At 51.7% G+C, this 70,387-nt stretch overlaps 4 protein-coding genes across 4 annotated transcripts; 3 read left to right on the top strand and 1 right to left on the bottom strand.

Annotated features, from left to right (window-relative positions):
• The first annotated feature begins 7,060 nt into the window (after positions 1 to 7,060).
• Positions 7,061 to 7,975, top strand: LOC135577927 (olfactory receptor 14J1-like). Its single transcript, XM_065048053.1, has one exon. It carries the CDS (start codon positions 7,061 to 7,063, stop codon positions 7,973 to 7,975), a length of 915 nt encoding a protein of 304 aa, XP_064904125.1.
• An 8,086-nt stretch (positions 7,976 to 16,061) lies between these two features.
• LOC135577928 (olfactory receptor 14J1-like) lies at positions 16,062 to 16,985 on the bottom strand. The gene has a single exon (XM_065048054.1). The coding sequence runs from the start codon at positions 16,983 to 16,985 to the stop codon at positions 16,062 to 16,064; it is 924 nt and encodes a 307-aa protein (XP_064904126.1).
• Positions 16,986 to 28,396: 11,411 nt separating this feature from the next.
• LOC135577931 (olfactory receptor 14J1-like) lies at positions 28,397 to 29,587 on the top strand. Its single transcript, XM_065048059.1, has one exon. It carries the CDS (start codon positions 28,397 to 28,399, stop codon positions 29,309 to 29,311), a length of 915 nt encoding a protein of 304 aa, XP_064904131.1. The 3' UTR covers positions 29,312 to 29,587.
• Positions 29,588 to 69,380: 39,793 nt separating this feature from the next.
• Positions 69,381 to 70,322, top strand: LOC135577929 (olfactory receptor 14A16-like). Its single transcript, XM_065048055.1, has one exon. The coding sequence runs from the start codon at positions 69,381 to 69,383 to the stop codon at positions 70,320 to 70,322; it is 942 nt and encodes a 313-aa protein (XP_064904127.1).
• The last annotated feature ends 65 nt before the right edge of the window (positions 70,323 to 70,387 follow it).

The raw sequence follows: 70,387 nt of genomic DNA on the forward strand, positions 1-70,387 counted from the left end.
ACCAGCCCCCTGAACACAAGTATCGCTGTGCTGTGGCACCTGAGATTGCCAGGGACACCCACCTTTGATCCAGAGGAGTGTGACTCCTCTTGAGGTGTTCTGAACTATCTCCTCATTCAAGTGGTGATTTAGGCACCCACTTTTCTGGCATATTCAGTCTTTATCAGGAGACGCTCCATACCAATATGAACTGGAGTCTGCTGATACCACCTGTTCTGGAAAGGGAGGGAAGGGCGAGCAGGGAAGGGAATAGAAGAAATTTGGCTTTATTGCTATTTATTATGCAAATGCTCTCTGTTTGGCTATTTCTGAAATCTCCCTAATCATCCACACCAGACTTGAAGCCTTTAGGATAATGCTGCACAGAGCCTTGGCTTCTAAGAGCATTTTAGATGTTAATGAGCCCTCTGCTGCCATGATCCTGAACTGCAGCTACTGAGAGAATGAACAAACCTCCAGTGAAGTGAAAGGCAGAAGCAATACCAAGTTTCTGAGGGTGTTTGGACCCCATGAAGGGCCATCACTGACACAGCTGTGAAGGAAACAACCAGTGCAGGTCCCTGTCCCTGGAGGCTGGTGAAGGAAAGACTTGGAGACACTGGTTCCAGGTGGTGAGGGCCATGTGGAGGTGGCTCTGGTGCCATGTCAGCCCTTGATGCTTGTTCATCACCAGATGGCTGAGCCCTGACCCCTGGGACCTGGTAGATTTTTCTCCAATGTTTTTCAAGGCTTTTCCTGTGGTCAGTGTGAGTGTTTTGTGTTTTGCAGGTGGTGTTTATGTCAAGTGCTGTTGCTTTAACTGCAAGGCTCTGGTGTTCTGTGGAGTTGGAAATGCCTGTGAGCTCCTCACAACTCATCCAGCTTCTTTCATACACCTGGCAATGGTTACCAGTCACCTAAATGTCCCAGTCCCACGCTTGCTTGAATCCCCTATTTGGATCCATAACCATCACTCCAGGAGGTTCATGGATCCACCAGGTTCATGGATGATTCCTGAGGACCATCCAAGTGTGGGCAGTGTAAGAGAGGAGCAGAGCAGGGTCAGCTCATGGGCCATGACTGAGCACAGCCACCCCAGCAGCAGCCGTTCCCCATCTCCCAGGCACAGCCATGCCCACAGCATGCAAATGGCACTGCCATACATGATTAGCCCAAGAGAGGCCTTTCTTCCTTCCGTATTCCCAGGAAGATCTTCCTCCTGTTCCTCCTCCACCTGCAGACATCAACTGCTTTCCATTTCTGGGCTCAGACATGGCTGGAAGGGTTCACTGAAGCCATCAGCCATCTCATTGCTTCTCCATGACATGCCCTGACCCTCTCCCACACCTACAATGGCCAGTCACGGATGCTCAGGCCTCCCGCTCTTCAGAAGAGGCCTTGAGCTTCTTGGTTGTTCTTCTTATTATAAACTTATTAACTGCTTATTATGAGCTTCCTCACTCTCTCCAGAGTTCATGGTGAGCTTTCTTGTCCATAACAGCCCCTTTATGACCATGTCTCACTAAATGGTTGTGTTTCTATGATCATTTGTGCAGAAAGGGCAGTCACAGGACGGCACCCAATATGTCAAATCTGATGCCCAGTGAAATGCCGTAAAGCCCTTATGAGTTCCCCCTGTGTCTGTGTCTCTCCTGTAAGGAGTCTGTCCCGAGAAGGGGATCCAGCTCCTGCCACTCTCTGCAGAGGCACATGAGCAGTGTCCATCACCTGGGGACACAAAGGGTGACGTTTGCCAGACCACCCTTCATCTGAACCACTTAGATGTGTGCTTGTGGATGGGGTATGGAGCCTTATAGTGCAAATACCTATTTAATTGTCATTGCCAGAGGGGTGACCACAGATGCAGAGTACTATTTTACAGATATGTAAATATAAGCCTATACGACTGACATTCCTAGACATGTTACACAAACACCTGAAGGATTATTCATGCCTTTAACATTATTATCTTCAGAAGGCCACCAGCTTTGCATCTCAGGAAATGGGATCCAGAGTCCAAGGGCAGGATGGTTTGGGCTCTGTGCTGGGATCTGGAAACTGAAACGTGCTCCCATCTCCCAGCCCCCTGCCCTCCTCAGTGAGGGTGTGAGACATTCTGCCAGCGAGGGCTGAACTCACAGCCATGACCAGTATCTTATGTCCAACTGCAGCCAATGGTGTCCTGCCAGCTCAGGATTGGAGCTTCCATTGCTGGAGGTGTTTAAAAGACGTGGAGATGTGGCTATTAGGGATATGGTTTAGTGGTGGACTTGGCAGTGTTTGATTTATGGTTGGACTCCTTGTTCTTAAGGGTCTTTTCCAGCCTAAATGATCCTATGATTCTCTGATTTGGGTTGAAACCATTTCAGTTCCATCACCTCCAGCTTCCCTCAGAGGCTGCTGTTGTGTGGCACAACTGTCCTGTCTCTCCAGGCAGGATGGGCACTGGTTTGGTGCCTGCATTGGCAGTTTTCCCATTCCTGGGGTAAAAGGCTGTTGAGCAGAGACAGTTGTAGAGATTTGGGTCACAGGGGTTTGCAGCAATCCTGTCAAACTCTGAGCAGGATGAGCTTTGGAGCCCAGGAAAAATGGAGATGCTCTGAAGGATGTTTGTGAACAGTGGTGCTGGCACTAGTAACAGTAACAGGGAACTCCTCATTCTCACTGATGACCATGATGAACTAAAGCTCTTTAATTTAATTCCTAACAGTCATTCTTGCTTTTCAAAACATCTACTACACCTCAGTAGTTGTGTCTTCAAAGAAGCTCTTAGAACAATGATTTTTCTCTCACTTTTTTTTTTTTTAAATCATTTAAAGACTACCACTCTTGGACAGAATTACCCCAAAATCAACCTTCTTTCATAACTTTTCTCCTTTTTTTATCCTGGTGTGCAGTGGAGGTGATGTAGGGGAATAGTTTCTTTTTGAGACAAAGAAGGCCAAGGAACAGATCCCAGGTCAGTGCAAAGCACAAAGGAAGCCAGAATCTTTATGTGTGTGCACTGACACACACTGTCACCTGCATTTCCAGTCTCTGCAGTCCCAACAGTGCCGCAGAGTCTGGAGTTCTGAGGTCCCTTCATCTGCCCTGTGTGACATGTGTAAAATGGAACTACCCCAGTGCAATGGCTGGTTTTGATTCTCTTCACAGCCTGAAGCACCACAGTGGTCAGGAGACAAGCCAGGATACCCAACCAGGACTCACATGCTCTGCTCTTACAGTTCAGGTGTTCCCGGGAATCTCAGCAGACATGTCACGCTGATATCTGGGTTCATGGAGCTGGTCAAGTGTCTCGTCTCCATTTCTGTACCGGTGGCTTTGCTGCCTGGCTGCTGTGCAGACTCTGTACATGGAGGCTGACAGCTCTTGAACAACCTGCTACGAACAGATTAACAAGGGGGGATGTTCTTTCTGCAAGGGCATTAGACCCTGGATTGGGGCTAATGAAAGGGAATGCAAAAGTTGTGGTCAGGACTGTTTAGGGGCACTTGCAAAGGAGCCCTGCACATGTGAATTATTCCTGTGCTCAGGGAGCACCTGAGAGCTGTCCCTAAACTGAAAACATGAAGGGGAAGGAAGGACAGTGCCATTCAGGCTCAAAGGGACCTCGGGAGGTGTCTTGACCAACCTCCTGCTCACAGCAGGGTCAGACCAGATTGCTCAGGGCTTTATCCAAACACATCTTGGTCACTTTCTGGGACAGAGTGGGTGCGCACTCCTGGGAAACAGCTTCCAGTGCTTGACTGTCCTCAGGACTGGAAAGTTTCTCCCTTTCTACAGCACCTTTCCAAGCCCAACCATCCAGATTGGTTTTACTCATCTACTTGCACACTAACACAGACCATAATATCCTACCTTGGACACAAGAATATTGCAGGGGATGACACTGAATGTCTTGCTGACTTCCAGGTAACAGACCACCAATGTTCTCTCCCCATCCACAACCCTGTCCTTTCCTCAGAGAAAGCAAAGAGGATGGACAGGCACAACCTGTCCTGGGTAAACCCCATCACCTTCTCTTCCAGACATCCAGAAATGGGGTCCCAGTGGACATGCTCTGGGGCACAGCCCTTAGTTCCCCTGCTCACCCATTGGCCATTTTGAAAAGTGCACACACTGTGTGAGAGCTGCCAGTGGTCAGGGAGTCCCCCCAGTCTCCATGAGCTTTCCAAGATGGTGGAGAGTGGCCTCACTGTGACATCGTCCTGCTGTCCCAGCTCCTGGGGTGCTGCCCCTGCTGTCCCATAGACTGGAAAGGATTGTGTTAGTTCCAGTGACCCCTGACTTGATCCCCATGCACTGCTGTATGTTCTGACTCCAGCCACAGAGATTTCAGAGACCTTGCTGGTGAAGAGGGAGAACGAGAGGACACAGGGATTCTCACCTCTTATTATATTCATTAGTGTCCACACAGTGTCTTTGTTTTTCCTTTAACTGTTCCTGCAGTAGGAACAGCTCATTATGGGGCCCTTCAATTGCCTTACAGGTCTAGACTGAGTTCTGATCTGGACTGTTGCTGTGCTTGGAGGCTGCTGTCCTTGAGACCAGATGAACTCACTCCTGCCACCCTGCCTGGCAGTTCATTCCATCCGTGTCACAGCTCTGTCTGCAGCACTGACAGCTCCAGCTCCCCCAGTCAGGTCCGTGGCTGAGGACATTGCCTCACATCTGGGCTGAGCCACCCCAGCTGTGGCACCAGCCCAGCTCTGACCTGCACAAGAAACCTGGTACCAAGTGTCCAAGAGCCCATGTGTGCAAAGGCTTTGAATCAGAGCACAGACATGACATGGCCAGAGAATGATGAGTGTCTCTGTAGACCTAGGAGTATAAAACCAGAATAAAATGCCTAAGTTCATTCAAATGAAGATATTCCTCCCCTAGCCTGGAGAAATTAGACGCCTTGCTGTAACACTCCTGGTGTCCTGTCTAATGATGGGACAAGAAACATGATTCTCATACCGATTTATTTTTTAAAATGAAAAATACAATGCTGGAAAGAAATGTCTCTGAAGAGGAGAGAGAATCAACATCACTGATTACTTCAGCTTCAAAGTTGTGCCCCTGGAGCCCCAGAGACACCTGGAGGAGCCCAGAGGGGACAAAGAAAGGGACATCATGTGCTGCTCCTGTGCTGCTGAGCTGGGCTGAGCTCCTGGGACACAGGGAGCTCATGGCAGCGGCAGCGCTGCAGAGAGACAGCTCTGCCCAGGAGCAGCTCCTCTGCACACGCAGCAGGGCTGAGGGCTCTGCCTGCAGCACCGAGGGCACAGGTGCCAGGCACAGAGAGGGGAAAGGCAATGTGGGGTGGTTGTTTGCTGAGGATTCAATGAGACAAATCACAGTTCTAACACGGTAAGTCTCTGGCTGTAGGACAATGCAGCTGAATTTCCTGGAGGGAGACCTTAAGCTGGTACATTCCACAATTTACAGGATCTGTCAGGTCTCTCTCACAGTATCTCTGTTGTAGAGGATAAGAACACACTCCAGAGCAGGGCTTCTCTGCTGCACTGTCACAGGAACAGGGAATGACGACAACTTCTGCTGAGCATGACTACAGGGGGAGCACCCTGGGGTGCCCAGGGCTGTCCTGCAGAGCAGGGTCCCTGCACCCCAGGGCTGTGCCGGGCAGGGACTCTGCCGCCTGCCAGGGTCAGCGCTCAGCCTGCCCGGGAGATCCCAGCAACACTGAGGGGAGAAGATGTGGTGGAAGGAGCAAACCCTATTGGGCAAGAAAGGTGCCTCTGCTGTGGAGAGGGTGCTGTGTGGGTCAGGGTTGCTCACACATCCAGATCAGCCCCAGCATTTTTCCAAGTGGATGCCTCAAGGAGAAGATCAATGCAAGGATTGCCAGACAGATAAGGAGCTTTCCTGAGCCTGTCTTTTCAGTTTCCTCTCCCAAGGGGTGGGGGGTGCAGGAAAGGATAAAATGAACATGAGCTCTCATGCTTAAACAAGTCACTGAGACTCCTGAACTGCAGCTCTGAGTGATCAGTACATCTGCCAGAAGGCTCATGACATCCCTTCCCCACCCCTCTGCCTGTGCACAGCACCTGCATCACCTTGGCTGGACCCGTCAGCCTTAGTCTGACCTGTCCTGTTTTCCAGCCTGCAAACAGGAAGATGCCCCCAGGCAGTGCCCTGTGAACAGGCAGGATCTGTAGGGCCAGGGGGAGGGCACAGAGGGTGGGATGGTCTGTGAGCACTGACAGGGAAGAGACATGGACAGGGAAACACCTCCCAGGGGAGAATCTCCAGGCAGCAGGGAAATGATCAGAAATGAGAGGAAACCAAACCCGGAATGGTTATGGGAGGGAGAACAGAGAAAAGTCCTGTGATCCCCTGCAGTGCAGATCCCTCCTGTGAGCAGCCCCCTGGCCTCCTATCCCACCCAGCAAAGCCTCTGCCCTCAGGGCCGGGGGCTCCAAGGCATGAAGCAGCTCCTGTGCAGCCAGAGCTCCAGTTCCTCTGCAGAGCACAGGGGCTGAGAGCAGCTGCCCGGCAGTGTTGGTGTCTGGGAGGTGGCTGCACAGCTGGGGAAGGGTGACGCTGTCTGCGTGCCCGGCTGCCTCTGCCCTGGCCTCTCTCACACCCACCCTCACCGCATTTTCCTTCTTGCTCCCCTGCTCTGGGTCACTGCTGTTGGGATCTTGTTCTTGCTGTCAGGCTCTCTGGGGATGGCAGTTTCAGCTGCAGAGTCACAGCCTGATCTTGTGGGTCCTTTTCTGCAGGTGTGTCCATGGGCCCACGTGTCCCAGCTTTGCTCTGACCTGTGGGCTGTGGGCAATGCAGTCTGTGGGGCTGGGGAATGAGCTGTGTGTGTCCTGGGCTAAACGTTGGGTGCTGAGACCTTAGGAAAGGGTGAGACCTGTCATGGTCTGAGGTGGATCCCTCTGCTCTCAGCAGTGCCTGGTGGCTTTTCAGGGTGACATGGGAGTGTGATCAGCCCCCATCTCAGAAAGGTGCCAGCCCAGGGCAGCTGGAGCAAGACAGAGGGACAGAGCAGCTGCCCTCACTCTGCACTGACCCACAGGCACTTCTTTTTTTCCTCATTACAGCGCCCCATGCTCAGGAAAAGCAAATGTCCAACAGCAGCTCCATCACCCAGTTCCTCCTCCTGCCGTTCACAGACACACGGGAGCTGCAGCTCTTGCACTTCTGGCTCTTCCTGGGCATCTACCTGGCTGCCCTCCTGGGCAACGGCCTCATCATCACCACCATAGCCTGGGACCAGCACCTCCACACCCCCATGTACTTCTTCCTGCTCAACCTCGCCCTCCTCGACCTGGGCTTCATCTCCACCATTGTCCCCAAATCCATGGCTAATTCTCTTTGGGATTCCAAGGTCATTTCCTACGCAGGATGTGCTGCACAGGTCTTCTTTTTTTGTTTCTTGCTTGTTTCAGAGTATTCTCTTCTCACCGTCATGTCGTACGACCGCTACGTTGCCATCTGCAAACCCCTGCACTACGGGACCCTCCTGGGCAGCAGAGCTTGTGTCCACATGGCAGCAGCTGCCTGGGCCACTGGGTTTCTCAATGCTCTGCTGCACACGGCCAATACATTTTCACTGCCCCTGTGCAAGGGCAATGCCCTGGGCCAGTTCTTCTGTGAAATCCCCCAGATCCTCAAGCTCTCCTGCTCACACTCCTACCTCAGGGAACTTGGGCTTCTTGTGGTCAGTGCCTGTTCAGCTTTTATATGTTTTGTGTTCATTGTGGTGTCCTATGTGCAGATCTTCATGGCTGTGCTGAGGATCCCCTCTGAGCAGGGACGGCACAAAGCCTTTTCCACCTGCCTCCCTCACCTGGCCGTGGTCTCCCTGTTTGTCAGCACTGCCATGTTTGCCTACCTGAAGCCCCCCTCCATCTCCTTCCCATCCGTGGACCTGCTGGTGTCTGTTCTGTACTCGGTGGTGCCTCCAGCAGTGAACCCCCTCATCTACAGCATGAGGAGCCAGGAGATCAAGGATGCCCTGAGGAAAATCATATCTTAGTGCTTTCTGAAGCAATAAACTGCCCATCTGCTTCTACACAGGAGTTTTAATGTAGCTAATTACAGGCTCAACCTGTCATCTGGATTTTCTATTGTTATTTGTTGTTTTCTTATTGCGATGATATTTTCAGCCCCTTTTTAATCCACTGTCTGCTTTTCTTTTATAGCCACTGGCTGTTTAAATGAGAAACAGTACACTTCTTGTCTCTAACCAAAATAAAGATTCTTGTAGTGACTTGTTTTTCACTATATCCTTCCTGCAAGGCCTTTTTGCACGTTCAGGGACAGTTCCTATGATGGGTGAAGGGTAAAAGAGTCCATCCTGGCAGCCCTGCCAGGGAGCAGCAGCGCTTGTTCTTCCAGAGCTGTTCTGGTTCCACTCCCACACTCTCCTTCTCATCCCTGGTGTTGGTGCAAGGCCTGAGTGCTCTGGCAGCTTGGTCACCGTCCTGCTGTGTGTCAGTGCTGTGAGCGCAGGCAGGGACAGGCAATGGGCACTGCTGTGACAGAGCTGGCCTCACAACAGCCTTTCCAGATAGAAAGGTGATCGTCTCAGGGCAGGGCCTGAAGGTTTAGTTCTTCTTACAAAGATTCTCTCAAGAACATGCCCAAGAAAGTGACCTATATATGAAACACCATTGTACAGCTGCACAGCATGTGTGTGCGGGGCTGGCACACAGCAGTGTCCTCTCACAGCCAGGCTCCTGCCAGAGACCTGCAGGACCAGCAGAGCAGGGGCTGGGCTGTGCCCGTGTGCACTGGACACCCCATCAAATCTGCCCCAATCATCATGGACTAATCCCTCACAGCCTTCATTTCCAGCCCGGACCTCTCGCCCCAGTTCAGAGATGTTCTTTGTCCTTACCTGAAAAGACACTGAATGAGTAGGTCAGAAGTCCATGTTTGCATTGTACAGATGAGAAGTGAGCGTGAACATCATGTATGTGAGGTGAGATGAACCGAAGTGAGCGCCAATGCTGTCAGGTATTCTGGGGTGCCATTTTGCACCTGGGACACGTCAACCCTGTCTGTACCTACAGACTGGGAGATGAGATGCTGAAGAGCAGCTCTGCAGAGAGGGATCTGAGGGTCTGGTCAACAGCAAGTTGAACATGAGCCACCAATGTCCCTGGAGCCAAGAGGGACCGTGTTCTGGGTGCAGCCACCACAGCACGGCCAGCCGGGCAGGGAGGGGATTGTCCCGCGCTGCTCTGTGCTGGGGCGGCCTCACCTGCAGCATTCACTGTGTGCAGGGCTGGGGACACAGGGTAAAAGAAGATAAGGCTACTGGAGAGTGCCCAGAAGATGCTATGAAGTTGGTGAAGGGTTTGGAGGAAAAGCTGTATTAGGAAAAGCTGAAGTCCCTGGGTTTGCTCAGCCTGGAGAAAATGTGACTGAGGGCAGAGCTCATGGGGCTGCAGGTTCCTCAGAAGGGAGCTGAGCTCTTCTCTCTTGTCTCTGGTGACCAATTACAGAACCCAAGGGAACGGCATGAAGATGTGCCAGGGGTCAGACATGAGGAAAAGGTTCTTCACCCAGAGGTGCTGGACACTGAACAGGCTCCCCAGGGAGGTGTCACGGCCCCAACCTGACCGTGTTCAAGAAGAGACTGGACAATGTTCTTAGACACACAGGGTGACCTGTGAGGTGTCCTGTGTAAGGACAGGAGTTGGACTCCATGGTCCTTGTGGGGCCCTTCCAGCTCAGGACATCTATGAAGGCCTGTGGGACAGACAGCGTCCCAAGGTCATTTTACATTGGGAGGAACCTCACACGGAAACTAAATGCAGCACTGGGCTGTGCTTCCTTTAACCAATGTCCCCATGTCCATTCCCCATAACGTGGGACATCTCAGGTGAGTGCAGAGCAGGGTGACACACCACAGGGCTGAGGTGCCTCCCTCAGGAGGCCAGAGGGACACTGTGACTCCTGCCTCTGTGTGTGAAAGGAACAGACTCTGTCTCTGAGCATCCCTGGGTGCATAAGGAATCCATGAGGTCAGCTCAGACATGGATGCCTGACAGACACTGACATTTCTGTGTGTGACTCCAGGAACAAACCCCACTGGCCCCGGCAGATCAATCTCACCTGCTCCTGTTTGCTACACCGTCCTTACCCATGACTCTGGATTGTGGTCTCAAACATGCCAGAGCCATCAGAGAGGTCCTGAGGTCCTTGGAAAAGGCAGTTGTCAAACCTGCCTTCAAGAAGGGCAGGAATGAGAATTGTCAGAATTACAGGCTACTCAGCCCAGCTCCATCCCTGGGAAGGGAATGGGACAAGTCTTCCTGCAGCCATGTCCAGACACTTGGAAAACAAGGAAGGGATTGCTGAACCCAAATGTGCAGGGAAAGAAGGGCACATTGTACACATGGAATTTCACAAGGTGTCAGACATGGTTTCCTGTGGTGTCCTTATAATGCGATTGGTGCTTTCTGTGCTAAAGAAGTGGATGTTTGGTGGGAAGTTGGCTGGATGATGAAGCCCAAATGTCACCAGTGGTACAAAGTGCCCACAGAGCCAGTTACCAGTGGGATCCCTCAGGGACCAGCACTTGGGCCAACACTGTTGAACGTCTCTGTTCTCCCCCTGTATGATGTGACACAGTGAACCTTCAGCTCCTTAGTGGATGGTGCAAAGCTGGGCAGAGGCCTTGGACAAGCTCACCTGGGTCACCCTGCCCTGAGCAGGACAGTGAGACAAGATGATATTCACACCTGAGTTGCTCTGTGATTCCAGGAATCTTTCCCTTGAAAGGTTTTGGAAGAAGGAAGAGGTGGAGGAACAAGAAAACAAAAATACAGGCAGAGGAGGAGACCTCAAAGGTGTCAAATAAACAGAGCGGTTCTGTGAAGAATGTTTCTCTGCTCAAACTGTTAGCAGGAAATCTATAACCAGCTCCCCAAACTCCCTGTTCTGCTCATTGGCCCCTGGGATTTCCAGCACATTTCTTTACATCAGATTCTGCACTGAAGTTTGCACTGATTGTTACAGCTTCTATGCAGGATTGCTTCATGTTTCCTTAGAGAACTGGATGTAAACAGGCACCAGGGAATTTTTAATTAGAGGAAACAAAAAGGAAAAAGAAAAAAGAAAACACAATAGAACTTAATGATGTTTCTCAGTTCTGTGGTTAAATTAAGTAGTTTCCAGCGAGGTCCATTGCCATAGCTCAAGAGTTGCCTGTAGGGAGTAGGAGAGCAACTGCTGAAAGACTTGACCTGCCTGAAGCTCCAAGCAGAGTGAGAGCTGAGAGGCTCTGAATGAGCCAAGAGTGAGAGGTGAAGAACCTCTGGGGAGCGATGGAAAGTGCAAATGTCCAGACAGGCTTCTGAGGAGATGAGTTCAGACTTGGGGAGCTGGGTAAGGACAGGTGGAAACTCCTGGATGTGCAGGGGATTAAATACACGTAGTGATAGACAGAGTCCTGGCACTGCAAGCACAGGGAAAGGCCAACGTTTCATCTCCCACAGTCCGTACACATTCTGAAAATTCATATTTTGGCAGGATAGAAATTCCACAGACATTTTATTAGAAATATTGAATTATTTCATCTGATTAAAAAAAAAAAAAAAAAAGAGTGTAGGTGTTTTTGTTCTTTTTGTTGCTGGTTTGGTTTGGTTTTTAACTTTTGAGGGGCGTTCTCAGGTTTTCGGGCTGAGCTCCATGGTCTCACTCTGAGCACCCAGTGCAAACCTCGAGAGGCCCCGTGTACCTGAGGTGTTTGCCTGGGACGGGCAGGTATCAGACCAGACTGATAGAGCGATGGTGCTTTCCTCATTTACAATTAGTATTCAACACTTGTGCATCTAATTAGCTAAGTTTCAGGACTGTAGGTTAAGAGGCAGATATGTGAGGAGCACTTGGAAGATGTGATAGAAGAATATTCCAGTTGATAATAGAGAATCATAGAATTATTTCAGTTGGAAGAGACCCTCAGGAGCATTGAGTCCAACCACAACCTAAATCTAGAACTAAACCGTGTCCCTAAGAACCTCGTCTAAACATCTTATAAACCCCTGCAGGAATGGTGACTCCACCACTGCCCTGAGCTGCCTGTTCCAATGCCTGACAACCCTTTCCAGGAAGAATTTTTTTGTAATATCCAATCTAAACCTCCCCTGGCACAATTTGAGGCCATTTCCTCTCATCCTATCACTTGCTACTTGGGAGAAGAGACCAACACCCTCCATGTTCAACCTCCTTTCAGGCAGTTTGGACAGCGAGAAGGTCTCCCCTCAGCCTCCTGTTCTCCAGGCTGAACCCACCAGTTCCCTCACCTGCTCCTCATCACACTTGTGCTCCAGACCCTCACCAGCTCCGTTCCCTCCTCTGCACTCTCTCTAGTGCCTCAATGTCCTTCTTATGATGAAGGGCCCAAACCTGAACACAGGATTCAAGATGTGACCTCATCAGCACTGAGAACAGTGGCACAATCACGCTAGTCCTGCTGGCCACACCATTCCTGATACAAGCCAGGATGCTGGTGGCCCTTTTGGCCACCTGGGCACACACAGGCTCATGTTCAGCTGCTGTCGATCAACACCCCCTGATCCCTTTCCACCAGGCAATGTTCCAGCCACTCTTCCCTGAGCCTTGGGTTGTTGTGACCCAAGTGCAGGACCCGGCCCTTGGTCTGGTCAAACCTCATACAAATGGCCTCAGCCCAATGATCCAGCGGGTCCAGATCCCCCTGCATGGCCTTCCTACCCTCCAGCAGATCAACACTCCCACCCAACCTGGTGTCATCTGCAAACTTAATGAGGGTGCACTCGATCCCCTCATCCACATCACTGATAAAGCTTAAACAGAACTGAGTCAAATACTGAGCCCTGGGGACACCACTTGTGACCAGATGCCAACTGGATTTGTTTCTGTTCACCACAATTCTTTTGGTCCAGCCCTCCATCGCACATACACCATCCAGGCCACGAGCTGCAGCTTCTCCAGGAGATGCTGTGGGACACGGTGTCAAAGGCTTTACTGCAGTCTAAGGACACAACACCCACAGCCCGTGTGGCGGATTCACTCCCCACGACAGACTTTCCCTCATCTGCTCAGCCGGTCACCTTGTCACAGAAGAGATCAGGGTGGTCAAGCAGGACCTGCCTTTCATCCAGCCATGCTGATTGGGCCCGATTGCTCGTCTCGTGTGTGTGACCTCACAGTCCTTTCCCAGCCCTGTTCCTGCTGTTGGCCAATCCCCTGCAGAGGCAGAAGTGACCTCACAGTCCCCTCCACAGCCATTGGCTCCCTACTGGACTATGAGTTCCTGAGACACAAGTGACCACACGACATCGTACCCACCATCACCCTCCTTGTGGTCCAGTGTGTGAGCAGATCAAACTGAGCTGCTTTCATCAAATGTATCTAATAGATTTCCTATCAAGGGTCTGAGTGGAGAAACGTTCCTCAGAGGAGCTGCTGTATTTACTCTGGTGCATTTTATATCTCTGCTTCTGCCTCTGCCTTTTTTTTCTTCTTCTTTTGTCTTAAAAGAGTTCTTCAAAGAAAATAATAATGGAATCCTACAATAACGCAGGTTGGAAGAGACCCCTGAACACCATCTCTGTCCCACTGGCCTTTATGGCACTGCAAGGAACAGCTGATAGCATTTGTGCTCGCTTGGGTTCATCTCACCACATGCACACTGTGGACATGCACATGATGTGTGTGTTTACATCTCATCTGTACAATAAATACAAGTATTGACCAAGTATTTAATAGAATTGTAAAATCTCCTGAGTTGGAAGGACCTACAAGGATCACGGAGTCCAACTCCTGTCCCTGCACAGGACACCCCACAGGTCACCCCGTGTGTCTGAGGACGTTGTCCAGTCTCTTCTTGAACACTGTCATGTTGGGGCTGTGGCACCTCCCTGGGGAGCCTGTTCAGTGTCCAGCACCTCTGGGGGAAGAACCTTTTCCTCATGTGCCACTGACCCACCCCATAGAATAATTGAACCATAGAATAACTCAGGTGTGAAGAGAGCCCTGAACATCATCTTGTCTCCCTCTCCTGCTCAAGGCAAGGTCCACCAGATGAGGTTGTTCTAGGCCTCTGCCCAGCTTTGCATCATCCACAAAGGAGCTGAAAATGTGCTCCATGACATAATGAAAAGGCAGAATAAAGCCGCTGGACAGTGTTGGCCCAAGCACTCATCACTGAGGGATGACGCTTGTAACTGGATAAACACAGGACTTTGTACCACTGATGATGTTTGGGTTTGGTCACGCTGCCAACTCCCCACCCATCACAACATCCACATCTGCATCCCAGATCTCACCAATCTGCTCTAAGGCACCACAGGAGACCATGTCTGGGGCCTTGCAAAACTCCATGTACTCAATATGCCTTTCTTTCCCCTGCCCATTTGGGTTCAACAATCCCTTCCTTGTCCTTCGACTGCCTGGAGATGCCTGCAGAAGAATGTAACCTGTCACCCTCCCAGGGACAGACGTAGGCTGAGCATCTTGTCATTCTCCCAGTTCTCCTTCCTGCCATTCCTGAAGATGGGTTTGACGTCTGACTGTCTGATGGACCTCTGAACCTCTCTGATCACTCTGGCACTTCTGAGACCACAATCCAGAATTTCCCACAGGGAAAGAGGGGCAGGTGTAGGACTGTGTAGAACAGCATGTGATGGAGATGGCAAAGGAGAGGTAGCAAATAGGGACATCTGCAATGAGCCTGTCCAAGGCAGCTGAGATGAATCTCACTGTGCCACTGGGGTTTGTCCCTGGAGTCACACAGAAAAATATCAGGGTTCTGTCAGGTGTCCACATCTGAGCTGGCCCTGTGGACTCTTAAAACACATTGAGATATTCAGGGACAGACAGTTTCCCTTTTACACATAGAGGCAGGAATCACAGTGTCTCTCTGGCCTTCTCTTCCTCTTCCCAAATGATGGGAGGCACCTCTGCCCAGTGGTGTTGTTGTGTTCTGCACTCATCTTTGATGTCCCTCATCATTAGCAATGGACGTTGGTAAAAAGAACCACATCCCAGTGCTGCATTCTGGTAGTTTCCTATGGGATATTAGTCCCAAAATGGTGTGACCTGAACAAACTGTCTGTCCCGCAAGCCCCAAGGAATAGCTGATGACGTTTGTGCTCACTCAGGTTCATGTCACCTCACGTGCACGATGTGCATGCTTATATCTCATCACTACAATGCAAACATGGTCTGCTGAACTACTCTTTCAGTGTCTGTCTGTGGAGGGACAAAGAGCTCTAAGCTGGTGTATGAGACCAGGGCTGGAAATGGTGGTTGTAATGGGCCAGTCCATGAGGATGCCCTCAGTGCAGCTTGCCCAGGGTGTCCAGTAAACCTGGACACAGCCCAGCCCCTGCTCTGCTGGTCCTGCAGGTCTCTGGCAGGAGCCTGGCTGTGAGAGGACACTGCTGTGTGCCAGCCCTGCACACACACACTGTTCAGCTGTACACTGCTGGTTTTATCTGTGACCATTTTCTTGCTCATATGTTTGAGAGAAGGTTTGTAGGAAGAGCCAAATCTTCAGGCCCTGAGGTGAGGAGTTCACCTTTCTATCTGGAAAGGCTGTTGTGAGGCCAGTTCTGTCAGAGCAGTGCCCATTGCCTGTCCCTGCCTGCGCTCACAGCACTGACACACAGCAGGACGGTGACCAAGCTGCCAGAGCACTCAGGCCTTGCACCAACACCAGGGATGAGAAGGAGAGTGAGGGAGTGGAACCAGAACAGCTCTGGAAGAACAAGCGCTGCTGCTCCCTGGCAGGGCTGCCACGCTGGACTCTTTTCCCCTTCTCCCATGTACACAGGACCTGTCCCTGCAGCTCCAAACAGGCCTTGGAGGAAGAATATCAGTGAAAAAAAAATCACTGCAGAGCCCTTTATTTTGTTTTAATACACAGAGAGCATGGGTCCATATTTATACAGCCAGTGGGTTTGAAAAAAATCTGACAATGAATTAGAAAGGGGATGACAAAAATATCATGATTTATTAAAAAATAAACACCACCAACACACACACACACACAAGTCTGGGCCTCTAATGCGTTACATTAAAACTGTTATTTGTTAAAGAGAAGATGATGAACACTTTATTATTTTTCAAATGCATCCCTCCATTAGTTTCCTCAGGGCATCCTTGAGCTCCCTGTTCCTCATGCTGTAGATGAGGGGGTTCAATGTTGGAGGTATCAGCGAGTATAGAACAGACACCAGCAGGTCCAAGGATGGGGAAGAGATGGATGGGGGCTTCAGGTAGGCAAAAAAGGAGGTGCTGGCAAACAGAGAGATGACAGCCAGGTGAGGGAGGCAGGTGGAAAAGGCTTTGTGCCGTCCCTGCTCAGAGGGGATCCTCAGCACGGCCCTCAAGATCTGCACATAGGACACCACAATAAAAATGAAACACATAAAAACTAAAGATCCACTAAACAAAAGAAGCCCAAGTTCCCTGAGGTAGGAGTGTGAGCAGGAGAGCTTGAGGATCTGGGGGATTTCACAGAAGAACTGGCCCAGGGCATTGCCCTTGCACAGGGGCAGTGAAAATGTATTGGCCGTGTGCAGCAGAGCATTGAGAAACCCAGTGGCCCAGGCAGCTGCTGCCATGTGGACACAAGCTCTGCTGCCCAGGAGGGTCCCGTAGTGCAGGGGTTTGCAGATGGCAACATAGCGGTCATAGGACATGACGGTGAGGAGACAATACTCTGCTGTGATTAAGAAGACAAACAAAAAGAGCTGTGCCGCACATCCCAAGTATGAGATGGCGCTGGTGTTCCAGAGGGAGTTGTCCATGGACTTGGGGAGAATGGTGGAGATGGAGCCCAGGTCAATGAGGGCGAGGTTGAGCAGGAAGAAGTACATGGGGGTGTGGAGGTGCTGGTCCCAGGCTATGGTGGTGATGATGAGGCCGTTGCCCAGGAGGGCAGCCAGGTAGATGCCCAGGAAGAGCCAGAAGTGCAAGAGCTGCAGCTCCCGTGTGTCTGTGAACGGCAGGAGGAAGAACTGGGTGATGGAGCTGCTGTTGGACATTTGCTGCTGATGGTCATGGGAAACCTGTCATAGGAGGAAAAGATAGTGAAGCTTTAGATGAGACTTCTCTGGGAATCATCAAAACCATTTCCCACAGACCCTCCCACCCTGTCACACAAAGAGACACTTTTCTTTTTCCAGGAGAACGTCCTGGCTGAGCCCTCGTTGGTGCTTGATGAGTGTGCAATGAAGAGCAGGGTCTCTGCCCAGGGGCTCCTGAGGAGTCAGCCTGGCCCTGTGTGATCGGGTGGGCAGGGGCCAGTCCTGGGGTTCAGCTTTGTCAGCTGGAACCGCTCCTGGTGCAGAAGGGACTGTCAGCATCTGTACCCCCAGGCCTGAGAAACTGACTTTGAGAGGTTTGGGGTTTCTACAGCTCCTTCTGCCCTCCCACCCAGGGGAGTGTTGTTGGGTGTCAGAAACCCTCAGCATTTCTGCTGCACTCAGGGAGAACAGAGCGAGTCCTGCGAGACCAGAGGATGCCTGTGGGTCAGTGCAGAGTGAGGGCAGCTGCTCTGTCCCTCTGTCTTGCTCCAGCTGCCCTGGGCTGGCACCTTTCTGAGATGGAGGCTGATCACACTCCCATGTTACCCTGAAAAGCCACCAGGCACTGCTGAGAGCAGAGGGATCCACCTCAGACCATGACATGTGTCAGCCTTCCCTAAGGTCTCAGCACCCCACATTGAGCCCAGGACACACAGAGCTAATTTCACAAACCCAAAAGCAGTTTCTCTGTCACAGCATCTCTGTGCATCTCCATGGGGCTTTCAGATAACACAGAGATGCTATAGGACAGGTTTACATCCTGGAGGGAAGCTCACAGCTTGGAAAGAAAAGTCAAGGAGACAATCAACAGTCCTGATGATGGCATTTGATTGAGGGAGACTCAGCTCATTCCCCAGCCCCACAGACTGCATTGCCCACAGCCCACAGGTCAGAGCAAAGCTGGGACACGTGTGCCCATGGACACACCTGCAGGAAAGGACCCACAAGATCAGGCTGTGACTCTGCAGCTGAAACTGCCATCCCCAGAGAGCCTGACAGCAAGAACAAGATCCCAACAGCAGTGACCCAGAGCAGGGGAGCAAGAAGGAGAATGCGGTGAGGGTGGGTGTGAGAGAGGCCAGGGCAGAGGCAGCCGGGCACTCAGACAGCGTCACCCTTCCCCAGCTGTGCAGCACCTCCCAGACACCAACACTGCCGGGCAGCTGCTCTCAGCCCCTGTGCTCTGCAGAGGAACTGGAGCTCTGGCTGCACAGGAGCTGCTTCATGCCTTGGAGCCCCCGGCCCTGAGGGCAGAGGCTTTGCTGGGTGGGACAGGAGCCCAGGGGGCTGCTCACAGGAGGGATCTGCACTGCAGGGGATCACAGGCACTTTTCTCTGTTCTCCCTCCCATAACCATTCCGGGTTTGGTTTCCTCTCCTTTCTGATCATTTCCCTGCTGCATGGAGATTCTCCCCTGGGAGGTGTTTCCCTGTCCATGTCTCTTCCCTGTCAGTGCTCACAGACCATCCCACCCTCTGTGCCCTCCCCCTGGCCCTACAGATCCTGCCTGTTCACAGGGCACTGCCTGGGGGCATCTTCCTGTCTGCAGGCTGGAAAACAGGACAGGTCAGACTAAGGCTGACGGGTCCAGCCAAGGTGATGCAGGTGCTGTGCACAGGCAGAGGGGTGGGGAAGGGATGTCATGAGCCTTCTGGCAGATGTACTGATCACTCACAGTTGCAGTTCAGGAGTCTCAGTGACTTGTTTAAGCATGAGAGCTCATTTTCATTTTATCCTTTCCTGTACCCCCCACCCCTTGGGAGAGGAAACTGAAAAGACAGGGTCAGGAAAGCTTCTTCTCTGTCTGGTAATCCTTGCATTGATCTTCTCCTTGAGGCATCCACTTGGAAAAATGCAGGGGGTGATCTGGATGTGTGAGCAACCCTGACCCACACAGCACCCTCTCCACAGCAGAGGCACCTTTCTTGCCCAATAGGGTTTGCTCCTCCACCACATCTTCTCCCCTCAGTGTTGTTGGGATCTCCCGGGCAGGCTGAGCGCTGACCCTGGCAGGCGGCAGAGTCCCTGCCCGGCACAGCCCTGGGGTGCAGGGACCCTGCTCTGCAGGACAGCCCTGGGCACCCCTGGGTGCTCCCCCTGTAGTCATGCTCAGCAGAAGTTGTCGTCATTCCCTGTTCCTGTGACAGTGCAGCAGAGAAGCCCTGCTCTGGAGTGTGTTCTTCTCCTCTACAACAGAGATACTGTGAGATAGACCTGACAGATCCTGTAAATTGTGGAATGTACCAGCTTAGGGTCTCCCTCCTGGAAATGCAGCTGCATTGTCCTACAGCCAGACACTTACCGTGTTAGAACTGTGATTTGTCTCATTGAATCCTCAGCAACCAACCAGCCCACATTGCCTTTCCCCTCTCTGTGCCTGGCTCCTGTGCCCTCGGTGCTGCAGGCAGAGCCCTCAGCCCTGCTGCGTGTGCAGAGGAGCTGCTCCTGGGCAGAGCTGTCTCTCTGCAGCGCTGCCGCTGCCATGAGCTCCCTGTGTCCCAGGAGCCCAGCCCAGCTCAGCAGCACAGGAGCAGCCCTTGATGTCCCTTTCTCTGTCCCCTCTGGGCACATCCAGGTCTCCCTGGGGCTCCAGTGGCACAACTTCGAAGTTGAAGTAATCAGTGATGTTGATTCTCTCTCCTCTGAAGAGACACTTCTTTCCAGCATTGTATTTTTCATGTTAAAAAATAAATTGGTATGACAACCATCTTTCTTGTCCCATCATTAGACAGGACACCAGGAATGTTACAGCAAAGGATCTAATTTCTCCAGGCTAGGGGAGGAATATCTTCAGTTGAATGAACTTAGGCATTTTGTTCTGCTTTTACACTCCTAGGTCTAGAGAGACATTCATCAGTCTCTGGCCATGTCATGTCTGTGCTCTGATTCAAAGCCTTTGCACACATGGGTTCTTGGACACTTGGTACCAGGTTTCTTGTGGCAGGTCAGAGCTGGGCTGGTGCCACAGCTGGGGTGGTTCAGCCCAGATGTGAGGCAATGTCCTCAGCCAGGGACCTGACTGGGGAGCTGGAGCTGTCAGTGCTGCAGACAGAGCTGTGACACGGATGGAATGAACTGCCAGGCAGGGTGGCAGGTGTGAGTTCATCTGGTCTGCAAGGACAGCAGCCTCCAAGCACAGCAACAGTCCAGATCAGAACTCAGTCTAGACCTGTAAGGCAATTGAAGGGCCCCATAATGAGCTGTTCCTACTGCAGGAACAGTTAAAGGAAAAACAAAGACACTGTGTGGACACTAATGAATATAATAAGAGGTGAGAATCCCTGTGTCCTCTCGTTCTCCCTCTTCACCAGCAAGGTCTCTGAAATCTCTGTGGCTGGAGTCAGAACAACCAGCAGTGCATGGGGATCAAGTCAAGGGTCACTGGAACTAACACAATCCTTTCCAGTCTATGGGACAGCAGGGGCAGCATCCCAGGAGCTGGGACAGCAGGACGATGTCACAGTGAAGCCACTCTCCACCGTCTTGGAAAGCTCATGGAGACTGGGGGGACTCCCTGACCACTGGCAGCTCTCACACAGTGTGTGCACTTTTCAAAATGGCCAGTGGGTGAGCAGGGGAACTAAGGGCTGTGCCCCAGAACATGTCCACTGGGACCCCATTGCTGGGTGTCTGGAAGAGAAGGTGACGGGGTTTACCCAGGGAAGGTTGTGCCTGTCCATACTCTTTGCTTTCTGTCAGGAACGGACAGGGTTGTGGATGTGGAGAGAACATTGGTGGTCTGTTACCTGGAAGTCAGCAAGACATTCAGTGTCATCCCCTGCAATATTCTTGTGTCCAAGGTAGGATATTATGGTCTGTGTCAGTGTGCAAGTAGATGAGTAAAAACAATCTGGATGGTTGGGCTTGGAAAGGTGCTGTAGAAAGGGAGAAACTTTCCAGTCCTGAGGACAGTCAAGCACTGGAAGCTGTTTCCCAGGAGTGCGCACCCACTCTGTCCCAGAAAGTGACCAAGATGTGTCTGGATAAAGCCCTGAGTAATCTGGTCTGACCCTGCTGTGTGCAGGAGGTTGGTCAAGACGCCTCCCAAGGTCCCTTTGAGCCTGAATGGCACTGTCCTTCCTTCCCCTTCATGTTTTCAATTTAGGGACAGCTCTCAGGTTCTCCCTGACCAAAGGAATAATTTACATGTGCAGGGCTGCTTTACAAGTGCCTCCAAACAGTCCTGACCACAACTTTTGCATTCCTCTTCATTTGCCCCAATCCAGGGTCTTTTTTGCTCTCCTAATGCCCTTGCAGAAAGAACAACCCTCCTTGTTAATCCTTTCAGAGCATGTTTTTCAAGAGGTGTCAGCATCCATTTACAGAGTCTGCACATCAGCCAGGCAGCAAAGCCACCGTTACAGAAATGGAGATGAGACGCTTGACCAGCTCCTTGCACCCAGATATCAGCGTGACATGTCTGCTGAGATTCCCGGGAACACCTGAACTGTAAGAGCAGAGCGTGTGAGTCCTGGTTGGGTATCCTGGCTTGTCTCCTGACCCATGTGGTGCTTCAGGCTGTGAAGAGAATCAAAACCAGCCATTGCACTGGGGTAGTTCCATTTTACACGTGTCACGCAGGGCAGATGAAGGGAGCTCAGAACTCCAGACTCTGCTGCACGGTTGGGACTGCAGAGACTGGAAATGCAGGTGACAGTGTGTGTCAGTGCACACACATAAAGATTCTGGCTTCCTTTGGGCCTTTGCACTGACCTGGGATCTGTTCATTGGCCTTCTTTGTCTCAAAAAGAAACTATTCTCCTATGCAACCTCCACATCACACCACATAAGAAATAATTAAAAAGTAGAAAAATAATGAAAGAAGGACAATTTTGGGGTAATTCTGTCCAAGAGGTGTATTCTTTAAATGATTAAAACAAAAAAGAAGTGAGAGAAAAAGCATTGTTCTAAGAGCTTCTTTGAAGACACAACTACTGAGGTGTAGTAGATGCTTAGAAAAGCAAGAATGACTGTTCGGACTGAAATTAAAGAGATTTAGGTCATCATGATCATCAGTGAGAATGAGGAGTTCCCTGTTACTGTTATCAGTGACAGTACCACTGTTCACAAACATCCTTCAGAGCATCTCCATTGTTCCTGGGCTCCAAAGCTCATCCTGCTCAGAGTTTGACAGGATTGCTGCAAACCCCTGTGACCCAAATCTCTACAACTGTCTCTAATCAACAGCCTCTTACCCCAGGAAGGGGAAAACTGCCAATGCAGACACCAACCCAGTGCCCAACCTGCCTGGAGAGCCAGGACAGTTGTGCCACACAACAGCAGCCTCTGAGGGAAGCTGGAGGTGATGGAACTGAAATGGTTTCAACCCAAATCATAGAATCAGAGAATCATTTAGGCTGGAAAAGACCCTTAAGAACATGGGGTCCAACCGTAAATCAAACACTGCCCAGTCCACCACTAAACCATATCCCAAAGCGCCACAACTCCACATCTTTTAACCACCTCCAGCAACGGAAGCTCCAATCCTGAGCTGGCAGGACACCACTGGCTGCAGTTGGACATAAGATACTGGTCATGGCTGTGAGTTCAGCCCTCGCTGGCAGAATGTCTCACACCCTCACTGAGGAGGGCAGGCGGCTGGGAGATGGGAGCACGTTTCAGTTTCCAGATCCCAGCACAGACCCCAAACCATCCTGCCCTTGGACTCTGGATCCCATTTCCTGAGATGAAAGCTGGTGGGGCTTCTGAGGATAATCATGTTAAAAGGCATGAATAATCCTTTAGGTGTTTGTGTAATTTGTCTAGGAATGTCAGTCGTATACGCTTCTATTGACATATCTATAAAATAGTACTCTGCATCTGTGGTAGCCTTTCTGGCAATGACAATTAAATAGGTATTTGCACTGTATGGCTCCATACCTCATCCACAAGCACACATCTAAGTGGTTCAGATGAAGGGTGTCTGGCAAACGTCACCCTTTGTGTCCCCAGGTGATGGACACTGCTCATGTGCCTCTGCAGAGAGTGGCAGGAGCTGGATCCCCCTCTCGGGACAGACTCCTTCCAGGAGAGACACAGACACAGGGGGAACTCGTCAGGGCTTTATGGCATTTCAGCATCAGTTTGACATATTGGGTGCTGTCCTGTGACTGCCCTTTCTGCACAAATGATCATACAAACACAACCATTTAGTAAGACATGGTCATAAAGGGGCTGTTATGGACAAGAAAGCTCATCATGAAATCTGGAGAGAGTGAGGAAGTTTATAATAAACACCAGGAAGAACCAAGAATCTCGAGGCCTCTTCTGAAGAGCGGGAGGCCTGAGCAGCCGTGATTGGCCATTGTAGGTGTGGGAGAGGGTCAGGGCATGTCAGGGAGAAGCAATGGGATGGCTGATGGCTTCAGTGAACCCTTCCAGCCATGTCTGAGCCCAGAAATGGAAAGCAGTTGATGTCTGCAGGTGGAGGAGGAACAGGAGGAAGATTTTCCTGGGAATACGGAAGGAAGAAAGGCCTCTCTTGGGCTAATCATGTATGGCAGTGCCATTTGCATGCTGTGGGCATGGCTGTGCCTGGGAGATGGGGAACGGCTGCTGCTGGGGTGGCTGTGCTCAGTCATGGCCCATGAGCTGACCCTGCTCTGCTCCTCTCTTACACTGCCCACACTTGGATGGTCCTCAGGAATCATCCGTGAGCCTGGTGGATCCATGAACCTCCTGGAGTGATGGCTATGGATCCAAATAGAGGATTCAAGCAAGTGTGAGACAGGCACATTGAGGTGATTGGTGACCATTGCCAGGTGTATGAAAGAAGCTGGATGAGTTGTGATTTGCTCACAGGCATTTCCAACTCCACAGAAAACCAGAACCTTGCAGTTAAAGCAACAGCACTTGACATAAAACCCACCCCAAAACACAAAACACTCACACTGACCACAGGAAAAGCCTTGAAAAACATTGGAGAAAGATCTACCAGGTCCCAGGGGTCAGGGCTCAGCCATTCTGGTGATGAACAAGCATCAAGGGCTGACATGGCACCAGAGCCACCTCCACATGGCCCTCACCACTTGTAACCAGTGTCTCCAAGTCTTTCCTTCAGCAGCCTCCAGGGACAGGGACCTGCACTGGTTGTTTCCTTCACAGCTGTGTCAGTGATGGCTCTTCATGGGGTCCAAACACCCTCAGAAACTTGGGGTTTGCTTCTGCCTTTCACTTCATTAGAGGTTTGTTCATTGTTCCAGTAGCTGCAGTTCTGGATTATGGCACCAGAGGGCTCATTAACATCATTACAAGCCAAGGCTCTGTGCATCATTTTCCTAAAGGCTTCAAGTCTGGTGTGGATGATTAGGGAGATTTCAGGAATAGCCAAACACAGAGCATTTCCATAATAAATAGCAATAAAACCAAATTTATTCTATTTCATACCCTGCTCTCCCTTCCGTCCCTTTCCAGAACAGGTGTTATCAGCAGCCTTCAGTTCACATTGATGTGGAGCGGCTCCTGACAGACACTGAATATGTCAGAAAAGTGGGTGCCTAAATCACCATGTGAGTGAGGAGACAGGCAAGGACACCTCAAGAGGAGTCACACTCCTCTGGACCAAGAGGTGGGTGTTCCTGGCAATCTCAGGTGCCACAGCACAGCGATACTTGTGTTCAGGAGCTGGTCAAGTGACCCATCTCCTGTTCTGTAATGGTGTCTGAGTTTGCTCAGGTCACCCCTGGCTTGAGCCCCATCCACTGCTGGGTGTTCTCCAGACTCCTGCCTTCAGGAACAAAGTCCAGGAGACCTTGCTGGTGAAGATGGAGGCAAAGAAGCCATGAAGAACCTCAGTCCCATCTGATTCTACTCTTATGAAGTTGAGCAGCAGGCCCATGATCACCCTGTCTATTCTTCTACTGCAAGTGAAGCTCCGTCAGCTCATCTTGCTGCCCTTCCCGTGCAGGTATCAAGTCCAGGGCAGCTTTGGCATCATCCCCACATCCATGGACAAGGTTTCTAAATTCCTCCTCTGCAGCTTCACCTGCCCCCACCTCCTCTGTGCTGCCTTTGTGCCCTGGAGGTCCAACAGTGCAGGCAGACAGTCTCAAGAGATAAATGGTTCTTTTCAAAGGTATTTGAAGAGATCATTCTTGTGCTTGGAGCAGGCTGTTCTGTAAGGCTGATCAGATTTCCTGAGGTCCTTCACCCTTCAGACCTACTTCCATGTCACCAATTTGCCCACCATCCCCCAGTATGTCCAAGTCTTCTCCTCTGGAGCCCACCAGCCTGTGCTCTGCTGCTGGCCTTCCTCCCTCCCCTCTGGTGCCTGGGACCCCTCTGTGTCCTGGTCACGACAGCCAAGGTGGACACTGATGTTCACATCCCTCACCAGTTCTTCCTTGTTTCCCAGTTACAGATTGAGGTGAGCATCACTCTTGTTGGCCCACAATGCAGACACATTAAGCAGTTGGCCCAAGATCCTTTGGACTGATGGCACTTGCCACTTTGCTAGGCCAGTTAATGTCAGAGCAATTACAGTTCCCCATAGGAACCTGCTCATTGACTGGTGACTTCCTCCTTGAGTTGCTGACAGAAGATCTTGTCCATTTCTTCTACACGATCATGTAGTTTGTAACACCCAACACATTGTCACTCTCTATTGGGTTTACATGACAAACTCTTGGAACTGGGGGTAGGTGTGGGTGTGCTACAGTTGTCACCTCTCTGAGAAGACAACAGGAGTTTGACCAATGTCAGACAGAGCCGATTTCAGCTGCTCCAAGATGGACCCACTTCTTGCCAAATCTGAGCCACTCAGTGATGCTGGTAGCACCTCTGGGATATTGTATTTGAGAAAGGGTAAAAAACGCTGCACAACAGCAGGTGGGAGAGAGGAGGGAGGAGATGGGAGAGAAAAGCTCTGCAGACACCAAGGTCATATCCCATAGGACCCAAGCAGGTCCCTCAGCAGGCCAAAGCTTGCTCTCCTGAAATCCTGCTCTTGGCCTTGTTCTCATCTCCCAGGAGCCTCAGCTCCACTTTCCATCCCTGACTGTTCCATCCTGACCAACTCTTTCTGGTTTGTAAGTGTGAAGTCCCACAGGGCACCTCACCCCACTGACTCCTCAGTCACCCGTGTCAGGAAATGTTGTCAATGAGCTCCAAACCCGCCTTGTCCCCAGCCAGGAACCTGGGAGGTGTGGGACCATAGTCCTGCCCTTGGCCTTGCACAGCCCCACCATAAACCTTACAATAAACTTTGGAGTTTGAATCTGAGTTTGACTTCTTGAGAAGAAAAGTTGATTCTCATACTAATTCATTGTTTAATACAAAGAACACAATGATGTGTCTCTGCAGAGGAGAGAGAATCAACATCACTGATTACTTCAGGTTGTTTCAAAGGATGTGCCACTGGAGCCCCAGGGACACCTGGAGGAGCCCAGAGGGGACAGAGAAAGGGACATCAAGGGCTGCTCCTGTGCTGCTGAGCTGGGCTGGGCTCCTGGGACACAGGGAGCTCATGGCAGCGGCAGCGCTGCAGAGAGACAGCTCTGCCCAGGATCAGCTCCTCTGCACACGCAGCAGGGCTGAGGGCTCTGCCTGCAGCACCGAGGGTACAGGAGACAGGCACAGAGAGGGAAACGCAGTCTGGGCTGGGAGGATGCTGAGAGTTCACTGGAAATGAAATCCTCTCAGATATGAAGCCTGTGGCTACAGGGCATTACATCTGCAAGTCATGGTAGGATCTCAGAAAGCTGTCACATTGCAGAGCCTGCGAGAGATGTAAGTACAGCTCTCAGATATCAGAGGAGAGGATGTGCTGCAGAGAAGGGATTGCCTTCTGCACTGTCAGAGTGACAAGACGTGAATGCTGTGTTCTCCCCAGGGTGGCTGTGGGGTGTAAATGTAAATGTGCAGGCAGGGGTGCTCAGGGCTGTCCTGCAGAGCAGGGTCCCTGCACCCCAGGGCTGTGCCGGGCAGGGACTCTGCCGCCTGCCAGGGTCAGCGCTCAGCCTGCCTGGGAGAGCCCAACAACACTGAGGGGAGAAGATGTGGTGGAGGAGCAAACCCTATTGGGCAAGAAAGGTGCATCTGCTGTGGAGAGGGTGCTGTGTGGGTCAGGGTTGTTCACACATCCAGATCACCCCCAGCATTATTCCAAGGGGATGCCTCAAGGAGAAGATCAATGCAAGGATTGCCAGACAGATAAGGAGCTTTCCTGAGCCTGTCTTTTCAGTTTCCTCTCCCAAGGGCTGGGGGGTGCAGGAAAGGATAAAATGAAAATGAGCTCTCATGCTTAAACAAGTCACTGAGACTCCTGAACTGCAACTCTGAGTGATCAGTCCATCTGCCAGAAGGCTCATGACATCCCTTCCCCACCCCTCTGCCTGTGCACAGCACCTGCATCACCTTGGCTGGACCCGTCAGCCTTAGTCTGGCCTGTCCTGTTTTCCAGCCTGCAAACAGGAAGATGCCCCCAGGCAGTGCCCTGTGAACAGGCAGGATCTGTAGGGCCAGGGGGAGGGCACAGAGGGTGGGATGGTCTGTGAGCACTGACAGGGAAGAGACATGGACAGGGAAACACCTCCCAGGGGAGAATCTCCAGGCAGCAGGGAAATGATCAGAAATGAGAGGAAACCAAACCCGGAATGGTTACGGGAGGGAGAACAGAGAAAAGTCCCTGTGACCCCCTGCAGTGCAGATCCCTCCTGTGAGCAGCCCCCTGGCCTCCTGTCCCACCCAGCAAAGCCTCTGCCCTCAGGGCCGGGGGCTCCAAGGCATGAAGCAGCTCCTGTGCAGCCAGAGCTCCAGTTCCTCTGCAGAGCACAGGGGCTGAGAGCAGCTGCCCGGCAGTGTTGGTGTCTGGGAGGTGGCTGCACAGCTGGGGAAGGGTGACGCTGTCTGTGTGCCCGGCTGCCTCTGCCCTGGCCTCTCTCACACCCACCCTCACCGCATTTTCCTTCTTGCTCCCCTGCTCTGGGTCACTGCTGTTGGGATCTTGTTCTTGCTGTCAGGCTCTCTGGGGATGGCAGTTTCAGCTGCAGAGTCACAGCCTGATCTTGTGGGTCCTTTCCTGCAGGTGTGTCCATGGGCACACGTGTCCCAGCTTTGCTCTGACCTGTGGGCTGTGGGCAATGCAGTTTGTGGGGCTGGGGAATGAGCTGTGTGTGCACTGGGGTAAACGTTGGGTGCTGAGACCTTAGGAAAGGGTGAGACCTGTCATGGTCTGAGGTGGATCCCTCTGCTCTCAGCAGTGCCTGGTGGCTTTTCAGGGTAACATGGGAGTGTGATCAGCCCCCATCTCAGAAAGGTCAGCTGGACAGCTGGAGCAAGACAGAGGGACAGAGCAGCTGCCCTCACTCTGCACTGACCCACAGGCACTTCTTTTTTTCCTCATTACAGCGCCCCATGCTCAGGAAAAGCAAATGTTCAACAGCAGCTCCATCAGCCAGTTCCTCCTCCTGCCGTTCACAGACACACGGGAGCTGCAGCTCTTGCACTTCTGGCTCTTCCTGGGCATCTACCTGGCTGCCCTCCTGGGCAACGGCCTCATCATCACCACCATAGCCTGGGACCAGCACCTCCACACCCCCATGTACTTCTTCCTGCTCAACCTCGCCCTTCTGGACCTGGGCTGCATCTCCACCACTGTCCCCAAATCCATGGTGAATTCCCTCTGGGACACCAGGGCCATCTCCTACACAGGATGTGCTGCACAGCTCTTTTCATTTGCCTTCTTGATCACAGCAGAGTATTCTATGCTCACAGTCATGTCTTACGACCGCTATGTTGCCATCTGCAAACCCCTGCACTACGGGACCCTCCTGGGCAGCAGAGCTTGTGTCCACATGGCAGCAGCTGCCTGGGCCACTGGGTTTCTCAGTGCTCTGCTGCACACGGCCAATACATTTTCACTGCCCCTGTGCAAGGGCAATGCCCTGGGCCAGTTCTTCTGTGAAATCCCCCAGATCCTCAAGCTCTCCTGCTCACACTCCTACCTCAGGGAGATTCGCCTTATTGTGATAAGTTTCTCGGTAGTATTTGGGTGTTTTGTGTTCATTGTGGTGTCCTATGTGCAGATCTTCAGGGCCGTGCTGAGGATCCCCTCTGAGCAGGGACGGCACAAAGCCTTTTCCACCTGCCTCCCTCACATGGCTGTGGTCTCCCTGTTCCTCAGCACTGCCATGTTTGCCTACCTGAAGCCCCCCTCCATCTCTTCCCCATCCCTGGATCTGGTGGTGTCTGTTCTGTACTCAGTGGTTCCTCCAGCAGTGAACCCCCTCATCTACAGCATGAGGAACCAGGAGCTCAAGGATGCTCTGTGGAAACTCGTATCTTAGTGTTTCCTGAAGCAATAAATTGCCCATCTGCTTCTACTTAGCAGTTTTAATGTGACTAGTTACAGGTTCTGCCTCTCATCTCTGTTTTCTGTTGTTATTGACATTGGTTTTGTTGTGATAATGTTGTCATCCCCTTTCTAAATCACTGTCTGCCTTTATTTTATAACCACTGGTTGTGTAAATGACGAGCCTTGATCTGTGTATATTTAAACAAAATAAAGGCCTTTTGGAGTTGCAGGGACAGTTCCTGTGTACATGGGTGGAAGGGAAAAGAGTCCATCCTGGCAGCCCTGCCAGGGAGCAGCAGCGCTTGTTCTTCCAGAGCTGTTCTGGTTCCACTGCCACACTCTCCTTCTCATCCCTGGTGTTGGTGCAAGGCCTGAGTGCTCTGGCAGCTTGGTCACCGTCCTGCTGTGTGTCAGTGCTGTGAGCGCAGGCAGGGACAGGCAATGGGCACTGCTGTGACAGAGCTGGACTCAGAACAGCCTTTCCAGATAGAAAGGTGATCTCCTCAGGGCAGGGCATGATGGTTTATATCTTCTTGCAAAGTTTCTCTCAAGCATATTCCTACAAAAGTCACCCACAGATTAAACACCATTGTACAGCTGAACAGTGTGTGTGTGCAGGGCTGGCACACAGCAGTGTCCTCTCACAGCCAGGCTCCTGCCAGAGACCTGCAGGACCAGCAGAGCAGGGGCTGGGCTGTGCCCCTGTGCACTGGACACCCCACAGAATCTGCCCCAGGGCATCGTCATGGACGGGCCCCTCACAACCTCCATTTCCAGCACTGGCCTCTCACCCACAGAGGTTGTACTTCCCTCCATGGATGGACACTGAATGAGTAGTTCAGCAGTCTGGGTTTGCTTTGTACAGATGAGATGTGAGCATGCACATCATGTATGTGAGGTGACATGACCATGAGCCAGCACTTGGCCCTTGTGGCCAGGAAGGCCAATGGCATCCTGGGGTGTATTAGGAGGGGGGTGGTTAGTAGATCGAGGGAGGTCCTCCTTCCCCTCTACTCCGCCCTGGTGAGACCCCATCTGGAATACTGAGTCCAGTTCTGGGTTCCTCAGTTCCAGAAGGACAGGGAACTGCTGGAGAGGGTGCAGCGTAGGGCAACGAAGATGATTAAGGGAGTGGAGCACCTCCCTTATGAAGAAAGGCTGAGGGAGCTGGGTCTCTTTTAGTTTGGAGAAGAGGATACTGAGGGGTGACCTTATTAATGTTATATAAATATATAAAGGGTGGGTGCTACAAGGATGGGGCCAGGCTCTTCTCGGTGGCAAACAATGATAGGACAAGGGGTAATGGGATCAAGCTGGAACACAAGAGGTTCCGCTTAAATTTGAGAAGAAACTTCTTCTCAGTAAGGGTGACAGAACACTGGAACAGGATGCCCAGGGGGGTTGTGGAGTCTCCTTCTCTGCAGACATTCAAAACCCGCCTGGACATGTTCCTGTGCGACCTCACCTGGGCGTTCCTGCTCCAGCAGGGTGATTGGACTAGATGATCTTATGAGGTTCCTTCCAATCCCAAACATACTGTGATACTGTGATACTGTGATACTGTGTGACATGAACATGAGTGAGCACAAACATCATCAACTGTTCCTTGGGGTTCCATGAAAACCTGTGGCACACACAAGGTCCTGAGGTCACTTCCTGTTGGAAGTAACACCCCACGGGAAACTGCCTGAATGCAGCACTGGGTTGTGCTTCCTTAATTGAGCTCCCCGTGTCCATTCCTCATGATGTGGGACATCTCAGATCAGTGCAGAGCAAGGTGACACACCATAGCTGAGGTGTCTCCCACCCCTTTGGAGTGGCAACGGGAGGCCAGAGGGACAATGTGACTTCTGCCTCTCTGTGTAAAAGGGACAGACTGTCTCTGAGCATCCCTGGGTGCACAAGGAGTCCTGAGACCAGCTGAGATATTGATGCCTGATGGAACCCTGGCATTTCTGTGTGTGACTCCAGGAACAAACCTCAGTGTCCCAGTGAGATTCATCTCAGCTGCTGGGACAGGCTCATTGCAAGTGCTCCTGTCTGCTGTCACCCTTGCCTGTGATTCTGGGTTGTGCTCTCAAAAGTAAGACAAAGTGGTTAGAGGGTTACTGAGGTCTTGGAAAAGGCAGATATCAAACCCATCTGCATGAAAAGCATGAAGGAGAATTAATAGCTGGTCAACCTACCGCCATACCCAGAATTTTGCAGGGTCACAGACATGGTGTTCCTTGGTGTCCTAGTAGCCAGATCAGTGATCTCTGGGCTGGAGAATTGGAAGCTGGGTGGGAAGTTGGCTGGACAATCAAGCCAAATGTCATCAGCGGTACAAAGCCCTCCGTGCAGCCAGTTACTAGTATCATCCCTCAGTGACCAGCACTTGGACCAACACTGTTAAACGTCTTTATTCTCCCTCTCTATGATGTGACGAGTGCACATTCAGCTTCTCTGTGGTGAGGCATAGTTGTGAGGAACCCTTGAACAACCTCGCCTGGTTCACCCTGCCTGGAGCAGAACAGTGAGACAAGTGAGATAAGGGCTCTCTTCAAACCTCAAGTTATTCTGCGATTCAATGAGTCTTTCCCTTGGAGAGGATTTTGGAGGCAGAATAGGCAGAGGAAGAATAAAAAGAATAAAAGAGAGAAAAGGAGTTCTAAATGTTGTCAACAAAAAACCAGCAGTTGCTCTGAAGAGTGTTTTTCAACTCAAATCTCTAGTAGGGAATATATTTGATAAATTTGATAAAACGAGTATACATTTATCTGATCGGGTCCTGGGCCATAAAAAAGGTGATGGATAGTTACGGTATTATGAGTTCAGTTGTGTCTCAGACACTCATAATCCAGTCAGAATCCTGTGGCTGTGAAGGGGACAGTGGGGTCAGTTCTGTGTCTGGTGGTGACAGCCCAGCAGCGGGGACACGGCTGGGAAAGAACCTCAGCCTAAGTATGACAGATCCTACCCAGGAAGAGATCTTGGAGACAGGTTGTCACATCCATCACACCTGAGAACATGACGGGACAGCAGCAGGGACATGGTTGTGTGTATCAGAGAAGCTGAAAGGCCAGCAGGACTCATGGGATTTAGGAGATCATGGTGAGATTACTTCTCTCTGGTCAAGTGCAAGACCACATGAAGAATAACAGGTTGGGATCTCTGCTTGATGGGCATTTTCTGAGATGGTAAAGCTTCCAAAGTAGTGGGAAAAAGCAGCAGAGAAAAAAAACTAAAGCCACCAAGTGCAGATGGGGAAGTAGAGACTGGTTATCAGGAAGAAAAAATGTCACTGTAAGAGCAGTGCTGTGGGGCAAGAGGTGACCCAGAGGGAGCTGGATCAGCCCATGGTTTGTGTGCCAAAGGGCAGCCAGTGAGGGTGCAGACACAGCAGTGAAGGTGCAGAAATGCTGGGTGAGAGCAGGTGGGGAAGCGAGATGGGTGTCTGCAGCCTGCAGGGAAAGAGGGGCAGGGGTAGCACCATGTAGAACAGCCTGTGGTGGAGATGGCAAAGGGCGCTGTAAGGCTGGAAGGGACCCACAGAACCCAGGTCTGTGTCCCCTTGGCCAGGGCAGTTGTCTCTGCCACTGAGGCCCAGGACAAGACATGTTGTCCTCATGGCACTGGGGCCTCGGTGCCTCCTTGCAGCCCCATGGGGAAGCTGGAAGTTGTTGTCCCAGTGTTGTCCTTCCCTGGGCCTTGCACACCCACATCCCACGGTCCCAGGAAGAACCCTGAGCCGTGTGTTTACATCTCATCTGTACAATGAAAACATGGACTTTTGACCTAGTATTTCATAGAATCTTAGAATGTCCTGAGTTGGAAGGACCCACAAGGATCATGGAGTCCAACTCCTGTCCCTGCACAGGACACCCCACAGGTCACCCCGTGTGTCTGAGGACGTTGTCCAGTCTCTTCTTGAACACTGTCAGGTTGGGGCCGTGACTCCTCCCTGGGGAGCCTGTTCAGTGTCCAGCACCTCTGGGGGAAGAACCTCTCCCTCATGTCCAACCTGACCCTCCCGTGGCACATCTTCCTGTCATTGAGTAGAACAGGAATTTCAAGGATGTTTGAGGAGGTGCCTTTAAGATTTCACAAGTCTATGTTCTATAAAGACAGAGGTTCAACTTGTGAAGCACACAAGGCTAAACCTAAGTTAGTGTGATTTGTGTTTTCTAAACTCTGGGTACAATCACTTAAGTGTATTTACAAATCTCCTTCTTGCCAATCTTCCCTTATATTCCCACAGCTACAATTAGAGTCATGCTCAGTATAAAGCTGGAGCTGACATTTCTGGCTGGTTATTTCCGTTAGTTCAGATCTGCCAGGTACTTTGGTTAGTTTAGTTTGGAAGTTGCGTTCTGTTGGGAGTTTTGAGTGAGTTTTTTGCTGTTCTGCCATTTTGCAGTTGGCCCTTGGGCCGTTTTGCTCTGTCTTGCTGGGATTGGTTGTTTGGGACCAAGGTGCTCCCTTCTCCAGGACTGGCTGTTCTGTGTGACTGGAGTTACATGAGGGAATGCACAGAGTGTATTTTCTTAATTTAAATTAATTTATTTTTTTTATATTTCATTTTAGTTTTTTATTTTAATTTCAATTTATTATATACATAGTAGTAGTATATTATACTATACTATTTTTATTATCTTATTAAAGTGCCTTTTCTGAACCCACAGGTTTCTCCCTTCCCTTCAGTTATCTTCTGTATCGCACTTAATAGGTTCGGGGACTACGTGAGCAGCTACTGTGGTCTTAGTTGCTGGCTGGGGTAGAACATTGACAGGTAAGAATAGTAGTGGCTCTAGAACTCTTGAAAATCACTTTCCAAGATGATGGCACTTTTTTTTTTTTTTTTTTTTTTTGTAGTGGGAAACAGCACGAGAAAGGAAAACCATCAGAAACTGCAGCTCTGGAGGTCCAGAGTGGAGCTCAGGATAAAGAAACGTCATTCTGAGTGCAGTGCTGTGGTCATTCAGAAGAACTCTGGATCAGCCATGACTTTGTGTTTCAAGAACAGCTGGTGAGGATGGAGAGACAGCAGCACAGGTGGGGACACAGTGGGCTGAGAAGAAGGTGGGGAAGCACATGGGGTGTCTGTAGCCTGTGGGGAAACAGCCACAGGCCTGGGACAGTGCAGGATGGACTGTGGTGGAGATGGCCAAGGGCACTGGCAAGGCTGGATGTCCCTGAAAGAGCCAATGTCTTTGTCCCCTTGGCTATGGCTGATGTCCCTGCCAGTGAGGTCTTAGAGGAGACACATGGTTGTCATGGTCATGGCACCCCATTGCCTCCTTGCATCCCCAGGGAGTGTCACACCATTGTCCTGCACTGGGCATCGCGCTCCCCACATCCCCAGGAAGAGCCCTGAGCCACATGTGAGGGACAGGATCTCCCTTCCCAGGGGCAGGGGCTCAAGGCTTGGCCATTGTCCTTCATCAGACAAACCAAGGGCTTTCTCAGCATCAGAGCTGCTGCACTTTGCCTTTGCCTGATGCAATCACTGCCTCCAATTATCTGCTCTAACGAGTCCCTGGGGAGGCTTTGTCAGTAACAGCCCTCAGTGGGGCCATTAATGCTTCAAGGTACTTTGGAGTTTGTTCTGACTTGGACTTCTTGAGCAGATTCTTCAGTCTGTCCTTGGTATCTGAGGTTCATGGACTCAGCACCAAATACGCCACGGGGCTCATTAAAACACAGAAAGCCCTAACGAGCGATGTTTCTTTCTGTAATTTCCTTCAAATCTTCCAGACTTGTAGAACTAACTGGAGAGGTTTCAATGGGACACTTGCTGATGAATATTTCAAAGAAGATTTCATAAAGGAGGGTTTTTCTTTCCAGGGTGTTTTCTGTCATTTTTCAGTGTATAGAAGAAGTGACAGCAGCATTCTACACTGGACATTGATCCCGAGGGTCTCCTGAAGACATCTGGACAGGCAGGAGAACAGTCCTTGAGGCTGGACACTGTATGGACAACCTGGCTCCTCACCCCCACCCCCAGTCTGCCGGTTCCCTCATTGGCCACCAGAGACTGCATCACTTTTCCTACATCAGTTTAATAAACAGCAAAACACTTTCCTCAGCTGTGTGTGTAAGCTGGATCTGGTGAGGTCCAGCATCCACAAGGGACACCCACACAAGAACTGGTTTAGACAGAGAGACAGGAGAGGATAGAAATAAACACAATGAACGTGTTGACTGCCATGTTAATTAGAGCTCTGAAGAATGGGGCAAGTTTGTAACTCCCTGAAGCTCAAAGCAGAAACCAGACAGTTGAGAGGCCACTGAATAACCAAAGAGCAAGTGGAGGAGAAACCTGAGAGCACTGGGAAGGGCAAACGTCCAGACAGTGCTGGAAAGTTGTCCTTGGACAGGGACATTTAATCAGGAGAGGTGGGAACTCCTGAATGACGAGGGAGATGAAAACATAGAGTGTTGGTAATAGAAGTACAGGGGAAGACCAACATTTCTTCTCCTTCCCTTAGTGCATCTTTCATCAGCTGTCTCACCATAAACAGCCAGGGCCATTTTAGGGCCCCAGTATACCTGAGGTGCTGGCCTGGGATTGGCATCTATCACACAGGACCTGGGGAGACCAGAGCACCTTGCAGTGCAGGTGGAGCCTGGGCAGGGGTTCCCGGGGCATCTACACTGGCACCAGGTGTTTGTGTCCCTGGAGCTGAAGACATTTGTGTCCTAAACCCATGCCCAGTTCTGGAGAACTCTGTCCTTTCCAAAGAAAAGAGACTCCCCTACAAAGACTTTAAAATGAATAAATAAATAAATAAACAAACAAGCAAATACATAAATAAATACGTAAGTAAATAAATAAACTAAATAAATAAGTAAATAAGAAAATAAATAAATAAGTATGTAAATAAGTAAATAAGTAAATAAGTAAATAAATACTTAAATACATAAATAAATACATAAATACATACATGAATAAATAGAAATAAAGAAAGAAAGAAAGAAAAAGAAAGAAAGAAAGAAACAAACAAACAAAGAAATGAAGAAAGAAACAAAGAAACAAAGAAAGAAACAAAGAAAGAAAGAAAGAAAAAGAAGGTTGACACGTTCCTTTGCTTTGGATCTTTGTCTTCAGTTCTTCTTATTTTAATATCCATTGACATCAACTGACATCTGATGGGCCTGCAGGCATGAAGCCAAGATCATGTTGTGTCTTGCACAGCGCCCCATGCCCTCTGAACCTTCCCTGCCCAGGACTCCTCACACGTTGCCCAGAGCGAGTCACACTGAGGGGTTGGCTGGTTCACTGGCTGAGATGTTGGTTTAGATGGTCACCTACAGCACAGGTGGATCCTGCCCCATCATCGCCTGCTCTGCTCCAGTCTGAAACAGAGCCCAACATCACAATGGGATCATGAGAGAACTGAGGTTGAAGGGACCTCAGGAGTCTGCAGTCCAACCTGTCACCAACTGGTCACACCAAGGTGTTCAAGCCTTGATTCAATCAGAGCTTTAGCAGGACTAGAGAAGTGATCATCCCTTTGTACTGGGCACTGGTGAGGCTGCACCTTGAATCCTGGGGTCAGTTTTAGGCCCCTCATGGCAAGGAAGACATTGAGGTGCTGGAGAGAGTTCAGAGGAGGGTGACAAGGCTGGTGAAGGGTCTGGAGCACCAGTCTGACGAGGAGCGGTTGAGGGAGCTGGGGCTGTTCAGCCTTGAGAACAGGAGGCTGAGGGGAGACCTTATTACTCTCTACAGCTGCCTGAAAGGAGGTTTTATCATGGAGGGTGTTGGTCTCTTCTCCCAAGCAGCAAGTGATAGGACAAGAGGAAATGGCCTCAAGTTGCACACGGAGAGGTTTAGATTGGATATGAGGAAAAAATTCTTCACGGAAGCCACCAGGGATGTTCCTCAGGACTCAGTCCTAGGGCCAGGTCTGTCCAATATTTTTATCAATAATCGGGATGCAGGAATTTAATGCACCATTAGCAAATTTTCTGATAATACCATCCTCAGAGGTGCTGATGAATATCCTGAGGGACAAGGTGACTTGTGGAACGATCTAGATAGATTGGAGCATTAGGCAATGATCAACGGCATAAAATCTAACAAGTCCACATGCCGGATTCTGCACCTGGGATAAAGTAATGCCAAGCACAAGTCTAAATGGGGAGAGGATTGGCTGGAGAGCAGCCCTGCAGAAAGGAGCCTTGGGGCGCTGGTTGACAGGAGGCTCAACAAGAGTCAGCAGTGTGTGCCCTGGCAGCCAAGAGTGCAAATCCCATCCTGGGGTACATCAGACAGAGCAGAACCAACCGCTCAAAGGAGGTGATTATCCTGCTGTATTCAGAGTTGCTGTGGCCTCACCTTGAGTGCTGTGTGCAGTTCTGGGCCCCACGATTTGACAAGGATGTTGAAGTATTCCAATGTGTCCAGAGAGCAACAAAGCTGGTGACCGACCGGAAGGCATGTCCTCTGAGGAGTGGCTGAGCAATCTGGATTTCTCTAGTTTGGAGAGAAGGAAGCTGATGAGCAAGCTCATTGCCCTCTAAAAGTTCCTGAGGAGGGAAGTGTATAGGGAAGTGCTGGTCTCTTGTCCCTGGTATCCAGTGACAGGACATGTGTGAATGGTGCAAACCTGGGTCAGAGGAAGTTCAGACTTGACCCTCTACTGAGAGTGGGGTCAAATACTGGAACAGCCTTCTGAACGATAGGATGAGGGGCAACGGGCACAGCATAGGAGGTCCCATCTGAATATTAGGAAACACTTCTTTACTGTGAGGGTGCCTGATCACTGGAACAGGCTGTCCAGAGAGGTTGTGGAGTGTCCTCCTCTGGAGACATTCAAAACCCGCCTGGACACCTTCCTGTGCCATCTGCTCTGGGCGTACCTGCTTGAGCAGGTGGGTTGGGCTAGATGATCTCCAGAGGTCCCTTTCAAGCCCAACCATTCTGTGATTCTGTGACAGCTGGTTGATGCCCCAAGCCTCAGCATTCAAGAGGCATTTGGCCAATGCACTTACTACCCTGTTTTAACTTTAGATCAGCCTTGAATTGGTCATGCAGTGGGACTAGATGGTCATTATAGGTCCCTTACAGCTGAACTATACCTCACCTACCTTCTTCCCTTTCTCCTCCTTTCTCTAGCAGGGGGAAGCTGCAAAGCCCCCCCACCACAGCCCCACCCAGCACCCTTTGCAGGAAGCCTTTGGGGTGCTGGCCCCGAGGCAGTCCCGGTGCCCAGGAGTTCCAGGGGGCTGTCCCTGCCGTTGGTGGCCACGTGCTGGGCACAGCTGCTGGCTGTCCCTGATGCCTTCTCTGCCCTTTGGCTCTCCAGGACAAAGCTCCTGCTCTTCTCTCCAGTCATGGCAGAAACCAGCCCTGCAACCAAGAGAAGAGCCCTGGTAGCTGTCCCCTCTCTGCACCAGAGCTGATGTCCATGAGGCCCCACAGCGAGGAGGACCAGGCTCACAAAGCCTTTTCTGAGGGGATAACAGGATGGTTTCAACCACTGCAGCGTGGAGAAAATCCCAAGTGTGACCAGAGACATAGGCTGCGCTGGACAGTGCCAACAGACCGCCATGGAAATAAGACTCGCTTTGAATCCATTCCCAAAGCACAGCCAGGCAAATGATGACTCTTCCCAAATGAGCAAAAAGAGTCCATTGCTGCTACTGCAGTCATGTTTCCTTTTCTACCCAAACCAAGATCCACAGTTGGCCATCTGTACAGGGGATGCAAAATGCACTTCAGCTGCAGGGTAAACCTTCCACACCTCCTGTGTGACTTGCACCTTTCTCGGAGTTATTTGCCTACCTTGATTGGTGGGAAGAGGTTCAGAACTTATGGAAAGCCTTTAAAAGATACTCTTTTGAGTACTCAAAGAGTAAGGAAGCTACTGCCACTTTGGACATTTGCACCAAAACTCATACACACATGGGATAGTGTGTGGTGTGTGACATGGATTTCTTTTTCTCCGTGTTCTCCTGTTTAGTAATGCCTGAGATCTTTGCTTTGGTAAAAACGTACCTAAACAAAAGAATCTGAGAACAAAAGTCCTGATCAGAGAGAAGGTCCATCTGGGCAAAGACTCAGTCTCCAAAGCTGCCAGCCATCCGTGTCTACAGGGTCTTGGGGTGCTCAAAGGCCTCAGTGGCTGGGACCGGCCTCCCTGGGGACCATCTCCTGCAGGGGCCCAGGGGCCGTGTCTCAGCTCAGCCTGGGACCTCTGGTGCCTGCCTGAGCCATGTTGTAGGTGTGTGTGCCTGTCTCTGCCCCATCTCCTGGACGGGCCTGGGCCCTGCCCTGCAGAGAGCGGCTCTCCTGGATGGAGTCCTCAGGCCTGGCTCAGAGCTCATCGTGCTCCAGGCACAGCTACTGAGCACAACCATGCTGTGCTGTGCTGTGCTGTGCTGCTCTATTCTGTACGCTCACAAGGAGTCCAATAAAGATGGGACTGTTCGACTGAAATGCCAGAGAGGTTTTAGATCCAAAAACAGTTTCAGGGACACGTACACAAAGGATACAACTGAAAACAGAATTATTTTTTTTTTAATATTTATATTTATTTTTTTAAAATTACAAATGTTAATAGAAGAAGGAGAAGGAGGAGAGCTGGCTCCTGCTGCAAACTTGCCCTGGGAGAAAGAACCCGAGAAAGCCAGGGCACGAGTGGTGCCTTGGAGGGCAAGAGCAGTGGGCATGAACCGAGCCAAAAGGGCCCAGAGGAGCTCTGACAGGTGGTCATGCTCAATGCTGCAGAGGAAGGCAAAAAAACCCCGGGGACCAGGGCCAGTCTGCCCCGGGGGAAAATTCCTTCCTGACCCCAACACTGGCGATCGGCTGTTCCCTGAGCATTTGAGCAAGACCTGGCTCCTCGGCCCACAGGCTGGTCATGCCTCCCAGAAGACCACAGAATAACAGAAGGATAGAATGATAGGATGATGATGTCTTCTCTTCTCTTCTCTTCTCTTCTCTTCTCTTCTCTTCTCTTCTCTTCTCTTCTCTTCTCTTCTCTTCTCTTCTCTTCTCTTCTCTTCTCTTCTCTTCTTTCTTCCTCTTCTTTCTTCCTCTCTTTCTCCCTCTCCCTCTCCCTCTTCCTCCTGCTCTTCCTCCTTCTGCTCCTCTTCCTCCTCTTCCTCTTCCTCCTCTTCCTCTCTTCTCTCTTCTCTCTCTTCTCCTCTTGCTTCACCTCTTCCCTCTCTCTCTCTCCATCTCCCTCTTCTTCTCTCTCCCTCTTTTCCTTCCCCCTCTTTTCACTAGCACTACATGCTGGGGAAATCCCTGATAAACACTTGTAACCTTGCCCAGCTTACCCATTCGCTCCATCACCTTATGCCAACGACGCATGTACCTTCTGGTGGCCGGGAGAGCACCGGGCCCCCTTCAAACCACTCTGCATTCCACTTCCTACAGCTGCTGACCCTAGCTCCCCACTCCATCAGGACGGTGAGCTCTGCAGTGCTCCTCAAGAAGGCATTCCCTTCATTTTGCTACTGCTATCCAGCTGAAAAGGATGATCATCCATCAGATGAACCTGGAAGGTTGCCCTGCTGGGAGATGGCCTTGCAGCGGAGAAACTCCAGCTGCCTCGTCCAGCTCTTCCTCCTTCAGCCCCTGTCAAGGGATTCCACCGGCTCCTCAAGGACTTCCTCTCCGATGTCTTCAGGCTGCCTCCAGGCCAGCTCTGGCAGCAGTCACGGGACGCTGTTCCCTTTTATACTGCCCCGGGGCATTGTGACATCAGCATTGCCCCGTGGTCGCATTGTGACACGGAGGTGACATGGGCCCCCAGTGTCCCAGCCCACCCACTGCCCATGCACCCAGCACTCCTTGGAGGAAGGACTTCGGGGTGCTGCTGGCCCCCAGGCTGTCCTTGTGCCCAGGAGGCCCAGGGCGCTGTCCCTGCTCTTGGTGGTCACGCACTGGGCATGGCTGAAACCACCTGGGTGGTCCGATGAAGGCTGGTCTGGCAAACATCACCCTGTGTGTCCCCAGGTGATGGACACTGCTCATGTGCCTCTGTAGAGAGTGGCAGGAGCTGGATCCCCTTCTCGGGACAGACTCCTAACAGGAGAGACACAGACACAGGGGGAACTCATCAGGGCTTTACGGCGTTTCACTCGGCATCAGTTTTGACATATTGGGTGCTGTCCTGTGACTGCCCTTTCTGCACAAATTATCATAAAAACACAACCAGTTAAAGCAACAGCACTTGACATAAAACCCACCCCCAAAACACAAAACACCCACACTGACCACAGGAAAACCCTTGAAAAACATTTGAGACAAATCTACCAGGTCCCAGGGATCAGGGCTCAGCCATCTGGTGATGAACAAGCATCAAGGGCTGACATGGCACCAGAGCCACCTCCACATGGCCCTCACCACCTGGAACAAGTGTCTCCAAGTCTTTCCTTCAGCAGCCTCCAGGGACAGGGACCTGCACTGGTTGTTTCCTTCACAGCTGTGTCAGTGATGGCCCTCCATGGGGTCCCAAAAACCCTCAGAAACTTGGGGTTTGCTTCTGCCTTTCACTTCACTGGAGGTTTGTTCATTCTCTCAGTAGCTGCAGTTCAGGATCATGGCAGCAGAGGGCACATTAACATCTAAAATGCTCTTACAAGACAAGGGTCTGTGCATCATTTTCCTAAATGCTTCAAGTCTGGTGTGGATGATTAGAGAAATTTCAGGAATAGCCAAACAGAGAGCATTTCCATAATAAATAGCAATAAAGCCACATTTATTCTATTTCCATCCCTGCCTGCCCTTCCCTCCCTTTCCAGAACGGGTGGCATCAGCAGCCTCCGGTTCACACTGATGTGGAGTGTCACTTAGTAGAGACTGAATATGTCAGAAAAGTGTGTAACTAAATCACCATGTGAGTGAGGAGACAGGCCAGGACAGCTCAAGAGGAGTCACACTCTTCTGGACCAAAACGTGGGTGTTCCTGGCAATCTCAGGTGCCACAGCACAGCGATACTTGTGTTCAGGAGCTGGTCAAGTGACCCATCTCCTGTTCTGTAACGGTGTCTGAGTTTGCTCAGGTCACCCCTGACTTGAGCCCCATCCACTGCTGGGTGTTCTCCAGACTCCTGCCTTCAGGAACAAAGGCCCAGGAGACCTTGCTGGCGAAGATGGAGGCAAAGAAGCCATGAAGAACCTCAGCTCTGTCTGATTCTACTCTTATGAAGTTCAGCAGCAGGGCCCACGTTCACCATGTCTATTCTCTTACTGCAAGTGAAGCTCTGTCAGCTCATCTTGCTGCCATTCCTGTGCAGGTATCAAGTCCAGGGCAGCTTTGTCATCATCCCCACATCCATGGACAAGGTTTCTAAATTCCACCTTTGCAGCTTCCCCTGCTTCCACCTCCTGTGTGCTGCCTTTTGCCCTGGAGCTCCATCAGTTCAGATGAGCAGCCTCACAAGATAAATGCTTCTGTTCATGGGTACTTGGAGAGATCATTCTAGTGCTTGGAGCAGGCTGTCCTGTAAGGATTATCAGATTTCCTGAGCTCCTTCACCCTTCAGACCTACTTCCATGTCACCACTTTGCCCACCATCCCCCAGTATGTCAAAGTCTTCTCCTCTGGAGCCCACCAGCCTGTGCTGTGCTGCTGGCCTTCCTCCCTCCCCTCTGGTGCCTGGGACCCCACTGTGTCCTGCTCATGACAGCCAAGGTGGACACTGATGTTCACATCCCTCACCAGGGTTTCCTTGGTTCCCAGTTCCAGATTCAGGGGAACATCACCCTTGTTGGCCAACAAGGCAGCCATGTTAAGCAGTTGACCCAAGATCATTTGGACTGTTGGCACCTGCAGCTTTGCCTGGCCAGTGAATGTCAGGGCACTTACAGATCCCCATAGGAACGTACTCATTGACTAGTGAGTTGCTCGAGTTGCTGACAGAAGATCCATTTCTTCTCCATGATCAAGTAATTTGTAGCACACAACATGTTGCCACCCTCTACTGGGCTTACATGGCAAAGTCTTGGAACTGGGGATGAGTGTGGCTGTGCTACAGTTGTCACCTCTCTGAGAAGACAACAGGAGTTTGACAACATCAGACAGAGCTGATTTCAGCTGCTCCAAGATGGACCCACTCCTTGCCCAATCTGAGCCACTCAGTGATGCTGGCAGCACCTCTGGGATATTGTATTTGAGAAAGGGTAAAAAACGCTGCACAACAGCAGGTGGGAGAGAGGAGGGAGGAGATGGGAGAGAAAAGCACTGCAGACACCAAGGTCATATCCCATAGGACCCAAGCAGGTCCCTCAGCAGGCCAAAGCTTGCTCTCCTGAAATCCTGCTCTTGGCCTTGTTCTCATCTCCCAGGAGCCTCAGCTCCACTTTCCATCCCTGACTGTTCCATCCTGACCAACTCTTTCTGGTTTGTAAGTGTGAAGTCCCACAGGGCACCTCACCCCACTGACTCCTCAGTCACCCATGTCAGGAAGATGTTGTCCGCGAGCTCCAAACCCCTCCAAACCCCTCCACCATTTCCAGCCCTGGCTCCTCACCCACAGATGTTGTTCTTCCCTGCATGGATGGACACCAAATGAGTAGTTCAGCAGTCCAGGTTTGTATTGTATAGATGAGATGCGAGAATGCACATCATGTATGTGAGGTAACATGAACCTGAGTGAGCACAAACACCATCCGGTTATTCCAGGGGGTTCCATAAGGGCCCGTTGGACAGGCAGCGTCTCGAGATCACTTCATGTTGGGAGGAACATCCCACAGGAAAACACGTGAATGCAGCCCTGGATGTGCTTCCTTGAACTGAGATCCCTGTGTCCATTCCACATGACGTGGGACATCTCAGAGGAGTGCAGAGCAGGGGGACACACCTTAGGGCTGAGGTACCTCCCATCCCTTGGGAGTGGCAACAGGAGGTTTTCATTGAACAGACGAGCTGTGAGCATGCACATCATGTATGTGAGGTGAGAGGAACCCGAGGTGAGATGAGCCCAAGTGAAACCAGGCATTCCTTGAGGTTTCATGAAGGCCTGTGCGGCAGACAGTATCTACAGGTCACTTCACGTTGGATGTTACATACCAGAGAAATTTGCCTGGATGCAGCACTGGGATGTTTCCCCACTCAAATCATTAGTAGGAAATATATTTGATAACTTTAACTTTGATAAAACAAGCATACATTCATCTGATCAGGTATTGGGCCATAGGAGTTTTATGGATGGGTATGGTGTGTTATGACATCAGTTGTGTCCCAATATCTCATAATCCAGTAAGAAGCATGTATCTGTAAAGGAGACAGTGAGGTCTGTCTCTGGAGGTAACAGCCCAGCAGCAGGGACATGGCTGGGAAAGAACCTCTGCCCAAGTACCCAAAGGCCCTACCCAAAAAGAGGCCTTAGAGACGGGTTGTCATGTCCATTCTGCATAAGAACATGATGGGACAGCAGCAGGAACATGGTCGTGTTTGTCAGAGAAGATGAAAGACCAACAGCAGTCAGGGGATTTAGAAGATCAGTGTGAGGCTGCTTCTCTCAGGTAAAAGATCTCGAAACATCTTATGAGTTGGGTTCCATGCATGAAGGCCTGTTAATGAGATGGCTGAGCTTTCCTTGGTAATAGCAAAAAGCAGAAGAGGGAAAAAAAAGGTCAGAAAGTGCAACTTGGAAGGTAAGGACTGGATATCAGGAGTAAGAAATGTCACTGGAAGGGCAGTGCTGTGGGGCAAGAGGTGACCCAGAGGGAGCTGGATCAGCCCATGGTTTGTGTGCCAAAGAGCAGCCAGTGAGGGTGCAGACACAGCAGTGAAGGTGCAGAAATGCTGGGTGAGAGCAGGTGGGGAAGCGAGATGGGTGTCTGCAGCCTGCAGGGAAAGAGGGGCAGGGGTAGCACCGTGTAGAACAGCCTGTGGTGGAGATGGCAAAGGGCGCTGTAAGGCTGGAAGGGACCCACAGAACCCAGGTCTGTGTCCCCTTGGCCAGGGCAGTTGTCTCTGCCACTGAGGCCCAGCAGAAGACATGTTGTCCCCATGGCACTGGGGCCTCGGTGCCTCCTTGCAGCCCCATGGGGAAGCTGGAAGTTGTTGTCCCAGTGTTGTCCTTCCCTGGGCCTTGCACACCCACATCCCACGGTCCCAGGAAGAGCCCTGAGCCGTGTGTGAGGGACAGGATCCCCCTTCACATTGCCTGGAGCTCAGGGCTTCTCCTTTCTGCTTCAGAAAGCAAACCAAGGGGTTTCTGAGCATCAGAGCTGAAGAAAAGACTCAAAGGAGACCTCATGGTGGCTACAGCTTCCTCACAAGGGGAGAAGGAGGGGAAAGTACTGATCTCTTCTCTGTGGTGACCAATGACAATATCCAAGGGAATGGAAGAAAAATGTGTCAGGGGAGGTTTAGGTTGGATATTAGGAACAGGTTCTTCACCCAGAGGTGCTGGACACTGAACAGGCTCCCCAGGGAGGTGTCACGGCCTGAACCTGACAGTGTTCAAGAAGAGATTGGACAACGTCCTCAGACACACGGGGTGACCTGTGGGGTGTCCTGTGCAGGGACAGGAGTTGGACTCCATGATCCTCGTGGGTCCCTTCCAACTCAGGACATTCTATGATTCTATGAAATACTAGGTCAAAAGTCCATGTTTTCATTGTACAGATGAGCTGTAAACATACACATCATGTGCATGTCCACTGTGTGCATGTGGTGAGATGAACCCAAGTGAGCACAAATGCCATCAGCTATTCCTTGGGGTGCCATAAAGGTCAGTGGGACAGAGATGGTGTTCAGGGGTCTCTTCCAACCTGCGTTATTGTAGGATTCCATGAATCTTTTCCTTGGAGAGCTCTTTCACGTCAGAATAGACAGAGGAAGAAGAAGAAGAAAATTAGGTGCAGAAGCAGAAATGTAAAATGCCCCAGAGTAAATACAGCAGCTCCTCTGAGGAACGTTTCTCCACTCAAACCCTTGATAGGAAATCTATTGGATACATTTGATGAAAGCAGCTTAGTTTGATCTGCTCACACACTGGACCACAAGGAGGGTGATGGTGAGTACGATGCCATGTGGTCACTTGTGTCTCAGGAACTCATAGTCCAGTAGGAAGCCAATGGGTGTGGAGGGAACTGTGAGGTCACTTCTGCCTCTGCAGGGGATTGGCCAACAGCAGGAACAGGGCTGGGAAAGGACTGTGAGGTCACACACACGAGACGAGCAATCGGGCCCAATCAGCATGGCTGGATGAAAGACAGGTCCTGCTTGACCACCCTGATCTCTTCTGTGACAAGGTGACCGGCTGAGCAGATGAGGGAAAGTCTGTCGTGGGGAGTGAATCCGCCACACGGGCTGTGGGTGTTGTGTCCTTAGACTGCAGTAAAGCCTTTGACACCGTGTCCCACAGCATCTCCTGGAGAAGCTGCAGCTCGTGGCCTGGATGGGTATATGTGTGATGGAGGGCTGGACCAAAAGAATTGTGGTGAACAGAGCCAAATCCAGTTGGCGTCCAGTCACAAGTGGTGTCCCCAGGGCTCAGTATTTGACTCAGTTCTGTTTAAGCTTTATCAGTGATGTGGATGAGGGGATCGAGTGCACCCTCATTGAGTTTGCAGATGACACCAGGTTGGGCGGGAGTGTTGATCTGCTGGAGGGTGGGCAGGATCATTGGGCTGAGGCCATTTGTATGAGGTTTGACCAGACCAAGTGCCGGGTCCTGCACTTGGGTCACAACAACCCCAGGCTCAGGGAAGAGTGGCTGGAACATTGCCTGGTGGAAAGGGATCAGGGGGTGTTGATCGACAGCAGCTGAACATGAGCCTGTGTGTGCCCAGATGGCCAAAAGGGCCACCAGCATCCTGGCTTGTATCAGGAATGGTGTGGCCAGCAGGACTAGCGTCATTGTGCCACTGCTCTCAGTGCTGATGAGGTCGCATCTTGAATCCTGTGTTCATGTTCGGGCCCTTTATCATAAGAAGGACACTGAGGCACTAGAGAGAGTGCAGAGGAGGGAACGGAGCTGGTGTGGGTCTGGAGCACAAGTGTGATGAGGAGCAGCTGAGGGAGCTGGTGGGTTCAGCCTCTAGAATAGGAGGCTGAGGGGAGACCTTGTCGCTGTCCACAACTGCCTGAAAGGAGGTTAAACATGGAGGGGGTTGGTCTCTTCTCCCAAGTAGCAAGTGATAGGACAAAAGGAAATGGCCTCAAATTGTGCCAGGGAAGGTTCAGATTGGATATTAGGAAAAAATTCTTCCTGGAAAGGGTTGTCAGGCATTGGAACAGGCAGCTCAGGGCAGTGGTGGAGTCACCATTCCTGCAGGGGTTTATAAGATGTTTAGACGAGGTTCTTAGGGACACAGTTTAGTTCTAGATTTAGGTTGTGGTTGGACTCAATGCTCCTGAGGGTCTCTTCCAACTGAAATAATTCTATGATTCTCTATTATCAACTAGAATATTCTTCTATCACATCTTCTAAGTGCTCTTCACAAACCTGCCTCTTTACCTACAGTCCTGAAACTTAGCTAATTAGATGCACAAGTGTTGAATACTAATTGTAAATGATGAAAGCACCATCGCTCTATCAGTCTGGTCTGATACCTGCAGTCCCAGGCAAACACCTCAGGTACACGGGGCCTCTCGAGGTTTGCACTGGGTGCTTATAGTGAGACCATGGAGCTCAGCCCGAAAACCTGAGAATTCCCCTCAAAAGTTAAAAACCAAACCAACAACAACAACAACAAAAATAACTCTTTTTTTCATCAGATGAAATAATATTTAATATTTCCAATAAAATGTCTGTGGAATTTCTATCCTGCTCAAATATGAATTTTCAGAATGTGTACGGACTGTGGGAGATGAAACGTTGGCCTTTCCCTGTGCTTGCGGTGCCAGGACTCTGTCTATCACTACGTGTATTTAATCCCCTGCACATCCAGGAGTTTCCACCTGTCCTTACCCAGCTCCCCGTGTCTGAACTCAACTCTTCAGAAGCCTGTCTGGACATTTGCACTTTCCATCGCTCCCCAGAGGTTCTTCACCTCTCACTCTTGGCTCGTTCAGAGCCTCTCAGCTCTCACTCTGCTTTGAGCTTCAGGCAGGTCAAGTCTTTCAGCAGTTGCTCTCCTACTCCCTACAGGCAACTCTTCAATTATGGCAATGGACCTCAGTGGAAACTGCTTAATTTAACCACAGAACTGAGAAACATCATTAAGTTCTATTGTGTTTTCTTTTTTTTTCTCCTTTTTTTGTTTCCTCTAATTAAAAATTCCCCAGTGCCTGTTTACATCCAGTTCTCTAAGGAAACATGAAGAAATCCTGCAAAGAAGCTGTAACAATCAGTGCAAACTTCAGTGCAGAATCTGATGTAAAGAAATGTGCTGGAAATCCCAGGGGCCAATGAGCAGAACAGGGAGTTTGGGGAGCTGGTTATAGATTTCCTGCTAACAGTTGGAGTAGAGAAACATTCTTCACAGAACTGCTCTGTTTATTTGACACCTTTGAGGTCTCCTCCTCTGCCTGTATTTTTATTTTCTTGTTCCTCCACCTCTTCCTTCTTCCAAAACGTTTCCAAGGGAAAGATTCCTGGAATCACAGAGCAACTCAGGTTTGAACATCATCTTGTCTCACTGTCCTGCTCAGGGCAGGGTGACCCAGGTGAGCTTGTCCAAGGCCTCTGCCCAGCTTTGCACCATCCACTAAGGAGCTGAAGGTTCACTGTGTCACATCATACAGGGGGAGAATAGAGACGTTCAACAGTGTTGGCCCAAGTGCTGGTCCCTGAGGGATCCCACTGGTAACTGGCTCTGTGGGCACTTTGTACCACTGGTGACATTTGGGCTCTACGGGGGACTATAGATGCTATATAAAATGCTGTAGAAAAAGATGTGCTCATGTTTTTGTGACACTAGTGTATTGAAAAATTAAAATGTCATGAGTTTGCCTGTTGAAGAGTTGGGGTGTTCAGCTGGAGAAGAGAGGCTCCTGGGAGACCTTATTGCAGCCTTTCTGGACTGAAAAGGGACCGATAAGAACAATGGGGACAGACTTCTGAGCAGGGGCTGTTGCGACAGGACAAAGGGTGATGGTTTAAACTAGAAGAGGGGGGAGTCAAGGAATGAAATGAGGAAGAGATTTTCTACACTGAGGGTGGTAAAACACTGGGACAGGCTTCCCAGAGAGGGGGTGGATGAACCATCCCGGAGACATCCCAGGCCAGGCTGGACGGGGCTCTGAGCAACCTGAGCTGCTGAAGATGTCCCTGATGGCCGAGGGGAGTTGGACCAGACGGGCTGTGAATGTCACTTCCAACTCCAACTACTTTGTGATTCCAGGATTCAGTGACAGGAAAGACTGGATGCATCGATGCTGATAAGCAGCAAAGGTCTTGTCTGGCTCGTGCGAGCCAGGCCGGCAGCTTCACCCAGCAGCTCTCCCCACCCGAGTGGAGAGCTGACCCACTTGTGCACAACCGACCCTGCCCCTGCCCCACAGTGCCCAGAGGATGCTGCCCAGGATGGACATTTTTGGGGGAGAATTGGGAGCACTGGGGGTTTACTGGGAGCACTGGGGGTTTACTGGGACTTCTTGGAGGTTTCCTGGGAACAATGGGGGTTGCTGGGATCACTGGAGAAGATAGTGGGGGTTAATACGTACACTAGAAAGATTAGTGGGGGAGTACTGGGAATACTGGGAGGGTTCCTGGGAGCATGTGGGGTTGCCTGAGTGTTACTGGGAGTACTAGGTGGTTACTGGGAGCACTGGGAGGGCTACTGGGAACACTGGGGTTTTACTGGGAGTCCTTGCAGGATTCCTGGGAACAATGGGGGTTGCTGTGAGCACTGGAGGGGTTAGTGGGGACCACTGGGTGCTCTGGGGAGGTGTCTGGGAACACTGGTTGTTGCTGTGGAGTTACTGGGAGCACTAGGTGGTTACTGGGAGCACTGGGAAGGTTACTGGGAACAGTAGGTTTATTAGTGCGGGGTTTCTGGGAACACTGGGAGGGTTACTGGGAGCACTGGGGGTTTACTTGGAGTTCTTGCAGGATTACTGGGAACATTGGGGGTTGCTGGGGCTTTACTGGGAGGGTTATTGGGAGTGTAACTGGGAACATTAGAAGGATTAGTGCGGGGTTATTGGGAACATTGTGGGGGTTACTGGGAACATTCCAGTTGGTGGGGGTTTACTGGGAGCACTAGGTGGTTGCTGGGAGCACTGGGAGGGTTATTGGGAGCACTGAGGGTTTACTGGGATTTTTTGAAGGATTACTGGGAAGAATGGGGGTTGCTGGGAGCACTGGAGGGGTTAGTGGGGGGTTACTGGGAGCACTGGGAGGGGTTACTGGGAACAGTGGGGGTTGCTGAGGGCTCACATGAAAGCACTAGGTTGTTACTGGGATCACTGGGAGGGCTAGCGGGGGATTACTGGGAGCAATGAGGGGGTTGCTGGGGCTCACTGCGAGCACTGGGGGGGTTGCTGGGAGCACTGGGAGGTTTACTGAGAGCACTGAGAGGTTTACTGGGAGGATTACTGGAAACAGTAGGATGATTAGTGGGGGGTTAATGGGAACACAACATGGTTACTGGGAGCACTGTGGGGGCCTGCTGGGAGCACAAGGACAGTTAGTGGGAGCACTGAGGGTTAACTGGGAGTTCTTGGAGTATTACTGGGAACAATGGGGGCTACTGGGAGCGCTGGAAGGGTTAAAGGGAGGGTTACTGGGAGCACTGGAGGGGTTAGTGGAGGTTACTGGGAGCACTGGAGGCATCAGTGGGAGGGTTACTGGGAGCACTGGAGGGGTTAGTGGGGGTTACTGGGAGCACTGGAGGGGTTACTGGGAGCACTGGAGGGGTCAGTGGGAGGGTTACTGGAAGCACTGGAGGGGTCAGTGGGAAGGTTACTGGGAGCACTGGAGGGGTTAGTGGGGGTTACTGGGAGCACTGGAGGGGTTACTGGGAGCACTAGAGGGGTCAGTGGGAGGGTTACTGGGAGCACTGGAGGGGTCAGTGGGAGGGTTACTGGGAGCACTGGAGGGGTTACTGGAAGCACTGGAGGGGTTAGTGTGAGGGTTACTGGGAGCACTGGAGGGGTTACTGGGAGCATTACTGGGAGCACTGGAGTGGTTAGTGGGGGTTATTGGGGGCACTGGAGGGTTACTGGGAGCACTGGAGGGGTTACTGGGAGCATTACTGGGAGCACTGGAGGGGTTAGTGGGGGTTACTGGGAGCACTGGAGGGGTTACTGGGAGCACTGGAGGGGTCAGTGGGAGGGTTACTGGGAGCACTGGAGGGGTCAATGGGAGGGTTACTGGGAGCACTGGAGGGGTTACTGGGAGCACTGGAAGGTTCAGTGGGAGGGTTACTGGGAGCACTGGAGGGGTCAGAGGGAGGGTTACTGGGAGCACTGGAGGGGTTACTGGGAGCACTGGAAGGTTCAGTGGGAGGGTTACTGGGAGCACTGGAGGGGTCGGAGGGAGGGTTACTGGGAGCACTGGAGGGGTTACTGGGAGCACTGGAAGGTTCAGTGGGAGGGTTACTGGGAGCACTGGAAGGTTCAGTGGGAGGGTTACTGGGAGCACTGGAGGGGTCAGTGGGAGGGTTACTGGGAGCACTGGGAGCATTAGGGTGACACTGCTGTGGGTGTCCATCACAACCCACCAGCTCAGGGCGAGGACGTTGCCAAGGCCTCTCCAGCAGCTGAGAGTGGCCTCAGTCACAGGCCCTGCCTGTCGTGGGGGTTTGAACTCCCCTGATGTTTCTGGAAGGACGACTCAGCCAGACACAGCCCAGGAGGTTCAGCAAGTGCATCCATGGGAACTTCCTGATGCAAAGGGTGGAGGAGCCGCCCAGGAGAGGAGCTGCTGGACCTCATCCTCACTAACAAGGAGGGGCTGGTTGAGGCGGTAAAGGTTGAGGGCTGCCTTGGCTGCAGCGACCATGAGATGGTGGAGTTCAGGATCTCGTGTGGCAGGAGCAGGATAGCAAGCAGAATTGCAACCCTGGATTTCAGCAAGGCAAACTTTGGCCTGTTCAGGCAATTGCTGGGGGAAATCCCGTGGGCAAGGCTGCTTGAAGGTAAATCCATAAATCCATGGGTCCGGATGGGATGCATCCGCGGGTGCTGAGGGAGCTGGCTGAGGTCATTGCTGGGCCGCTCTCCATCATCTTTGCCAAGTCTTGGGAAATGGGAGAGGTGCCTGAGGACTGGAGGAAAGCAAATGTCACTGCAGTCTTCAAAAAGGGCAAGAAGGAGGACCCGGGTAACTCTAGACCGGTCAGCCTCACCTCTGTCCCTGGGAAACCGATGGAACGACTTCGCCTTGGTGCCATCTCAAGGCATATCAGGGATAAGAGGGTCATTAGGGGCAGTCAACATGGCTTCACCAAGGGGAAGTCGTGCTTGACATACCTCGTTGACTTTTATGAAGACATAACGAGTTGGATACATGATGACAAAGCAGTGGATGTGGTCTACCTTGGCTTCAGTAAAGCCTTTGACACAGTCTCCCACAGCATCCTCACAGCTAAACTGGGGGAGTGTGGTCTGGATGAGCAGGTAGTGAGGTGGACTGTGAACTGGCTGAAGGGAAGAAGCCAGAGAGTCGTGGTCAATGGGCCAGAGTCCAGTTGAGGCCTGTATCCAGTGCAGTGCCTCAGGGGGCAGTGCTGGGGCCAGTACTATTCAATAAATTCATCAGTGACTTGGATGAGGAAATAAAGTGACTGTCAGCAAGTTTGCTGGTGACACCAAGCTGGGAGGAGTGGGTGACACTGGAAGCTGTGCTGCCATCCAGAGACCTGGACAGGCTGGAGAGCTGGGCAGGGAAAATGTAATGAAATAGAACAAGGGCAAGTGTAGAGTCTTACATCTGGGCAAGAAGAACCCCAGGTTCCAGTGTGAGTTGGGGAAGGACCTGTTGGAGAGCAGTGTAGGGGAAAGGGACCTGGGGGTCCTGGGGACAGCAGGGTGACCATGAGCCAGCACTGGGCCCTTGTGGCCAGGAAGCCAATGGTACCTGGGGTGGGTTAGAAGGGGGTGGTCAGTAGCTCAGAGAGGTTCTCCTGCCCCTCTGCTCTACCCTGGGGAGACCACACCTGGAATATTCTCATACCAATTTATTTTTTACTAGCAAGAATACAATGCTGGCAAGAAGTATCTCTGCAGAGCAGACACAACTAACATTACTGATTACTATCGGTTGTTTCAAAGGATGTGCCCCTGGAGCCTGAGGGACACCTGGAGGAGCCCAGAGGGGACAGAGAAAGGGACATCCTGGGCTGCTCCTGTGCTGCTGAGCTGGGCTGGGCTCCTGGGACACAGGGAGCTCATGGCAGCGGCAGCGCTGCAGAGAGACAGCTCTGCCCAGGAGCAGCTCCTCTGCACACGCAGCAGGGCTGAGGGCTCTGCCTGCAGCACCGAGGGCACAGGTGCCGGGCACAGAGAAGGAAACACAGTCTGGGGTGGAAGGATGCTGAGATGTCACTTGGAAAGAAATCTTCATAGATATGAAGCCTGTGGCTACAGGGCATTACATCTGCAAATCTTGGTAGGATCTCAGAAAGCTGTCACATTGCAGAGCCTGCGAGAGATGTAAGTACAGCTCTCAGAGGTTCTCTGATCAGAGGAGAGGATGTGCTGCAGAGCAGGGATTGCCTTCTGCACTGTCAGAGTGACAAGACGTGAATGCTGCGTTCTCCCCAGGGTGGCTGTGGGGTGTAAATGTAAATGTGCAGGCAGGGGTGCCCAGGGCTGTCCTGCAGAGCAGGGTCCCTGCACCCCAGGGCTGTGCCGGGCAGGGACTCTGCCGCCTGCCAGGGTCAGCGCTCAGCCTGCCCAGGAGATCCCAACTACACTGAGGGGAGAAGCTGTGGTGGAGGAGCAAACCCTATTGGGCAAGAAAGGTGCCTCTGCTGTGGAGAGGGTGCTGTGTGGGTCAGGGTTGCTCACACATATGCAGATCACCCCCAGCATTTTTCCAAGTGGATGCCTCAAGGAGAAGATCAATGCAAGGATTGCCAGACAGATAAGGAGCTTTCCTGAGCCTGTCTTTTCAGTTTCCTCTCCCAAGGGGTGGGGGGTGCAGGAAAGGATAAAATGAAAATGAGCTCTCATGCTTAAACAAGTCACTGAGACTCCTGAACTGCAACTGTGAGTGATCAGTACATCTGCCAGAAGGCTCATGACATCCCTTCCCCACCCCTCTGCCTGTGCACAGCACCTGCATCACCTTGGCTGGACCCGTCAGCCTTAGTCTGACCTGTCCTGTTTTCCAGCCTGCAGACAGGAAGATGCCCCCAGGCAGTGCCCTGTGAACAGGCAGGATCTGTAGGGCCAGGGGGAGGGCACAGAGGGTGGGATGGTGTGTGAGCACTGACAGGGAAGAGACATGGACAGGGAAACACCTCCCAGGGGAGAATCTCCAGGCAGCAGGGAAATGATCAGAAATGAGAGGAAACCAAACCCGCAATGGTTATGGGAGGGAGAAGAGAGAAAAGTCCCTGTGACCCCCTGCAGTGCAGATCCCTCCTGTGAGCAGCCCCCTGGCCTCCTGTCCCACCCAGCAAAGCCTCTGCCCTCAGGGCCGGGGGCTCCAAGGCATGAAGCAGCTCCTGTGCAGCCAGAGCTCCAGTTCCTCTGCAGAGCACAGGGGCTGAGAGCAGCTGCCCGGCAGTGTTGGTGTCTGGGAGGTGGCTGCACAGCTGGGGAAGGGTGACGCTGTCTGAGTGCCCGGCTGCCTCTGCCCTGGCCTCTCTCACACCCACCCTCACCGCATTTTCCTTCTTGCTCCCCTGCTCTGGGTCACTGCTGTTGGGATCTTGTTCTTGCTGTCAGGCTCTCTGGGGATGGCAGTTTCAGCTGCAGAGTCACAGCCTGATCTTGTGGGTCCTTTCCTGCAGGTGTGTCCATGGGCACACGTGTCCCAGCTTTGCTCTGACCTGTGGGCTGTGGGCAATGCAGTCTGTGGGGCTGGGGAATGAGCTGAGTCTCCCTCAATCAAATGCCATCATTAGGACACTTGGATCGGTTTCTTTCCAAGCTGTGAGCTTCCCTCCTACAGCATCTGTGCATATCTGCAGGCCCCATGGAGAAGCACTGAGATGCTTCCCTCACCAGCGCCTGGTGGCTTTTCAGGGTAACATGGGAGTGTGATCAGCCCCCATCTCAGAAAGGTGCCAGCCCAGGGCAGCTGGAGCAAGACAGAGGGACAGAGCAGCTGCCCTCACTCTGCACTGACCCACAGGCACCCTCTGGTCTCACAGGACTCGCTCTGTTCTCCCTGAGTGCAGCAGAAAGAAACAAAAGAACACTCAACAGGGGAAATGGGGAGCAAATGTAAAAAACATAGAACTCTTAAACTGCCTGGACACTTCCCATCCCGTAGCATTGGCAGTGCAGATGCTGACAGGCCTTTCTGCATTACAAGTGGTTTCACCTTAGAAAGCTGAACACCAGGACTGATCCCTGTCCCTGCTCAGTTCTGTAGAGGCAGATTGATTTATGAAGAGCCCGCAGGCAGAGGCATCAAACAAGGCTCCGGCCATGGAGCTGAAGGAATACGCCCTGTAAAAAGAAGAGTCTCTGTCTGTGATAGGTGGAGCGTCTTTGGAAAATAGTTTTCATTGTACTTGAAAAAGTCTCACCTAACTTGTAACAGTGTTTCCTCCTATGACAGTGCCTCCTGTCCGAGGATGCAAACGTCCAACAGCAGCTCCATCACCCAGTTCCTCCTCCTGCCGTTCACAGACACACGGGAGCTGCAGCTCTTGCACTTCTGGCTCTTCCTGGGCATCTACCTGGCTGCCCTCCTGGGCAACGGCCTCATCATCACCACCATAGCCTGGGACCAGCACCTCCACACCCCCATGTACTTCTTCCTGCTCAACCTCGCCCTCCTCGACCTGGGCTGCATCTCCACCATTGTCCCCAAGTCCATGGCCAACTCTCTGTGGGATTCCAAGGTCATTTCCTATGCAGGATGTGCTGCCCAGGTCTTCTTTGTATTTTTCTTGCTTGGTGCAGAATATTGTCTCCTCACAGTCATGTCGTACGACCGCTACGTTGCCATCTGCAAACCCCTGCACTACAGGACCCTCCTGGGCAGCAGAGCTTGTGTCCACATGGCAGCAGCTGCCTGGGCCACTGGGTTTCTCTATTCTCTGCTGCACACGGCCAATACATTTTCACTGCCCCTGTGCAAGGGCAATGCCCTGGGCCAGTTCTTCTGTGAAATCCCCCAGATCCTTAAGGTCTCCTGCTCACACTCCTACCTCAGGGAACTTGGGCTTCTTGTGGTCAGTGCCTGTTTAGGTTTTACGTGTTTTGTGTTCATTGTGGTGTCCTATGTGCAGATCTTGAGGGCCGTGCTGAGGATCCCCTCTGAGCAGGGACGGCACAAAGCCTTTTCCACCTGCCTCCCTCACCTGGCCGTGGTCTCCCTGTTCCTCAGCACTGCCATGTTTGCCCACCTGAAGCCCCCCTCCATCTCCTCCCCATCCCTGGACCTGGTGGTGTCTGTTCTGTACTCGGTGGTGCCTCCAGCAGTGAACCCCCTCATCTACAGCATGAGGAACCAGCAGCTCAAGGATGCCCTCTGGAAACTCATATCTTAGTGTTTTCTGAAGCAATAATTTGCCTATCTGCTTCTACTTAGCAGGTTTAATGTAACTAGTTACACGTCCAGCCTCTCATCTCTATTTTCTGTTGTTATTGACATTGGTTTTGATCCGATAATGTTGTCATCCCCTTTCTAAATCACTGTCTGCTTTTATTTTATAACCACTGGTTGTGTAAATGAGGAGCCATGATCTGTGTGTATTTAAACAAAATAAAGGGTTCTGTAGTGACACTATATCACTCTGTCCTACACTATATCCTTCCTGCAAGGCCTTTTGGATCTGCAGGGACAGTTTCTGTGATGGAAGGAGAAGAAAAGAGTCCATCATGGCAGCACTGCCGGGGAGCAGCAGCGCTTGTTCTTCCAGAGCTGTTCTGGTTCCACTCCCACACTCTCCTTCTCATCCCTGGTGTTGGTGCAAGGCCTGAGTGCTCTGGCAGCTTGGTCACCGTCCTGCTGTGTGTCAGTGCTGTGGGCGCAGGCAGGGACAGGCAATGGGCACTGCTGTGACAGAGCTGGCCTCACAACAGCCTTTCCAGATAGAAACGTGATCTCCTCAGGGCAGTGCATGATGGTTTATATCTTCTTGCATAGTTTCTCTCAAGCATATTCCTAGAAAAGTCACCCACAGATTAAACACCATTGTACAGCTGAACAGTGTGTGTGTGCAGGGCTGGCACACAGCAGTGTCCTCTCACAGCCAGGCTCCTGCCAGAGACCTGCAGGACCAGCAGAGCAGGGGCTGGGCTGTGCCCCCATGCACTGGACACCCCAGGGAAGGAGCCTCAGGTCAATCACCATGGACTGGCCCCTCACAACCACCATTTCCAGCACTGGCCGCTCACCCACAGAGGCTGTTCTTCTTTCCATGGTGGGACACTGAATGAGTAGGCCAGCAGTCCAAGATTGTATTGTACAGATGAGGTGCTAGCATGCACATCATGTACGTGAGGTGACATGAACCCGAGTGATCACAAAAAGCATCAAGTATTCCTTGGGGTTCCATGAAGGCCTGTGGCACAGACTAGGTCTTGAGGTCACTTCATGTTGGAAGTAACAGCCCATTGTTAACTGCCTGAATGCAGCACTGGGATGTGCTTCCTTCAACCAAGTTCCTTGTGTCCATTCTTCCTGCTATGGGACATCTCAGATGAGTGCAGAGTGACACAGCGCAGGGCTGAAGTGACTCCCATCCTTTAGGAGTGCCAAAAGGAGGCCAGAGGGACACTGTGACTCCTGCTTCTGTGTGTGAAAGGGACAGACTCTGTCTCTGAGCATCCCTGGGTGCATAAGGAGCCCATGAGGCCAGCTCAGATGTGGACACCTGACAGAACCTGACATTTCTGTGTGTGACTCCAGGAACAAACCCCACTGGATCAGTGAGATTCATCTCAGCTGCCTTGAACAGGATCATTGCAAGTGCTCCAGTCTGCTCTGTCACCCTTGCTTGTGAGTCCAGATTGTGATCTCAAAAGTGCCATAGAAACCAGAATGGTTCTGGGGTCCTTAGAAAACGCAGATCTCAATCCCATCCTCAAGAAGAGCAGGAATAGGAACTGGGATAACTACAGGCTGGCCACCCTACCTCCCTCCCTGGGAAGGGGATGGGACACGTCCTCCTGCAGCCATTTCCAGGAATGTGAAGGACAAGAAAGGGATTGCTGAATCCAAATGGACAGGGGAAAGAAAGGCATGTTGTGTACAGGGCGTTTGCAAGGCTCAGCCATGGTCTCCTTCTGGCCAGAGTGGTGCTGATGGGGCTCAAGAAGTGGATGCTGGGTGGGAAGTTGGCTGAACCATCAAGCCCAAATATCACCAGTGGTACAAAGTCCTCCGTGCAGCCAGATACTGCTGTCATCTCTCAGTGACCAACACTTAGGCCAACATTGTTGAATATCTCTATTCTCCCTTTTTAAGATATAACAGAGAGCACTTTAAGAGCCTTGAGGATGATGCAAAGCTGGCTGGAGGCCTTGAGCAACCTCACCTGGTTGAACCTGCCCTGAGCAGGAGAGTGAGACAAGAAGAGTGAGACAAGGGCTCTCTGCAAACCTGAGTTATTCTGTGATTGGACAGAATTTTTAGCTTGGAGAGGTTTCTGGAGAGAGAATAGGTAGAGGAATAGTAAAAAACAATGCAAAAGAGGAGATCTAGAAGCTGTTAACGTGAACCCCTCAATTCCAGTGAGGAGCACTTTTCACCCACGTTGCTAGTAGAAAACATATTTGACATATTTGAACAAGGTGAGGAAGCGAGATGGGTGTCTGCAGCCTGTGGGAAAGAGGGGCAGGTGTAGGAGTGTGTAGAACACGGTTCAGTCTTGGTCAGGTCCGGGGTGCTAAGGAGGGGGATGGATGGGTGTGCTATTATGAGGTCAGTTGTGTCTCAGACGCTCATAATCCAGTCAGAATCATGTGGCTGTGAAGGGAACAGTGAGGCCAGTTGTGTCACTGGAGGTGACAGCCCAGCAGCAGGGACATGGCTGGGAAAGAACCTCAGCCCAAGGGCTCACAGGCCCTACCCAGGAAGAGACCTTGGAGATGGGTTGTCATGTCCATCCACCTGAGAACATGATGGGACAGCAGCAGGAACATGGTCGTGTCAGAGAAGCTGAAAGGCCAGCAGCACTCATGGGATTTAGAAGATCATGGTGAGGTGACTTCTCTCTGGTGAGGGGAAAGACCACAAGAAGCCTAACGGGTTGGGTTCTCTGCTTGAAGAGCAATTTCTGAGATGGCTGAGTAGCAGAAAAAAAGCAAGAAAGAGGAAAAAAAGACACAAAGTGACTTGGAAGATGGAGACTGGATATCAGAAGGAAGAAATGTCACTGGAAGGGCAGTGCTGTGGGGCAAGAGGTGACCCAGAGGGAGCCGGATCAGCCCATGGTTTGTGTTCCAAAGGGCAGCCAGTGAGGGTGCAGACACAGCAGTGAAGGTGCAGAAATGCTGGGTGAGAGCAGGTGGGGAAGCGAGATGGGTGTCTGCAGCCTGCAGGGAAAGAGGGGCAGGGGTAGCACCGTGTAGAACAGCCTGTGGTGGAGATGGCAAAGGGCGCTGGTGAGGCTGGAAGAGACCCACAGATCCCAGGTCTGTGTCCCCTTGGCCAGGGCAGTTGTTTCTGCCACTGAGGCCCAGGAGAAGACATGTTGTCCTCATGGCACTGGGGCCTCGGTGCCTCCTTGCAGCCCCATGGGGAAGCTGGAAGTTGTTGTCCCAGTGTTGTCCTTCCCTGGGCCTTGCACACCCACATCCCACGGTCCCAGGAAGAGCCCTGAGCCGTGTGTGAGGGACAGGATCCCCCTTCCCATTGCCTGGAGGACATGGCTTCTCCTTTCTGCTTCAGAAAGCAAACCAAGGGGTTTCTGAGCATCAGAGCTGAAGAAAAGACTCAAAGGAGACCTCATGGTGGCTGCAGCTTCCTCACAAGGGGAGAAGGAGGGGAAGGTACTGATCTCTTCTCTCTGGTGACCAATGGTAGAAACCAAGGGAATGGAAGAAGCATGTGCCAGGGGAGGGTCAGTGGGACATGAGGAAAAGGTTCTTCACCCACAGGGTGCTGGACACTGAACAGGCTCCCCAGGGAGGTGTCACACCCCAACCTGACAGTGTTCAAGAAGAGATTGAGCAACGTCCTCAGACACACGGGGTGACCTGTGGGGTGTCCTGTGCAGGGACAGGAGTTGGACTCCATGATCCTTGTGGGTCCTTCCAACTCAGGACATTCTATGATTCTATGAAATACTAGGTCAAAAGTCCATGTTTTCATTGTACAGATGAGTTGCAAACATACACATCATGTGCATGTCCACTGTGTACATGTGGTGAGATGAACCCAAGTGAGCACAAATCCATCAGCTATTCCTTGGGGTGCCATAAAGGTCAGTGGGACAGAGATAGTGTTCAGGGGTCTCTTGCAACCTGCGTTATTGTAGGATTCCATGAATCTTTTCCTTGGAGATATAAAATGCCCCAGAGCAAATACAGCAGCTCCTCTGAGGAACGTTTCTCCACTCAAACCCTTGATAGGAAATCTATTGGATACATTTGATGAAAGCAGCTCAGTTTGATCTGCTCACACACTGGACCACAAGAAGGGTGATGGTGGGTACGATGTCATGTGGTCACTTGTGTCTCAGGCACTCATAGTCCAGTAGGAACCAATGGCTGTGGAGGGGACTGTGAGGTCACTTCTGCCTCTGCAGGGGATTGGCCAACAGCAGGAACAGGGCTGGGAAAGGACTGTGAGGTCACACACACCAGACGAGCAATCGGGCCCAATCAGCATGGCTGGATGAAAGGCAGGTCCTGCTTGACCACCCTGATCTCTTCTGTGACAAGGTGACCGGCTGAGCAGATGAGGGAAAGTCTGTCGTGGGGAGTGAATCCGCCACACGGGCTGTGGATGTTGTGTCCTTAGACTGCAGTAAAGCCTTTGACACCGTGTCCCACAGCATCTCCTGGAGTAGCTGCAGCTCGTGGCCTGGATGGTGTATGTGCTATGGAGGGCTGGACCAAAAGAATTGTGGTGAACAGAACCAAATCCAGTTGGCGTCCGGTCACAAGTGGTGTCCCCAGGGCTCAGTATTTGACTCAGTTCTATTTAAGCTTTATCAGTGATGTGGATGAGGGGATCGCGTGCACCCTCATTAAGTTTGCAGATGACACCAGGTTGGGTGGGAGTGTTGATCTGCTGGAGGGTGGGAAGGCCATGCAGGGGGATCTGGACCCGCTGGATCGTTGGGCTGAGGCCATTTGTATGAGGTTTGACCAGAACAAGTGCCAGGTCCTGCACTTGGGTCACAACAACCCCAGGCTCAGGGAAGAGTGGCTGGAAAATTGCCTGGTGGAAAGGGATCAGGGGGTGTTGATCGACAGCAGCTGAACATGAGCCTGTGTGTGCCCAGGTGGCCAAAAGGGCCACCAGCATCCTGGCTTTTATCAGGAATGGTGGGGCCAGCAGGACTAGCGTGATTGTACCACTGTTCTCAGCGTTGATGAGGTGGCATCTTGAATCCTGTGTTCAGGTTTGGGCCCTTCATCATAAGAAGGACATTGAGGCACTAGAGAGAGTGCAGAGGAGGGAATGGAGCTGCTGAGGGGCTGGAGCACAAGTGTGATGAGGAGCAGGTGAGGGAACTGGTGGGTTCAGCCTGGAGAACAGGAGGCTGAGGGGAGACCTTATCACTGTCTACAACTGCCTGAAAGGAAGTTGGAGCATGGAGGGTGTTGGTCTCTTCTCCCAAGTAGCAAGTGATAGGATGAGAGGAAATGGCCCCAAATTCTTCCAGGGAAGGTTCAGATTGGATATTAGGAAAAAATTCTTCCTGGAAAGGGCTGTCAGGCATTGGAACAGGCTGCTCAGGGCAGTGGTGGAGTCACCATTCCTGCAGGGGTTTATAAGATGTTTAGACGAGGTTCTTAGGGACACAGTTTAGTTCTAGATTTAGGTTGTAGTTGGAATCCATGGTCCTGAGGGTCTCTTCCAACTGAAATAATTCTATGATTCTCTATTATCAACTAGAATATTCTTCTATCACATCTTCTAAGTGCTCTTCACAAACCTGCCTCTTCACCTACAGTCCTGAAAATTATCTAATTAGATGCACAAGTGTTGAATACTAATTGTAAATGATGAAAGCACCATCACTCTATCAGTCTGGTCTGATACTTGCCAGTCCCAGGCAAACACCTCAGGTACACGGGGGCCTCTCGAGGTTTGCAATGGGTGCTTAGAGTGAGACCATGGAGCTCAGCCTGAAAACCTGAGAACTCCCCTCAAAACTTAAAAACCAAACCCAACCAAATTAAACCAAAGCAACAACAACAACAAGAACAAGAAACCCACACTTTTTAAATCAGATTAAATAATTCAATATTTCCAATAAAATGTCTGTGGAATTTCTATCCTGCCAAAATATGAATTTTCAGAATGTGTACGGACTGTGGGAGATGAAACGTTGGCCTTTCCCTGTGCTTGCAGTGCCAGAACTCTGTCTATCACTACGTGTATTTAATCCCCTGCACATCCAGGAGTTTCCACCTGTCCTTACCCAGCTCCCCGTGTCTGAACTCATCTCTTCAGAAGCCTGTCTGGACATTTGCACTTTCCATCGCTCCCCAGAGGTTCTTCACCTCTCACTCTTGGCTCATTCAGAGCCTCTCAGCTCTCACTCTGCTTTGAGCTTCAGGCAGGTCAAGTCTTTCAGCAGTTGCTCTCCTACTCCCTACAGGCAACTCTTCAATTATGGCAATGGACCTCGCTGGAAACTACTTAATTTAACCATAGAACTGAGAAACATCATTAAGTTCTATTGTGTTTTCTTTTTTTTTCTCCTTTTCTGTTTCCTCTAATTAAAAATTCCCCGGTGCCTGTTTACATCCAGTTCTCTAAGGAAACATGAAGCAATTCCTGCGAAGAAGCTGCAACAATCAGTGCAAACTTCAGCGCAGAATCTGATGTAAAGAAATGTGCTGGAAATCCCAGGGGCCAATGAGCAGAACAGGGAGTTTGGGGAGCTGGTTATAGATTTCCTGCTAACAGTTTGAGCAGAGAAACATTCTTCACAGAACTGCTCTGTTTATTTGACACCTTTGAGGTCTCCTCCTCTGCCTGTATTTTTATTTTTTGTTCCTCCACCTCTTCCTTCTTCCAAAACGTTTCCAAGGGAAAGATTCCTGGAATCACAGAGCAACTCAGGTGTGAACATCATCTTGTCTCACTGTCCTGCTCAGGGCAGGGTGACCCAGGTGAGCTTGTCCAAGGCCTCTGCCCAGCTTTGCACCATCCACTAAGGAGCTGAAGGTTCACTGTGTCACATCATACAGGGGGAGAACAGAGACGTTCAACAGTGTTGGCCCAAGTGCTGGTCCCTGAGGGATCCCACTGGTAACTGGCTCTGTGGGCACTTTGTACCACTGGTGCCATTTGGGCTCCACGGGGGTCTATAGATGCTATATAAAATGCTATTTTTATATATGTGCTCATGCTTTTGTGACACTAGTGTATTGAAAAATTAAAATGTTATGAGTTTGCCTGTTTAAGAGTTGGGGTGTTCAGCTGGAGAAGAGAGGCTCCTGGGAGACCTTATTGCAGCCTTTCTGGACTGAAAAGGGGCCGATAAGAACAATGGGGACAGACTTTAGAGCAGGGGCTGTTGCGACAGGACAAAGGGTGATGGTTTAAACTAGAAGAGGGGAGAGTCAAGGAATGAAATGAGGAAGAGATTTTCTACACTGAGGGTGGTAAAACACTGGGACAGGCTTCCCAGAGAGGGGGTGGATGAACCATCCCGGAGACATCCCAGGCCAGGCTGGACGGGGCTCTGAGCAACCTGAGCTGCTGAAGATGTCCCTGATGGCCGAGGGGAGTTGGACCAGACGGGCTGTGAATGTCACTTCCAACTCCAACTACTTTGTGATTCCAGGATTCAGTGACAGGAAAGACTGGGTGCACCGATGCTGATAACCAGCAAAGGTCTTGTCTGGCTCGTGCAAGCCAGGCCGGCAGCTTCACCCAGCAGCTCTCCCCACCCGAGTGGAGAGCTGACCCACTTGTGTACAACCGACCCTGCCCCTGCCCCACAGTGCCCAGAGGATGCTGCCCAGGGCCCCAGGATGGACATTTGTGGGGGAGTATTGGGAGCACTGGGGGTTTACTGGGAGCACTGGGGGTTTACTGGGACTTCTTGGAGGTTTCCTGGGAACAATGGGGGTTGCTGGGATCACTGGACAGGATAGTGGGTGTTACTACGTACTCATGTTGGGAGTACTACATACTCATGCACTGGGAGTTAACTGGGAATTCTTGGAGGATTACTGGGAACAATGGGAGCTGCTGGGAGCACTGGAAAGGTTAGTTGGGGGCTACTGGGAGTACTGGGAATACTGGGAGGGTTCCTGGGAGCATGTGGGGTTGCCTGAGTGTTACTGGGAGTACTAGGTGGTTACTGGGAGCACTGGGAGGGCTACTGGGAACACTGGGGGTTTACTGGGAGTCCTTGCAGGATTGCTGGGAACAATGGGGGTTGCTGTGAGCACTGGAGGGGTTAGTGGGGGCCACTGGGTGCTCTGGGGAGGTGTCTGGGAACACTGGGGGTTGCTGGGGAGTTACTGGGAGCACTAGGTGGTTACTGGGAGCACTGGGAAGGTTACTGGGAACAGTAGGTTTATTAGTGGGGGGTTTCTGGGAACACTGGGAGGGTTACTGGGAGCACTGGGGGTTTACTGGGAGTTCTTACAGGATTACTGGGAACATTGGGGGTTGCTGGGGCTTTACTGGGAGGGTTATTGGGAGTGTAACTGGGAACATTAGAAGGATTAGTGCGGGGTTATTGGGAACATTGTGGGGGTTACTGGGAACATTCCAGTTGGTGGGAGTTTACTGGGAGCACTAGGTGATTGCTGGGGGCACTGGGAGGGTTATTGGGAGCACTGAGGGTTTATTGGGAATTTTTGGAGGATTACTGGGAACAATGGGGGTTGCTGGGAGCACTGGAGGGGTTAGTGGGGGGTTACTGGAGCACTGGGAGGGGTTACTGGGAACAGCGGGGGTTGCTGAGGGCTCACATGAAAGCACTAGGTGGTTACTGGGATCACTGGGAGGGCTAGCGGGGGATTACTGGGAGCGATGAGGGGGTTGCTGGGGCTCACTGCGAGCACTGGGGGGGTTGCTGGGAGCACTGGGAGGTTTACTGAGAGCACTGGGAGGTTTACTGGGAGGATTACTGGAAACAATAGGACGATTAGTGGGGGGTTAATGGGAACACAACATGGTTACTGGGAGCACTGTGGGGGCCTGCTGGGAGCACAAGGACAGTTAGTGGGAGCACTGGGGGTTAACTGGGAGTTCTTGGAGGATTACTGGGAACAATGGGGGCTGCTGGGAGCACTGGAAATGTTGGTTGGGGGCTACTGGGAGCACTGGAGGGGTTAGTGGGAGGGTTTCTGGGAGCACTGGAGGGGTCAGTGGGAGGGTTACTGGGAGCACTGGAGGGGTTAGTGGGGGTTATGGGGAGCACTGGAAGGTTATTGGGGGCACTGGAGGGGTTAGTGGGGGTTACTGGGGGTACTGGAGAGGTTAGTGGGAGGGTTACTGGGAGCACTGGAAGGGTCAGTGGGAGGGTTACTGGGAGCACTGGAGGGGTGAGTGGGAGCACTGGAGGGGTTACTGGGAACACTGGAAGGTTCAGTGGGAGGGTTACTGGGAGCACTGGAGGGGTGAGTGGGAGGGTTACTGGGAGCACTGGAGGGGTTACTGGGAGCACTGGAGTGGTTACTGGGAACACTGGAAGGGTCAGTGGGAGGGTTACTGGGAGCACTGGAGGGGTTACTGGGAGCACTGGAAGGTTCAGTGGGAGGGTTACTGGGAGCACTGGAGGGGTCGGAGGGAGGGTTACTGGGAGCACTGGAGGGGTCAGAGGGAGGGTTACTGGGAGCACTAGGAGCATTAGGGTGACACTGCTGTGGGTGTCCATCACAACCCACCAGCTCAGCGTGAGGACATTGCCGAGGCCTCTCCAGCAGCTGAGAGCGGCCTCAGTCACAGGCCCTGCCTGTCGTGGGGGTTTGAACTCCCCTGATGTTTCTGGAAGGACGACTCAGCCAGACACAGCCCAGGAGGTTCAGCAAGTGCATCCATGGGAACTTCCTGATGCAAAGGGTGGAGGAGCCGACCAGGAGAGGAGCTGCTGGACCTCATCCTCACTAACAAGGAGGGGCTGGTTGAGGCGGTAAAGGTTGAGGGCTGCCTTGGCTGCAGCGACCATGAGATGGTGGAGTTCAGGATCTCGTGTGGCAGGAGCAGGATAGCAAGCAGAATTGCAACCCTGGATTTCAGCAGGGCAGACTTTGGCCTCCTCAGGTAATTGCTGGGGGAAATCCCGTGGGCAAGGCTGCTTGAAGGTAAATCCATAAAACCATGGGTCCGGATGGGATGCACCCGCGGGTGCTGAGGGAGCTGGCTGAGGTCATTGCTGGGCCGCTCTCCATCATCTTTGCCAAGTCTTGGGAAATAGGAGAGGTGCCTGAGGACTGGAGGAAAGCAAATGTCACTGCAGTCTTCAAAAAGGGCAAGAAGGAGGACCCGGGTAACTATAGACGGGTCAGCCTCACCTCTGTCCCTGGGAAACTGATGGAACGACTTCTCCTTGGTGCCGTCTCAAGGCATATCAGGGATAAGAGGGTCATTAGGGGCAGTCAACATGGCTTCACCAAGGGGAAGTCGTGCTTGACCAAGCTCACTGACTTTTATGAAGACATAACGAGGTGGATACATGGTGACAAAACAGTGGATGTGGTCTACCTTGACTTCAGTAAAGCCTTTGACACAGTCTCCCACAGCATCCTCACAGCTGAACTGGGGGAGTGTGGTCTGGATGAGCAGGTAGTGAGGTGACTGTGAACTGGCTGAAGGGAAGAAGCCAGAGAGTCGTGGTCAGTGGGGCAGAGTCCAGTTGAGGCCTGTATCCAGTGCAGTGCCTCAGGGGGCAGTGCTGGGACCAGTACTATTCAATAAATTCATCAGTGACTTGGATGAGGAAATAAAGTGACTGTCAGCAAGTTTGCTGGTGACACCAAGCTGGGAGGAGTGGTGACACTGGAAGCTGTGCTGCCATCCAGAGACCTGGACAGGCTGGAGAGTTGGGCGGGGAGAAATTTAATGAAATAGAACAAGGGCAAGTGCAGAGTCATGAATCTGGGCAGGAACAACCCCAGGTTCCAGTGTAAGTTGGGGAAGGACCTGTTGGAGAGCAGTGTAGAGGAAAGGGACCTGGGGGTCCTGGGGACAGCAGGGTGACCATGAGCCAGCACTGGGCCCTTGTGGCCAGGAAGCCAATGGTACCTGGGGTGGGTTAGAAGGGGGTGGTCAGTAGCTCAGAGAGGTTCTCCTGCCCCTCTGCTCTACCCTGGGGAGACCACACCTGGAATATTCTCATACCAATTTATTTTTTACTAGCAAGAATACAATGCTGGCAAGAAGTATCTCTGCAGAGCAGACACAACTAACATTACTGATTACTATAGGTTGTTTCAAAGGATGTGCCCCTGGAGCCTGAGGGACACCTGGAGGAGACCAGAGGGGACAGAGAAAGGGACATCCTGGGCTGCTCCTGTGCTGCTGAGCTGGGCTGGGCTCCTGGGACACAGGGAGCTCATGGCAGCGGCAGCGCTGCAGAGAGACAGCTCTGCCCAGGAGCAGCTCCTCTGCACACGCAGCAGGGCTGAGGGCTCTGCCTGCAGCACCGAGGGCACAGGAGCCAGGCACAGAGAAGGAAACACAGTCTGGGGTGGAAGGATGCTGAGATGTCACTTGGAGAGAAATCTTCATAGATATGAAGCCTGTGGCTACAGGGCATTACATCTGCAAATCTTGGTAGGATCTCAGAAAGCTGTCATATTGCAGAGCCTGTGAGAGATGTAAGTACAGCTCTCAGAGGTTCTCTGATCAGAGGAGAGGATGCGCTGCAGAGCAGGGATTGCCTTCTGCACTTTCAGTGACAAGACGTGAATGCTGCGTTCTCCCCAGGGTGGCTGTGGGGTGTAAATGTAAATGTGCAGGCAGGGGTGCCCAGGGCTGTCCTGCAGAGCAGGGTCCCTGCACCCCAGGGCTGTGCCGGGCAGGGACTCTGCCGCCTGCCAGGGTCAGCGCTCAGCCTGCCCAGGAGATCCCAACTACACTGAGGGGAGAAGCTGTGGTGGAGGAGCAAACCCTATTGGGCAAGAAAGGTGCCTCTGCTGTGGAGAGGGTGCTGTGTGGGTCAGGGTTGCTCACACATATGCAGATCACCCCCAGCATTTTTCCAAGTGGATGCCTCAAGGAGAAGATCAATGCAAGGATTACCAGACAGATAAGGAGCTTTCCTGAGCCTGTCTTTTCAGTTTCCTCTCCCAAGGGGTGGGGGGTGCAGGAAAGGATAAAATGAAAATGAGCTCTCATGCTTAAACAAGTCACTGAGACTCCTGAACTGCAACTCTGAGTGATCAGTCCATCTGCCAGAAGGCTCATGACATCCCTTCCCCACCCCTCTGCCTGTGCACAGCACCTGCATCACCTTGGCTGGACCCGTCAGCCTTAGTCTGACCTGTCCTGTTTTCCAGCCTGCAAACAGGAAGATGCCCCCAGGCAGTGCCCTGTGAACAGGCAGGATCTGTAGGGCCAGGGGGAGGGCACAGAGGGTGGGATGGTCTGTGAGCACTGACAGGGAAGAGACATGGACAGGGAAACACCTCCCAGGGGAGAATCTCCAGGCAGCAGGGAAATGATCAGAAATGAGAGGAAACCAAACCCGCAATGGTTATGGGAGGGAGAAGAGAGAAAAGTCCCTGTGATCCCCTGCAGTGCAGATCCCTCCTGTGAGCAGCCCCCTGGGCTCCTGTCCCACCCAGCAAAGCCTCTGCCCTCAGGGCCGGGGGCTCCAAGGCATGAAGCAGCTACTGTGGGAGGGTCTGTGGGAACTAGGTTTGATGATTCCCAGAGAAGTCTCATCTAAACCTTCACTATCTTTTCCTCCTATGACAGGTCCTCATGCCCACAGGCAGCAAATGTCCAACAGCAGCTCCATCACCCAGTTCCTCCTCCTGCCGTTCACAGACACACGGGAGCTGCAGCTCTTGCACTTCTGGCTCTTCCTGGGCATCTACCTGGCTGCCCTCCTGGGCAACGGCCTCATCATCACCACCATAGCCTGGGACCAGCACCTCCACACCCCCATGTACTTCTTCCTGCTCAACCTCGCCCTCCTCGACCTGGGCTCCATCTCCATCACTGTCCCTAAATCCATGGCCAACTCTCTGTGGGATTCCAGGGTCATTTCCTATGCAGGATGTGCTGCCCAGGTCTTCTTTGTATTTTTCTTGCTTGGTGCAGAGTTTTACCTTCTCACCAGCATGTCGTACGACCGCTACGTTGCCATCTGCAAACCCCTGCACTACGGGACCCTCCTGGGCAGCAGAGCTTGTGTCCACATGGCAGCAGCTGCCTGGGCCACTGGGTTTCTCAATGCTCTGCTGCACACGGCCAATACATTTTCACTGCCCCTGTGCAAGGGCAATGCCCTGGGCCAGTTCTTCTGTGAAATCCCCCAGATCCTCAAGCTCTCCTGCTCACACTCCTACCTCAGGGAACTTGGGCTTCTCATGTTTAGTGCTTTTTTTTTTGAGGGATGTTTTGTGTTCATAGTGGTGTCCTATGTGCAGATCTTGAGGGCCGTGCTGAGGATCCCCTCTGAGCAGGGACGGCACAAAGCCTTTTCCACCTGCCTCCCTCACCTGGCCGTGGTCTCCCTGTTTGTCAGCACTGGCATGTTTGCCTACCTGAAACCCTCATCCATTTCCTCCCCATTCCTGGATCTGGTGGTGTCTGTTCTGTACTCGGTGGTGCCTCCAGCAGTGAACCCCCTCATCTACAGCATGAGGAACAGGGAACTCAAGGAGTCTATAATGAAAGTGATGAGTGTTCGATTTTCAAAAGCTGTAATGAAGTGACGTCCTGCTTCTGCATGTCAGTTTTAATATAACGCATTGCTACATTGCTAGTTCAACCTGAGTTC

This window comes from Columba livia, unplaced genomic scaffold (assembly GCF_036013475.1).
Source record: "Columba livia isolate bColLiv1 breed racing homer unplaced genomic scaffold, bColLiv1.pat.W.v2 Scaffold_194, whole genome shotgun sequence".
In the NCBI taxonomy this organism is placed as follows: domain Eukaryota; kingdom Metazoa; phylum Chordata; class Aves; order Columbiformes; family Columbidae; genus Columba; species Columba livia.

Coding starts and splice junctions, on each gene's coding strand:
- LOC135577927 (XM_065048053.1), top strand. CDS start 7,061: ATGTCCAACAGCAGCTCCATCACCCAGTTCCTCCTCCTGCCGTTCACA.
- LOC135577929 (XM_065048055.1), top strand. CDS start 69,381: ATGTCCAACAGCAGCTCCATCACCCAGTTCCTCCTCCTGCCGTTCACA.
- LOC135577928 (XM_065048054.1), bottom strand. CDS start 16,985: ATGTCCAACAGCAGCTCCATCACCCAGTTCTTCCTCCTGCCGTTCACA.
- LOC135577931 (XM_065048059.1), top strand. CDS start 28,397: ATGTTCAACAGCAGCTCCATCAGCCAGTTCCTCCTCCTGCCGTTCACA.